The sequence below is a fragment of the Somniosus microcephalus genome, chromosome 20 (assembly GCF_052327205.1).
Source record: "Somniosus microcephalus isolate GS21.2 chromosome 20, FLI_Smic_1.0, whole genome shotgun sequence".
In the NCBI taxonomy this organism is placed as follows: Eukaryota; Metazoa; Chordata; class Chondrichthyes; order Squaliformes; family Somniosidae; genus Somniosus; species Somniosus microcephalus.
Genome location: NC_141006.1, coordinates 45,812,204 through 45,884,292, shown reverse-complemented (window position 1 = coordinate 45,884,292; position 72,089 = coordinate 45,812,204).

Genomic DNA, 72,089 nt, shown 5'->3' with positions numbered 1-72,089 from the left:
CCTTCTCCGCCATCACCTGATGCTGCACTGGACACAGGGCATCAGCCCCTGACAAAATTGCTGGCCGGGAGGCCAGCGATGGCATCACCATGGCCAGACTTTCTTCACTTGACGCTGTAAACCCTGGCTGCCACATGATGCGCAAGGTGGACACCATCCCACACCAGCACCATGAAGCATCCCTTTAATGTCCAAGCCATTCCATGCACACACATCACTATAGCGGGGTGGTGGCAGGGGGGGGGGGGAGGCGGGTGGGGGGTTGGTGGGAGTTATGACAGAACAATCACTGGAACTCAGTAAGACACTTCTCAAAGTGCACTCAGATCTGTCCAATAAGGGGCACTTTTTGAAAAAGAGATTTCACTGTATGAGAACACATTACCAGAAACGTCACATGGACATTGGCTAAAGCTCTCAAGTGCCCACCCTTGTGTGTTGTTAGTTGGTATGCTTGCAATAGAATGAGGGTAAGTGTGAGGGGTGGCTAGTGAGATGGGGAAGTGATAAAGTAGATAGAGAGGGTTGGGTGGAGGTGCAAGGTAAGTTGGTGTCCTGGTGAGGTCTCTTCTGCCCTTGGAAGGGAAGAGAACCAACCTGCGTACTGTGACTCCCTCCATAAGCATATGGAGGGAGTCATTGGAGAGCCTGGGTGCAAGAGTTCACCTTTGTGCAGTGATTGTCAGTGTTTTCAGCACCTCAATGCTGTCAAACACTGAAAAATCAACCGTCAAAATAAAATTGTGCATGGTCCCTTTAAGGAAACCGGCAGATGACGCATCATCAAATGACATCATCAGACCCGCTTCCTGTTATTTGGCCGGTAACAAGGCCAATCAAGGGAAAATCACGTCTGTAGAGTGGAGGCAGCTGGGGGCAGCAGTGGAACCCGGAAACCAGCTGACCCACCCCATCCCGCCTCCTCCATTAAATTTACAGCCCTTGTGTCTGTCTTCATGGAAGAAGACGCAAAAAACCTCCCTGATATAGTGGAGAACCAAAGGTCTAGCGAGAATGAGGAACTGAAAAAATTAGTATTCGTAAAAAAATAGTACTGGAGAAATTAATGGGGCGAAAGCCGATAAATCCCCTGGACCTGATGGCCTACGTACTAGGGTTTTGAAAGAGTTGGCTATAGAGATAGTGGATGCATTGGTTGTCATCTTCCAAAATTCCATAGATTCTAGAACAGTTCCCACAGATTGGAAGGTAGCAAATATAACCTCACTATTTAAGAAAGGAGGGAGAGAGAAAATGGAGAACTACAGACCAGTTAGCCTGACATCAGTAGTAGGGAAAATGCTAGAATCTATTATTAAGGACATAGTACCAGGGCACTCAGAAAATAATAATATGATTGGGCAGAGTCAACATGGATTTATGAAGGGGAAATCGTGTTTGACGAATCTGTTGGAGGTTTTTGAGGTTGTAACTAGCAAATTAGATGAGGGGGAACCAGTGGTTGTGGTATATTTGGATTTTCAGAAGGCATCCGATAAGGTGCCACACAAGTGGTTATTAAACAAAATTAAGGCTCATGGGATTGGGGGCAATATACTAGCATGGATTGAGGATTGGTTAACGGACAGGAAACAGAGAGTTGGACTAAACGGGTCATTTTCGGGTTGGCAGGCTGTAACTAGTGGGGTACCACAAGGATCAGTGCTTGGGCCTCAGCTATTTACAATCTATATCAATGATTTGGATGAGGGGACCAAATGTAATATATCCAAGTTAGCTGATGACACAAAGCTAGATGGGAATGTAAGTTGTGAGGAGGATGCAAAGAGATATAGATAGGCTAAGTGAGTGGGCAAGGACATGGCAAATGGAATATAATGTGGAGAAATGTGAAGTTATCCATTTTGGTAGGAAAAATAGAAAAGCAGAGTATTTTTTAAATGGTAAGAGATTGGAAAATGTTGGTGTTCAGAGGAACCTGGGTGCCCTTGTACACGAATCACTGAAAGTTAATATGCAGGGACAGCAAGCAATTAGGAAAGCAAATGGTATGTTGGCCTTTATTACAATTGGATTTGAGTATAAGAGTAAAGACATCTTACTGCAATTATATAGGGCCCTGATGAGACCACACGTGGGGTATTGTGTACAGTTTTGGTCTCCTCACCTAAGGAAGGATATACTTGCCATAGAGGGAGTGCAACGAAGGTTCACCAGACTGATTCCTGGGATGGGGGGATTGTCCTATGAGGAGAGATTGAGTAGACTAGGCCTATATTCTCTAGAGTTTACAAGAATGAGAGGTGATCTCATTGAAATATATGAAATTCTTGCAGGGCTTGACAGGGTAGATGCAGGGAGAATGTTTCTCCTGGCTGGGGAGTCTAGAACCAGGGGTCACAGTCTCAGAATAAGGGGTCGGCCATTTAGGACTGAGATGAGGAGAAATTTCTTCACTCAGAGGGTGGCGAATCTTTGGAATTCTCTAACCCAGAGGGCTGTGGAAGCTCAGTTGTTGAGTGTATTCAAGACAGAGATCGATAGATTTTTGGATATTAAGGAAATCAAGGGATATGGGGATAGTGCGGGAAAGTGGAGTTGAGGTTGAAGATCAGCCATGATCTTATTGAATGGTGGAGCAGGTTTGAGGGGCCGAATGGCCTACTCCTGCTCCTATTTCTTATGTTCTTATGTTCTGTTTCTTTAATTAACAATAATGCTTTCATTTATATCATGCCGAAACGTCTCAAAGTGCTGGGAAATCTGGCAAATTCCTCTCCAAAATGAGTTCCACAGTGACCATGAGGCACAGCCAATGCACTTTTTACCTTTTGGATGCTGTGATATCAGCTGGAAAATTGTCCAGCTCTGTTTTGAATGCTTGTAGTGAATTCGCACTCACAGCATGAGCTGGCAACTTGATCCAAAGGGCGAGGACCCTCTGAGTGAAGAAGCCCCCTGACATCTAACCTAGTTCTGTGCTTACATATGCCTCCTGGTTCTCTCTAACTTAGATAACTCAAATAGTCTATCCATACGGACACATTCTAGTTCATTGTTTTAAAGACCTCAATCAAATCTCCCCAGTTCTATAAGCCTATTGTGGTAACCAAGGGCCTTTATACTAGGTATCAGTCTAGTGGCTCTTCTCTGAACCTTTTGAACGCCTCGACATCACCCACCATGTGAGGAGACCAAAACTGGGCACAGTAGCCTAAATGAAGCCTAACCAAGTCTCATACAAGGACACTATACTACTTTTTGTTTTGTATTGGATCATTCTAGCAAAACATCCTACTGTATTTGCTTTTGCTATAGCCTCATGGCATTAATCATGAACCTCTAGAGATTCATCTACTATAACATCTAGGTATTTTTTTCGATCAACAGTCTTTAGTTCGTAACCCTGCACAGTGTACACATGTTGGCATTAGCCCTACTCATGTGCATTAATCTATATGAAATGCTATCTGCTAGATTTGGGCCCATGCCCTCATTGTGTCTAGATCTGATTGTAGACTTTTTTTTCATTTAAGGTTCTAACATCCACACGGATCTTTGTATCTTCCCCAAACTTGCGGACAGTTCCCCCATCAGAACCAGGAAATTATAGGCCCATTAGCTTGACTTTAATTCTAGGCATGTTGTTAGAAGGTATCATTAGAGATACTCTGTATGACCACCCGGACAGAGAAAGAGTTATTAAAGATTTTCAACATGGGTTCTAGAAAAGAAGATCATGTCATACCAACCTGTTTGAATTTTTCGAGGAAATTTTACTGGGCTAATGGATGTGGGTCAGAGCAACAACTTGTATTTATACAGCATTTTGAAGCATCCGAAGGCACTTCACGGGAGCGTTATAAAACCATGATTAAAAGTTGTGAGGAGCAGCGACTCAAACACCGTTCCCTGCAGGACTCCACTAGGCAGAACCACTGCCATTAATAACAACCTTCTGGCTTTGAAAATGCAACCAATTCCTTATCCAACCCAAGATTTGCCTGCCAATCCCACAGGACTCCGTCTTATTTAATAGGTTGTTGTGTGGCATCTTGTCAAAAGCTTTTATGACAATCCAAGTATACAATATCATACTGGGTGACCCACATCCATTAGCCCAGTAACATTTCCTCAAAAAATTCAAACAGGTTGGTATGACATGATCTTTTCTAGAACCCATGTTGAAAATCTTTAATAACTCTTTCTCTGTCCGGGTGGTCATACAGAGTATCTCTAATGATACCTTCTAACAACATGCCTAGAATTAAAGTCAAGCTAATGGGCCTATAATTTCCTGGTTCTGATTGTTTGCCCTTTTTAAATGTTAGCATGGGCCTTCCTCCAGACCAAGGGAACAATCCTAAACCCTAGTGAGCTGCTCAATATATGAGCAAGGGGCTTGCTGAGCACAGCTTCCCATTTCTTCGTACGCCCTCAAGTAAATGCAATCAGGGCCAGCAGCCCCATCTGTTTTGAGACCCATTCTTCTCTCCAGGTCTATATCCACATCCACATTGACACTTACAGGTTTAGAGTTAACTGTCCATTGCATTATTGATAACTGAGCATCATCTACTGTAGTGAAGACTGGTGCAAAGGAACCATTTAAAACCTCTGTCATATCGTGGAAGTCCAGCTTAATCTACCCTGAGGAATCCTTTAACAGCCCTATGGTGGCCTTAATGGCACTTTGATTCTGAACATAGTTGACAAAGATTTTGCTATTTCTACCGCAGTTATCCACTATCTTCTTTTCCAATAACCTTCTGGCTGCTAAAAGCACCAATTTAACTTATTACGGGGATTGGATCTAATTAACTTTAGACACGGTGCAAATTGAATTGGTTACATGACGTATTCTACCAAATCAGTTGCCTCGGAAGAGGCTTTAACCTGTGCCAACAATCCATGACTGGTTTTCAAGGTCCTGGCACCATAAGGAATTTTGCGACGTTACTCAGGTAAGAATCTTGTTTTGTGGCAAAAATGGAGAACCTAAAGTGACTTTTCTAACACAAATAATTTTGAACACCAACGCCAGGGTCAAGAAATTCATCTCGGACGGTGGCACAAAGTGGGCGGTATCAGATCGTCTGCCCGTTATACGCAGCGCCCGATATTTAGTTCTATTGCAGCCAGTGTAACTGAATATCAGACACTGCGTATAACGGGCGGCCAATCCGGTACCGCCCGATCTTCGCCACCGCCCGAAATGAATTTCTAGGCCCCAATCTTTATAGAATTATGTTTTCAGAAAGTTCCCACTATGAATCTGCTTTAAATTATGAATTGCACATTGTAAAATTTACAGAAGATTCGTAATAGTAAACACAAACCATCGCATCTTTTAAGGGAAAATTGGATGACATTTTGAAACAGATGAAGATTCAGAGCCATGGGGGGAGACCAGGAAAGCGGGATTAGTTCTGGATTGCTTGAGCAAAGAGCCAGCACAGATATGATGGGCTGATCGGCCTCCTTCTGTGCTGTGAACTTCTATGGTTCTAAAATTAAACAAATGTATGGATTCCTCACAATTCTTTGGACAGAAAAATCCTCTCATTAACGTAGTGACCTTTCCTTTACTTCATCATTTGTTTAAGTTTGAATGTTAAAATCTCCTTCAAGAGTCGACGCAATGTTAGATTTATCTTAAAAAACCTATTTCATTTTTTATATAGTCAGAGACGAGAAGAAAAGTTTGCTGTGCCCGGTAATATATATATATTATATATATATGTAATATATTTACAGTTTACTTATAAAGCTGTCTGATCATGGCTTGAATGTGTACAGAATGATAAAAAAGAACCAAAGCATTTGTGACAGGACTACCAGGAGCTAGTGGTTCAGTTGAGATGAAAATGTTTCATGAGGCAGCACCTGGGAGAAAAGCAGCGACAGTGACAAATTTATTGCCCTGAACAATCGATAATCCAGGCTGGTTATCCTCTATAAACTGCCCTGAACGCCAGGCTGGGCACATTTGCTATAATTACCTTGTCAAAAGACTGCAGCACTGCTGTTGACTGCTGTATCAGTCAGCCTAGGGATGATTGACAGCTGGTTTACATGGGGGCTGCTCTGATTGACAGCTGTTTTAGGTGCTGCCACGGGCTGATTCCAACTCCCACAGCCACCTCATTCAGCCTGAACAACGCTTGTCGCTGCAGGAAAATCTCCCAGCCGTCAACCCGCGCGGAGTGATAGGTTGCCCGCGGACGCTGGGTTCAGCAACGGCTACATTTGGTCAACAAAGTTTTTAATTTTAAGAAAGAGGCAAAGTCAAACTGTTTTGAATCTCGGGCTCCCTTACTGAACAAACTCATGGACAACAAAAAACGTAGCCGATAGGAGCTTTGGGTTTCTCGGACGCTGCCGTTAACTTTTCCTGTATCAGTTACTGCAGGTTAGCTGTAAGCATTCACACGCGTACCATATGAATGTGACCTTTTCACTAAGTTGCCTGCAGGCTTCCTGGAAGAAAAAAAAGGTTCACTCGAAAGTCTCTTTGACATGTCAGTGATGCACCGACATTTTACTTGATTCCAGACAAATACTTAATTTGCTTGCAAACTGAATATAGCTTTGCTGCCACTAGATGTCAAGAGTGTATTATCGTGCTGGAGAGCATTCCTGAAGCAAATTAGAGACATCCAGTGGCAGCACTGGGGTACTTCAGAGTATTGTTCTGCACTCATCTGATTCATGAAACTTTTTTTTCAAGTATTCTTATTTATTCAGCTCTTGATTTTGTCCATTTTACACATTATCTATTTGCGAGGTTATCCACTTTGGTGTCAAAAACAGGAAGGCAGATTATTATCTGAATGGCAATAGATTGGGAGAACGGGAAGTGCAACAAGACCTGGGTGTCCTTGTGCACCAGTCGCTGAAGGTAAGCATGCAGGTGCAGCAGGCGGTTAAGAAGGCAAATGGTATGTTGGCCTTCGTAGCGAGAGGGTTTGAGTACAGGAACAAGGATGTCTTGCTGCAGTTGTACAGGGCCTTGGTGAGACCACATCTTGAGTATTGTGTGCAGTTTTGGTCGCCTTATCTGAGGAAGGATGTTCTTGCCATGGAGGGAGTGCAGCGAAGATTCACCAGGCTGATACCTGGGATGGCAGGAATGACGTATGAGGAGAGATTGGGTCGATTGGGCTTATACTCGCTGGAGTTTAGAAGAATGAGAGGGGATCTCATTGAAACTTATAAAATTCTGACAGGACTGGACAGACTAGATGCAGGAAGGATGTTCCCGATGGTCGGGGAGTCCAGAACCAGGGGTCACAGTCTAAGGATAAGGGGTAGGCCATTTAGGACAGAAATGAGGAGGAATTTCTTCACCCAGAGAGTGGTGAACCTGTGGAATTCTCTACCACAGAAGGCAGTAGAGGCCAATTCATTAAATATATTCAAGAAGGAGTTGGATATATTTCTTAAGGCTAAAGGGATCAAGGGATATGGGGAGAAAGCAGGGACAGGGTACTGAATTTGGATGATCAGCCATGATCGCATTAAATGGCGGAGCAGGCTCGAGGGGCCGAATGGCCAACTCCTGCTCCTATCTTCTATGCTCATTTCAAACCTTGGCAGGACAGCAGTGCCTAAGAACCTTCAAACTCCCAGACGTAGACTGGTGTAACTACATGGGTCAAAGACAGGCGATGGAGCTTCATCGTTCATTGTGGGCCACAGTGCATGTTTAATGCACCTCAGACAGACACAGCAACACAGAACGATTGCCAAAGAGAGAAACTTTGACGTACATTTCCTGTCATTTTTTGTCCCTTGCCTTCTCACTTTAGGCCACATTCTACACCATTCCGCACCTGGAACGACAGGCTGGTGACCTGTTCTCAGGCTTCTGCTGATGCTGCTCTGTAACCGACTGCTGGGAGGTGTGGGAGAGAGTTAGGGCTGGATTTTCATGCAGAAGTCGGGTTGGAGGCGGGACTACAACTTTCGGGGTTGTAGTCCCGCCTCCATCGAGATGCGGCCAATCCACGCGATTTTAACTTGATTGACCTTGTTGAGCCCGCCTAGTGGGCTCAGCAGGCCAATTAAGGGCCACCTGGCAACAGGTGACATCACAGACTGAAATTTCATCTGTCAAGAGGTTTTGACAGATGAAATGTCAGCATTTCACAGCTGTTTGAAGCTGTCAGACACTGACAGTCTTACTTCTAACATGAGTCCTTCTCCACAGACTCAGTTAGAAATCTCTCCTGCACAGAAAGCTGCAGGCTGTCACTTTTGACAGATCGCAGCCATTCTGCTTTCTGTGCCGGTGAGATGAGGGACTTCTCAAACCTAAAGGAAGGAAGGCTGAAAAAGTAAGAAAATGTATGTAAAACTTATTTAATCACTTTAGACACACCAAACACACTTACCTTTGCACTCATACACACATCACTCACCTGAACACCGACATCTCGACCCCTCCAAGCCCTTCAACCCGACGGCCCGACTCCTCCAACTTGACGTGGTTTGGAGCCATCGGGAATCCCACATTTGAACAATAAAAATAGGGATTAGGCTAAAAACTGCCTGTTAACTACCTGTTAACAGGCAGTTAATTAGCACTAATCCCTCCCCACCTCGGGTCGGCGGGTCCCAGTGCGGGGCGGGTACCTGCCTCCTTTGAAACTGGCATGGAGGCGGGTTGGGGGCGGGATGGGGTCGGGACCCCCGATTTCGGGAATTTGACCCCCCGCACGCCTCCAAACCCGACTCCACGGCCCAATGAAAATTGAGCCCTTAGTCTCTGTTTTAACTTCTGCTGATTCTACAAACCACATGGCTCTGTAATAAAATCTTCTTTAATAGAGCACAGTGTCCCTTACTCAGCCTGTCCCCTCATGGGCCTGTCAGAAATGACTGGCTGTTTACATCAGAAATGTAAGTAGGACTCAGTCAGTAACAAATCTGTATTTATTTTTTGTAAACGGTTTATATTTCAATTTAAAAGTACCAGGAGATTTCTCACTTATCTTATCTTCCTAGCTGAGGATAAATTATATTGCTTCTTTTGATGTGGCTATGCAATTGCAGACAGAACTCTATATCGTAAGTACTCCTTCACCCTCGGAGTGTAAAGCAGTCACCTATGCTTACATATTGGGCCAGTAATTCCTGTCCCAACGCGTGAGTACGGACGGGGTACTCACGTGTGGGCCCGGAGGAATTGCCGGTTTTCAGCATGCACAGCGCATGCGGGGAAAACCGGCATTTCCTCTCCTCTGACCCAAGGGGTTAAGAGGTGGAACGCGTGCGAGGTTTCAGGTAGCGCGTGCACGCTGAACTTCCTTTTTCTTTTGAAGAGTTGCCCGTGGGGAAAAGACTCCGGTTTTCACGTGTGAAAAAAGCAGCTGTAAGTACTTACTTTTAACAGGTAAGTGGTCTATTAAGTAAAATTAGAAAACTTTCCACAGGTTCATTATTTTTGAAGACTTTACAGTAAGGTAAGTGTATTTTTAGCCCTGATTTTTTATATAATAATTTTTTTCAAAATTTAAAATTATTGTTTAAAATAATTTTTTACAGTTATTTATAGTTCATTTAAGTAGTGCGATGTTTTTTTAACTTTTCTTTCAAGTTTAAGTAGTGTTTTGGGGCCAGGAGTTTTCATGAGTTTGACAGTTCTTACTATCAAACTCATGAATGAACTTTTGCAACCTCCCATTGGTTGCCCAGTGCTCACGTGATCCCAGCCGGCTCATCGCACTAAGTACACTGCTGGGTCACGCACGAACAGCGCGGCAGGACCTGAAGCGGGCCAGTGAGAGGAAATGTAATGCGGGCCAGGATTGAAATGCCAGCGCGCCGGGTAAGTGCACATCGGGGGCTTGCACGCTCAGCAAGCCCCCGAACCTAATTTGTGGGCCATTGAGATTTCCACCATTCTGTACTTTAAATGTTCCAATTCACAAATTTTAATGCAACTTCCTTTGTGTGGAGATATCTTCCTTGCTAACTCTGCTAACTAGCCTAATGTAAGGCTGGTTCTTAAGACAATGATGACACAGTAGCCTAATCCTTGCTGTTCTGGTATCTAAAACACTGTGCGCGTGTGTTGGGTGACCAGGCTTGGCATGGCCCCTGTAGTCAGATAGTCGGTCAGCACTCACCGTCAAGGGGCACACATTAACCCTAACCCTAATGTCCACTTGGGCGATGTACCATAGGCTGGGAATTTCCTTGGAGCTGCCACCACTCAGCTGCCGTAACTTCACCGGCGGTATGGCGCAAATTCCGGGACAATGTCTTTGATGCCTCTCCTCTCTGCTCATCAAAGGAACCTGTTTGTTAGTTCAGGAGGGGAAAGGAAAAAAATTGCAGAGCGCAATAAAAAAATCCTCTCCCTTTGGACATCCCGTGGCTGTTGGACTGATATGCTGACGATTAAGACATTGTGACCGGGAAATTCGATAAAGCCCGAAAAACGGGCGGGAGCACCGCTGGGCGAGATTTGCTTGCGCCCGTTTAGAAAGCGTAGGCAGCATATTAATTTGGTGCTGCCTGCTAATTTAAATGATTTTAGCACAAAGACTAGCGACTATCGCGCTGCTGACAGGCTGTGCGCTCAGCAGCAGGCCCACGGTTGCATCGCTGGAGCGAGGCTGCATTTTCTTAAAGCAAGGCTGTCAGTTTTGAAGGCAGTCTCGAGCCCTTAAAGCTGAACTGCTTTCTGCAAAAAACAAATTAAAAATCATTTCAAACTAGGCAGTCTGCAGCTCTTAATGCTGAATAGCCTTCTGCACATAAAAAATGGTAAATGTGCTTCAGCGCTAACACAAATGGCTCAACAGGTTAGCGAAAGGACACCCAGGGTCTCAAATGCAGCACTCGAGCTTTGTACAGGGGGGGTCAATACTAAAAGAGAGGTCCTCTACCCACAGAGGACCAGGAGGCCCTCCAGAAAGAAGCATGTGGGACCAGATTGCTGAGGCCGTCACTGCCAGCAGTGTTGCCCCAGGGCCTGGCCCCAGTGCCTAAAGAAGCTTCATGACCTCAGACGAGTGGTTAAGGTCAGTGAATGCATCTTCAAAAGCCGTCTCCTACCAACTGCACCACTAGCCTCACACACTGCTCAATGCATGACACACCCCCATCGCTCACCTACCAACAATTCCTACCAAACACGAAGCACATCTTACCTCACCTAGCTTCACCCCCCACTTGGAGGAGATGGTGCTGGCCATTCTTGGCAGGTGCATGACCTTAGCCCTTGGCCAGTGGTGGGGCTGAAAGAATACAAGATACCGGTATCCTCATACATTATCCTCCTTCTCACATCCCACTTGCCCCTCATCCGACAATCTCTTCTGATATACAAGCTGCACCTCTTGCTTTTCCTCCCACCCCTCACCACAACCCTACCCTTGTGCCTTCCTAATTTCAGACACCCAAGATGTTCAGCCTGCCCAGCCAGTGTTTGACTAAGAAGAGAGAGATGAGAGTGAAGAAGAAGAAGAAGAAGAAGAAACAACGTCACTCAATTTGACACTCTCAGCCACCAGCTTCTCGAGGTCGTACTGCAAGGCCATCTGCAGTCGCCGCCACTGAAAGTCAGCAGCCATGCTGCAGCCACTGGGGTAGCACTGCGTAACATCACTCGGATAGGCAGATGCAAGACAGTCACTAAGGGAATGCATAAGGGTGAGGGTGATTAGTTGATTTTTTGATGTAATATTGAATGCATATATCGATAAACTTGGATTGAAAAGTTTGCTTTGTGGTGACTTTTATTTCAGCATTGTGGCCAAGAGGACGCTGTTATGGTCAGTAACAGAGGGAAGGTAAGGTGTGGGACTAATGTTGAAAGGGGAATTGGGGCTGTGTTCACTGGTACCGCAGGCGGATGATTCGATCCCGGATATCCCGGCCAGAACGAGGCTGTTTAGGTTGCCTCCTTCCTTCTGCTTCTTCCTCTTCTGCTTTTCCCTCCTCCCTCTGCGAGCATCGTCGGCTTTGTTGCCTCTGCTTTATCTCCATGTGATGCTGCAGCCCAAGCGGGACTGCAACTAGAGCCCTCAGGACTGGGAGCAAGTGGTCTTCTCAGTGGCCTTCCTTTAACATCCAAAGCCTTGCAAGTGTCCAGCAGCACTCCCTGCACTCCCTGCAAACTTCAACAACTTTTTAGATGTATTGCACCAAGCCACTACTCCAATAAAATGTAAAAAAAACCTCCAAAAGCTGAAATGGAAACTTACCTGAAAGTTGTGTGTGTCCCTTTAAGAAGCGCTGACAGCGTCTCTGTAGAACTGCTGCACGCACGTTCTTCCGTGCGTGGTTAGGAGAGCGCGGTATGGAGAGCGGCGATGTCCAAAATCGCAGTCGTGCATCAATTCAGGCCTTGCACGCCGATTGATGTCATGATCTGCATATTTACATGTGAGAAGCGAGTGCAGGCAATGTCAGCGCTGCCGACCTGCCCAAAATTCCAGCTGCCGTATTCTGCGCCGCAAGCGAGGCGGCCGCCATTTTCTCAACAATACCGGTCGTAACAGCTGGCGCTACAACACCAACTTTCGTGGCATGTTTTTGTAAATCTTTTTTTAAAAAGTACCAGAAATGGTTTATACTAACTTGTCAAAACTATGAAAAAAATCCAATTTGATTCTTTATTCGAATTTTTCTAAAGCACCACCATGTTTATCCTTGTGATTGCATTTGTACCTCAGTGTCAGTTTTATACATGCGCACTATTTATAAAACATCACTGGACATTGATATATTTGACGATTTGACATTTCAGGATCTCCCTTTTTATCTTGTTTGCAAGTTTTTATCTGAATACGTCAACCTAGGGGATAGGCTGATTTCACAGATTCATTGCACAGGTGTTACCACCAATAACTGGAAGTTACATGTTCAACATGTCCTTATGGTGGTAAAGGCTGTCAAAGTATAGAGAGAATTACTGATCGCGGTAGAGCTGGAACAGTGAGCACTGGGTAGAGCTGGAACAGTGAGCACTGGGTAGAGCTGGAACAGTGAGCACTGGGTGGTGCAATCGGTTAAATGCTGGTTCCTGACCTTGGTCTGCCTTCAAATCCAGCCCAGACTGACGGGGTGACAACTTCCCTCTCTGCCAGCAGAAAAGGTGCCGTTCGAAATTAATGCTGGCGGCCTTATCCTGGTCTTTAGTGGGCACAACTTGACCCAAGTTTGGCACTGAATTGTGTAGGTGCAGGAAATAGAAATGTTACATTAGTGCAGTCTGAGGTTCAGATGAAGACACACTGGGGGGAATTTTGCAAAGACAAATTACTATTGATTTGCCTACTGAAGCTAACCCGATGCAATTTTCGAGCGGGTCTCGGTTTAAGCAGCCAACACTCCCACATGAGCCAGGCAGGACTCTTGTTAATCTATTTAAATCTGGTCCAGTGACATAATTTGGTCTTCCACTGTAGACCCTGCGCACTCTGCCCAGTGGTACTAAACATACAGCGACTCAGCCACCAGTCCTTAAAGGGACCGTTCGAAAAACAGTAATGTAGTGTATGTACCTTGAAGAAGGAACTATATTCTGCAGCCCCTGTATACTGCAGTACCAGCAGTGACCACCCCTGTATATAAGCCTGTGTAGTAACTTTGTATAGTAGTTCCAGTTTTGTCTCCATTCAGTAAACACCTGTTATAACCAACTTCTGCAGTCCGTGTCTCAATTACACACGGACGTTACATTGGCGACGAACAGATCCGAACTTACCTACAGTTCTGCACCACCTCACAGGGATCCATCCCTGAAGCGAAGTTGTTAGAGGTCGAGGCCAGAAGGAAGAAATCCAAAAAGAAAAAAAACAAACAGAAGAAACGGGCGTCGACCGTGGGCAACCGCCCTCTGATTCATCGAATTCGAAGATTTGCAGGAGAGGCTGTCGAGAGCTGGGCTTGGTTATCCAGTCTATGGTGTTCCAGCTAATCGGGCTGGTGGCAGGTAGTACACTGATCCTTCCTGGGCTGCGGCGGGCTAGAGCTCGATCGGGTGGCTTTTCAACGGGGCCGAGCAGCGTTGTCGGGAAGAGGAGAGAGAGAGAGAGGGTGGAGCACACAGGGCGCGGCCGGTGCTACGAAGCCGGGCAGCGTACAGACCCGAGAAGAGGGAGGAAAGTGTCCCACAGGGTCTGCTCTGACGACGGGAACAGTAATTAAAATAAAAGAAATTAGAAGCGCAGAAAGCCGCGAGGAGCTGCAGTTTGCCATGGGGACCGCGGAGAGCGGCGTTGGCAGCAGCGCGGGGGGAAGTGCGCGAAGACCATAGGGCGTCGCCATCAAGGCATAAAAATGCCAGCAACAGCGCTGGCAGCAGCAGAAAAGACAGAAAGCGGGGAGGCGCCATCTTAATCCAGCGGGGAAGAAGACAAAGCACGGGAGGTGCCATTTTGTTCAATCGGGGAAGAAGGCAAAGCGCGGGAGGCGCCATCTTAGATCTCCAAGATGCCGAAGACTGGCAATATCACTGCCTTCGATAATGCAATAGAAGACTGGACCACGTATGTGGAAAGAGTTGAAGTATATTGCAAGGCAAATGAAGTAGCCGATGAGAAAAAGGCATCGGTACTACTAAACTTAATGGGCGCAAGAACGTACAGCCTATTGCGGAACCTGATCACTCCAGTCAAACCGATGGAGAAGAGTTTTAACGAAATTGTTGCTATCCTACAGGAACACCTAAATCCTACACCACTGCTGATAGCAGAAAGATTTAAATTCCACAAGAGAAATCAGCATAAAGATGAGAGCAATGCTGATTACCTTACGGAACAACGCAAGCTATCAAAGCACTGCCAGTTCGGAGCAGGACTGGCAGATACCCTACGGGACAAATTTGTCTGTGGACTCCTGAGTGAAGGAACCCAGAAGAGGTTACTCTCAGAGAAACAGCTGACGCTAGATAAGGCTTTCAGCGTGGCAGTATCGTATGAATCAGCAGCAAGGGGAGCTGTGGAAATACAGCAAAAGCCACAGGAATACGGCACCCATGAAATGACACGGGGATTTGAAAAATGTTATCGCTGCGGCAGAGCAACCCATGACCAGAAGGACTGCTGGTCCAAAGACAAAACATGCAGGCAATGCGGAAAGATGGGACACATTGCACGAGTTTGCAGGTCCGGGAAGAAGACTAACGACAACAAAAAGACTACTAAGGAAAAGTACAGGAAAGTACAAAAGATGACGGACAGTAGTTCCGAAGACCAGAAGAGCGATAGTGAATCCGGGAACAAGAGACTAAGCTGTCTCAAACTACACAACGTAATCACAAAAGAGGATCACCGAACCATTTGGGTCACCCTCACGATAGCAGGGTCCCAAGTCAAAATGGAATTGGATACAGGATCAGCCCTGACCATCATGAATCGACGAGACTACGAGTGGCTATTCTCACACATACCCTTGAAAGACACATCCATTGTCTTGAAGACATATACGGGGCAGAAAGTATACCCCAGAGGGAAAATAAGGGTGCCTGTCGAATACAACGGCAAGGAAATACAGAAATTGTATCTGTACATACTGCAAGATGGTGGACCACTGTTATTGGGACGTGAATGGATCAGAAAGATAAGTTTAGACTGGCACTCCATTCAGGCACTGATGTGGCTGGTAAAAAGGATGACGACGTCACACCTGGACGATTGTCAAAAATCTTGGCTAACGCTAAAGAGGTATTTCAACAAGAACTGGGAACTCTTAAAGGCGTAACCGCCTTGATAAAAATAGAAGAGAATGCAATTCCCAAGTTTTTCAAAGCAAGACTGGTACCGTATGCAATTTGCCCAGCCGTCGAGGCAGAGCTGGAGAATCTGGAGAATGCAGGCGTGTTAACTAAGGTAGACTGGAGCGAGAGTGGGCGACACCCATCATTCCTGTCATGAAGAAAACGTTAAACAATAAGTCTGAGGAGCCAAGGAAGGTTCGCATCTGTGGGGATTTCAAGGTGACTGTGAACCCAGTTCTTCACACAGTACAGTATCCTCTTCCGAGGATAGAAGATATTTTCACCTCACTATCTGGAGGGAAACGTTTTACAAAAATTGACCTAGCGCAAGCATATTTGCAGATGGAGGTTGAAGAATCCTCTAGGAAATATCTCACGATAAACACTCACAAAGGTCTTTACCAGTATAATCGACTGGTTTTCGGAGTTGCATCAGCTCCGGCTATTTGGCAAAGAGCGATGAAACAAGTCCTGCAAGGGATTCCGGGGACTCAGTGTTACTTGGACGACATCCTAGTGACAGGTGAAAATGACAGTGAACACCTTGCCAACCTAGAGCAGGTGTTCACTAGACTAAGAGAACATGGGCTATGAGCCAATCGCCCCAAGTGCGAGTTTTTAAAGAAACAAATATCGTATTGTGGCCACGTGATTGATGAAGAGGGGTTACATAAGCCCCTGACAAAATTGAAGCGGTAGTTAAGGCTCCAGCGCCTGAAAATGTGTCGCAACTGAGGTCATTCCTCGGATTGGTGAATTACTACCATAAGTTTTTGCCGAATTTGTCCACAATTCTGCACCCACTGAACGCCCTGCTACAAACTGGAGTAGCATGGAAATGGAGCGATGAATGTAAACGGGCCTTTCAGAAGTGTAAAGGCCTGATCACTTCAAGAGAAGTATTGGTTCACTACAACCCATCACTACCGATAAGACTGGCGTGTGATGCGTCTCCCTACAGCGTTGGAGCAGTACTGTCACATAAATCCCTTGATGGTTCAGAGAGGCCGATAGCTTTTGCGTCACGCTCGTTAACTGCAGCCGAGCGTAACTACGCCCAGATTGACAGAGAGGCCCTCAGCCTGGTGTGGGGGGCGAAGAAGTTCAATCACTACCTGCACGGACAGAAATTTACCCTACTAACTGATCATCAACCTCTTGTCTCCATTTTCAACCCTAAGAAGGGCGTCCCGATAATGACAGCACAACGGCTACAGAGGTGGTCCCTTTTCCTAGGGGCACACCAATATGCCATCGAGTACAAAGGAACTAAACAGCATGGGAATGCTGATGGATTGTCGCGCCTACCGTTGCCGACGGTGGAAGAAGCACCTGCAGTGGATCCTGTGGAGATATTCCACTCGACCATAGTCGAATGTCTCCCTGTGACGGATGCAAACATAGAAAAGGAAACACGAAATGACCCGACACTCTCCAGGGTCTATGATTTAACGGTGAAGGGATGGCCAGCACATGGCGAACCACTGTTGCCAGCATTCTCGCCGAGAAGAGAACAACTGTCAGTGTGCCGAGGAACCTTGATGTGTGGATCCAGAGTAGTAATTCCACCCAAATTGAAGGATAGAGTGCTCAATGAGCTTCATGAGGGTCATCTGGGAGGGGTAAAAATGAAGAACTTAACCAGAGCGTTTGTGTGGTGGCCGGGAATCGATAGAGAAATCGAAGAGATGACCAAGAGCTGTACAGGATGCCAGAAGGTCCAAAACGCCCCACCACAAGCCCCTCTACATCCATGGGAGTGGCCCTCATCTCCATGGCAAAGGGTATGTGGTAAACCACTGTTTGTATTCCACTGTGTACATGCCTGGACATGCCTCGGCTGACTCCTCCCACAAGTCCTAGTATAAAGGTGACTGCTCCCCAGCCCTTTGTATTCTGGGACCGGTCGACCACTCGAGGCAGACCTTAATTCTTTTGTTCATAAAAGCCTTTAGTTACTCTCTTAACTCTCAGTCTTTTATGAGTAATTGATAGCGCATCAATTTTATTAACAACATTTTTATAATGGAGAAGATCCTCACACCAGCATGCCTGGACTTAGATCATCGGGAGGCGGACTCATCCACCAAGTTTACTCACTGGCTTAAGTGTTTCGAAAAATTCCTGACCGCCTCCGCAGCAATCAAATCGGACGAGGACAAACTGGATGTCCTGACCTCCAAAGTGAACCACCGAGTGTACTCGGTCATCCAAGACGCGACCTCGTACGCGGACGCTATCAAGCTCCTCAAGGACCAGTACACGCGCCCAGTGAACGAAGTGTACGCCAGGCACCTTCTGGGGAGTCGTAAACAACAACCTGGGGAATCGACCGTGGAATACCTTCAGGCACTGTCTGTGCTTGGCCGGGCCTGTGGTTGTAAGGATGTAAAGGCCGCCGTGTACACAGAGGAACTTATCCGGGACACTTTTGTAGCGGGCCACAGATCCAATTACACCCGACAGCGACTGTTGGAGCAGAGTGACCTCGACCTCAATAAGGCCTCTGAACTCGCACTATCATTAGATGCAGCCTACTGGGGCATGGATGCCTACTCCTCTGCACCGTGGACGCCGTGGGGAATGACAGCCTGGGACACGGTAGGACCGCCTCATAGCGCCGCGCCACCCCAGCCACACCCCAGCAACGGCCCAACTACCGCAGCAGTGTCCCAAGGCCAGACAGCAGTGCCCCAAGGCCAGAAATGCTACTTCTGTGGCCAGGCAAAACACCCCAGAGTGCGCTGCCCGGCGAGAAACGCGATCTGCTCGGGCTGCGGGAAGAAGGGACACTACGCTAGCGTCTGCAGGGCCAAAGCCACCCCGAACCCCAGCAGCGCCGCGTGTGGGCCATGCGGGCCGCCATCTTGGGCCTCCCCGGCCATGTGCGAACCACCGGTACAGCAGCCATTTTGGACGCCTCCAGCCACATGGGGATCATGGACGCCGCCATCTTGGACGACAGCCGGAACGCAGCAGGCCCCCAACACCGCCTCATCTGATACCCGCAGCGACACACCGACCCCTACGCTGGCATCCGTTACACTGGACCAAGCGAGACCGCACCAGCTGGCCAGTTCCACAATGGACATTAAGGTAAATGGTCATGATACAATCTGCCTTTTTGACTCTGGGAGCATGGAGAGCTTCATCCACCCCGACACAGTGCGGCGTTGCTCTCTCCCAGTCCTGCCTGCGCACCAGTGGATTTCTATGGCCTCCGAGTCCCAGTCGGCGGACATCGGCGGCTACTGCGTGGTGACACTCGTAGTAGATGGGACTGTGTACGATCATTTTAAACTTCTGGTCCTGCCCGACCTCTGCGCTGCCGTCCTGCTGGGGTTAGATTTTCAGTGCCACCTTAAAAGTGTTACGATGGCGTACGGTGGACCCCTACCCCCACTCACAGTCCGCAGCCAGCAGCTTCCAAATTGCCCGCCGCGCACCAGGTGCAACCTCTCCACACTCAGAGTCACCCCCCCCACACTGTTTGCTAATCTCACCCCCGACTGTAAGCCCATCGCCACAAAGAGCAGGCGATACAGTGCCGGGGACAGGGTTTTCATTAAAACCGAAGTGGAGCGGCTCCTGAAGGAAGGGATTATTGAGGGCAGCACCAGCCCCTGGCGAGCCCAGGTTGTGGTCGTTAAGACCGGCGAGAAGCAGCGCCTGGTCATCGACTACAGCCAGACAATAAATCGCTACACCCTGCTGGACGCCTACCCACTCCCCCGCATAGCTGATATGGTCAACCAGATCACGCAGTACCGCGTCTTCTCGACCATTGACCTGAAATCAGCGTACCACCAGCTCCCTATCCGCCCTGAGGACCGCCAGTATACTGCCTTTGAGGCAAACGGCCGCCTCTATCACTTCCTTAGGGTTCCCTTTGGCGTCACCAATGGGGTCTCCGTCTTCCAAAGGGAGATGGACCGGATGGTAGATCAAAATGCGTTGCAGGCCACTTTCCCATATCTGGACAATGTGACCATCTGCGGCCGTGACTTGCAGGACCATGACGCAAACCTCGAAAAATTCCTCCGCACCGCCCAACTCCTGAACCTGACATATAACAAGGAGAAGTGCATATTCCGCACAAACCGCCTCGCCATCCTTGGCTGTGTTGTGGAACACGGAGTCATCGGCCCCGACCCCGACCGGATGCGTCCCCTTATGGAACTCCCACTGCCCCACTGCCTCAAGGCCCTGAAGAGGTGCCTAGGGTTCTTCTCCTATTACGCCCAGTGGGTCCCCTACTATGCGGACAAGGCCCGTCCGCTGATCAAGTCCACCTCTTTTCCCTTGACGGCAGAGGCCCGCTTAGCCTTCCACCGTATCAAGGAGGACATTGCCAAAGCCACCATGCACGCAGTGGACGAATCCATCCCCTTCCAGGTGGAAAGCGACGCGTCCGACTTTGCCCTGGCCGCTACCCTCAATCAGGCGGGGAGACCCGTGGCCTTCTTTTCACGAACCCTCCAAGGCCCGGAGACCAGACACTCCGCTGTTGAGAAGGAGGCCCAGGCGATTGTGGAGGCTGTGCGTCATTGGAGGCACTACCTGGCCGGAAAACGATTTACCCTGCTCACTGACCAGCGTTCAGTTGCTTTCATGTTTAACAACAAGCAGAGGGGCAAAATCAAAAATGACAAGATCTTGAGGTGGAGAATCGAACTTTCCACCTACAATTACGAGATCTTGTACCGGCCCGGGAAGCTCAATGAACCCCCGGATGCGCTATCGCGTGGCACCTGCACCAGCGCGCAGATCGATAGACTGCGGGCCCTCCACAATGACCTCTGCCACCCGGGGGTCACCAGGTTCTTCCACTTCATCAAGGCCCGCAACCTGCCTTACTCTATTGAGGAGGTCAGGACCATGACCAGGAGCTGCCAAGTCTGCGCTGAGTGCAAACCGCACTTTTATAGACCAGACAGGGCCCACCTGATAAAAGCCACTCGCCCCTTTGAGCGCCTGAGCGTTGATTTTAAAGGGCCTCTCCCCTCCTCCGACCGCAATGTGTACTTCCTCAATATTATTGATGAGTACTCCCGTTTCCCGTTCGCCATCCCCTGCCCGGACATGACCAGTGCCACGGTCATTAAATGTCTGAACGACCTCTTCACCCTGTTCGGTTTCCCCAGCTATATCCATAGCGACCGGGGCTCATCGTTTATGAGCGACGAACTCCGTCAGTACCTGCTAACTAGGGGTATTGCCACAAGCAGGACCACCAGTTACAACCCCCGGGGGAACGGACAGGTGGAAAGAGAAAATGCGACAGTTTGGAAGGCCGCCCTGCTAGCCTTAAAGTCTAGGGGCCTTCCAACCTCCCGCTGGCAGGATGTGCTCCCCGATGCGCTCCACTCTATTCGGTCACTGCTCTGCACTGCCACTAACGCCACCCCTCATGAGAAAATGTTTGTCTTCCCAAGGAAGTCCGCATCGGGGACATCGCTACCGCCATGGCTGACGTCCCCAGGGCTGGTCCTACTGAGAAGACACGTGAGGACCCATAAAACGGACCCCCTGGTCGAGAGGGTCGACCTCCTCCACGCCAACCCCCAGTATGCTTACATTGCATACCCGGACGGGCGGGAGGACACAGTCTCCATAAGAGACCTTGCACCCTCGGGGGCCGCAGTAACCCACTACTCACTACCACCCCCCCCTACGACCCGATATCCAGCCTCAGCAGATGGCAGGCCTGGGCCCCGCGACCCGCTCGACATCTACGAGGACGACACGCCTGTGCCACAGCCTACGCAGGACTCGACGCCGGAAGCTCCACTACCCCTGCCGCCGCCACGCCGATCACAGCGGCAGACAAGACCTCCGGAGAGACTCCAATACACTAACTTTTAATACACTTCACCCCGTCGGACTCAATTTTAAACAAGGGGTGAATGTGGTAAACCACTGTTTGTATTCCACTGTGTACATGCCTGGACATGCCTCGGCTGACTCCTCCCACAAGTCCTAGTATAAAGGTGACTGCTCCCCAGCCCTTTGTATTCTGGGACCGGTCGACCACTCGAGGCAGACCTTCATTCTTTTGTTAATAAAAGCCTTTAGTTACTCTCTTAACTCTCAGTCTTTTATGAGTAATTGATAGCACATCAGGGTACACATTGATTTTGCTGGTCCATTTATGGACTTGATATTTTTAATTGCGGTGGATGCACATTCAAAGTGGCCAGAGGTAATAAAAATGTCTCAACCACCACAGAAAAAACTATCACAGTCTTACGAACCATATTTGTCAGAAATGGGCTGCCTGAACAGATTTGCTCCGACAATGGACCACAGTATGTGTCTGAAGAGTTCCGGAGGTTCTTAAAGAACAATGGTGTTAAGCATTACACATCCGCCCCATATCATCCAGCCACCAATGGATTGGCTGAGAGGTTCGTTCAAACATTCAAGAAGGCTATCAAGGCAATGTGTAATGAAGACATACCCCTACAACACAAGGTGGATAACTTCTTGTTTGCCTACCGGAATGCGACACATGCGGTTACCAACCAAACTCCAGCCATGATGTTCTTCAATCGAAGACTAAGATGCCGCTTGGATTTGGTTAAGCCAAACATCAGAAGAGATGTGGAGAACAGGCAGTTTCAGAATATGAATGAAAGGCCAACCAGGAGTTTCAAGATAGGTCAACCAGTTTTGGCCCGGGACTACCGCACAGAGAAATGGCAGCCAGGAACGATCACGGCAAGGACCTCTAATGTATACCGTGGACGTTGGAGAGAGCATTGTAAGACGCCATGCTGACCAGATTCTAGAGTCACTGGAAAACTTCAAATCTACACCACGATCCTATACACCTGGTGATGAAACCGAAGTACCAATTGCATCTACCGCAGAATCGGTGATATTGGAAGCAGACGAACCAAACAACGACGTTGATCCCGCATCAAATTTGCAAGAAGAACCTGATACCCCAAAGAGGCGTTATCCGGACAGAATCAGGAAGCCTCCTCAAAGACTGAATTTATAATTGATTAACTTCAGCTAATGTATATAGCAACTGTAATTGTAAATATGTTATTTAATTATTAATCGAATGTTATGTACTGTTTAGCTAAAAGGGGAGGAATTGTAGTGTATGTACCTTGAAGAAGGAACTATATTCTGCAGCCCCTGTACACTGCAGTACCAGTAGTGACCACCTCTGTATATAAGCCTGTGTCGTAACTTTGTACAGTAGTTCCAGTTTTGTCTCCATTCAGTAAACACCTGTTATAACCAACTTCTGCAGTCCGTGTCTCAATTACACACGGACGTTACAAGTAAGTCTTTTAAACGATTTTTGTGGGGGCCAATAAATGCTGCCAGTCCCTCCGCTATCCCTCTCCCTGCTCTGGCCTGCCCCTTCCAAGGTGACCCGGCCAGCTCGGCTCTGTGGAGGAGCCACCGAATTTCTGCCCCTCCCCCACCAGCCCCCCGCCCCGCCCCCCGACTTGTGAGTTGCCTGGCAGCGTTCCTTTAGCATTGGCAGCTTGCCAACTGGGACAATCACGCCTCCCGCTGGTGCCATCAGGCGGGCAGTGTGAGTGTGATTGTCCCAACCACCGCCCGCCCGGATTGAAAATCATGGATGGAATTTCCCTCCCACATCTAACCCAAGCTGTGCCTGATCGGTAATGCCACAGTAAGAAAATCGCATTTAGTTCACCCTGCTTTTGGCCGCTGGAAATGTTTGAAGCTGGCATTGCCTGTCATTAAGCTCTCTCATTTTGACGTGCGTGCAGTTCACTCAAAATAACTAAAACAGCACTGGTGACTTGACAGCACATTAACCCGTCTATAAAGCAAAATTCCTCCAATATATGGATGTGACATGCACTTTAAAAGTATGCATGCACTCAGACAGAAATATCCAGATGGGCTGAGGTCCCCTCAGCTTGATCAAATGGGTGTTAAAAAATCCTATCACGCTGTTCAAAGAAGAATGAGGAGCAAGAAGGCCAGGGAGTTCTCTCTGTCCTGTCCAACATTTCCCCCTCAACCAACGTCACCAAAAACAGGCGAACTGGAGGTTTATCTTGTAGCTGTTTATGGGATCTTGCTATGTGCACAATGGCTGCTGTGTCTGCCTACGTAACAAAATTTGCAGTAGTTCAAAGTAGTTCACTGTACGTGAAGCACTGACATTTCTGAGAATTCCTGAAAAAGTTAGCGCCTCCATGCCCGAAATTCACCGGTAGCGCCCCAAGTGGGAGGCGGGGCGCTAATGGAAGTGCCCCGCCTCCCTCTTGGGGCGCTGTGAGTGAATATCGTGGTGCTACATGCCGCAGCGCCACGCCCTGCAGCACGTCGTGCCGCGGTACTGCAGGCCTTCCTCCCCTTATTAAAAGGGAGGGGCCTTGCGCAGCGTGACCCGGGACCCACCACCGGCAAGAGAGGTGCCAGGCTCACTCCGCGAGGGTGCTGCACAGAAGGCTGGGGATGTTAAAGCGGGCAGGTGCTGGCAGGCGGCCAGCAACAAAAATGGCCACCCGACACCTTCCCTTTAATTTGCGCTGCCCTGGCCACAGCTAGGCCCCCCCTGACCCTATTGGACATAGCGTCCGGCGGTAAGTCAGGGGGCGCTACCGAAGATCGCCGCCGGGCGCTAATGGGGCACCGCTAACGCCTCCCGCGAAATTCAGCAGGAGGTTAGCGGCGGTGGTAGCTGTTAGTGCTCTGCGGCGCTGCACCGCCGGCGATGACGTCATCGCTGTGCGCAGCACCCCGCTCACACCCCGGCTGCGATCTTCAGTAGCGCCCCCTGACTGACCTCTTAGGGCGCTAATGGGAGGGGCAAATCAACCAAATTTTCCCCCCAATATAAATGCAAGTTATTTTGTTATTTTTAAAAGAAAGCGACCCCGTTAAGGTCTCACAGAATAACCCAATCATCAAAAGATCTGACAGGTGCAATGATTAAATAATTTGATTTCCTTATAACTATATCAGAGCATGTTGGATTTTGGAGCAAGAACTGACTCTCAACCAAAATTGGTCTCAAGGGTATTTAACCTTTCCTCTGTCACTATTTAATTCAGAAATTGGTCCATTGGGTAAATTGCTGTGATGAGGAAATGATAGTGAAACAACTAGCTCCTGAGTGGAGTAATCTATAACTGCTAATCATGATGCTTCAGAATAACACTGATCTGAATTGTCGGATTAGTGTTATTCCGGGACATTGAACTCAAGGTCAAACATTTCTGTTAGATTCATCGTAACCACTTTACCCTTAACCCTTTGGGCGCTAAAAGAGTTTATCAACTTTCCAAAAATTACACATTTTTTCCCCTTCAAGTAAAAGGTATGGAGATGATTTGCATCATATTTTCTTAATGAAAGACTGCACGAAGAATCAGAAAAGCACAGAAACAAAGAATATTTACAGTGTTTAGTATTTCAATAAACCAGAAACAGATTGCTATTTTGTTTTTTGTTTTTGGTGCCAAACGTTACTGGGGTCACCAAAGGGTTCGCTATCAATTCTTGCCAAATTAGTTGGTTTAAGGTTATAACAATAGAGGAGCAAACACATGAGAAGTACTGGTACAGCATTAAGAACAGCTGATCCTAGCTAGACATGACTGCACTATCTTTCTCTGCAACCCTTCATTCCCTATTGATTCCTGACTTGACCTGCATCTCTTGCTGCTTCCTTGTAACCATCAGCTGCTGCGGCACACAGCCCTATCCTTTCAGCTCGCAGTCTACCCAAGTCTGACGATTAATATCACAATTTGCCAAAGATCGCCATCTCTTCCCTGATATATACACAACATAGTGCAGCCAAGTGTCACTTCTGTGCGTCTCAGTCGGCAGTTTGCAGTAGACCTTGGTTGCTTCACTTCTTTATCATTTGAATTCTATTCTTTCATAGCACTTAGGCAAGCGTTGGCAGATTGGAAATAGAGAATGCACGATGGAGGTCAGTGGGAGCTGAGTATATTGCGAATGAGATGGACCCCACTGCTCACACGTTGCTGTCATAGGATATATATATATATATATATGTTGCAGACCCCTGTTCTCGGTAACAAACTGATTGACACCCTGCTCATTGCAAAGGCTCAGGTGCAGAATGATCTGCGAGTACTCCAAAGGTTAATCACAGCCGAGACTGACAGCTGCAGTCTCTCACTTGGGGCTCTGTCTGAGTAAAATTATTCTTAATAATGGTTATGAATGAGTCCATACAGCCCTCCAGGCCCAGGGAAAGGCTCCGGCAGTACAGACTGGCAGCTACTTACAGTTTCTCAACTTTGACGGGCACTGGCTGACTCTGAAGTCCAGACTGGCAGGATTCCCGTTGCCAGCCATTGAAGTGACAGCAGACTGTCCATTCCAATATTTGCATTGCCCTTCAGTCCATTGAACTGGCCATTTAAAATGTCACTGTTGCTGTGTGAAGAGTTTCTGTTGTGATTATTTTGTGTTTGCGTTGTATAGTAAAACTCAGAAGGTACAGTGGTTTGTGTATTGATGAATAGATTTATGTAGAAACGGGTTAGTCTGCTATACATGGATGCTAACAGCCTTTTGTTTTGCACATTTATGTCATGGGAGGTGCTATATTTGCTACAGTGTGACATTTTCCAAAGTATTTAATACATTTTCCTCAGATTTTTCAGAACTAAGCTAAAAATTGTATTTTTTTTAGTATTAAATGTGTTTAACAGCATATTAACATTACTGATTATGTCATCAAACTCACTTCAAAGAATAAAGGTCGAAGAATTGCCCCTTTAACTAACTTGTTTTATATCAATCCCGACTGCTTAAAATACACTTATTATTAGTTTTGACTGAAAAGGTTGGAATATGTGCACCATATTCTGAATAATCTGAGCCGCTTTAGTGTAAAGATATTGATCTGTTGTAGTTCCTGGAACTTTTCCCATCAAGTCTATATCTCCAGTCCGTCGAAATGTGAGAATGTTTTCACATTTTGTTATCTGATTCACACAATGATTGACTTCAACTTATGTAGGTTAACGACAGCAGACTGGACCTAAAGCCAAGTGAGAACAAATTTCTATTCAGCACCTCATGTAACTGAAGTTACAGCAGCATCCATGAAGTAATAGGAGGTGGATTAATTTTCCAGGCACATACGTCTTTCAGCAGGACAGTCTGAAGGAGCTCTTGGCAATTGCTTACACCTACGGAATCAACAGGGGCCTGGATGCAGGCTGCTTGTCTAACCTCCTGTCTGAGAATGAATGCTGCATGATGGCATGTGGCTCTAAAGAGAACAGGAGCAAATGACGATTAGGTCAAACATAATTACTTACAGCATCTTTAAATTTACAAAAAAAAAGAGTTACATTTACAGATAAAGTTAACCTTTCACCCTTTTACCATTGCACTGCAGTCCTAATGTCGAATTCCATATCGGTAAGGACCAGATGGACACAGTGTGCTTTTTTCCAAATTTAGTGTTCATTTTTACAACGGTCACTTCATTTTCAGATGCCAGCAGCTTGTTGAAAGAATAACCTTCTCTCTACTTCACCTCACAAAATTTTGGGATTCAGATGCTCTCCAAGAATATAAGCTGGTGGTTAGTGGATGTGCTGTTGCTTGGTCTCAGGAATCAGAACACTAGAATCATAGAACGTTACAGCACAGCAACACATCATGTGGCCCAATGCAACCATTGCTTCTTCTCCCCCTAGTCTAATCGCATTCTCCATAATCTTTAATATGTCTCTCCTTCAAGCAGAAATCTGATTCCCTTTCAAATGTACTCATGGACTCTCCTTCAAAACAGAGAATTTCACACTGGATATTTCTAATCACCTGTTTAATTCTTTTTGTGATTAACTTAAATTCGTGCCCTCTTGTTACTGTCTTGCCAAACAGTGAAAACAATCTATCACTTTACTCTATCATAACCCTTCATATTCTTGTAGATCTCAATTAGATCACCCTTCAACCTTCTCAGCTCCAGTGAAAAAACCCTAACTTCTCAAGCCTATTTTATAGCTTTCACTCCTCATCCCTGGTAACATTCCAGTGAGTCTGCACAGTACCTTTAGCATTGTTTGAATTCTTCTTCCTCAAATACACAATATTCCAACTGCAGCCTAACTAAGGTCTTATTCAAGTGCAACATTATCTCCCTGCTTTTGTATTCTTGACTCTTGATGTAAAACCAAGAATTACATTTGCCTTTTTTATGGCCTTATCTACTTGCACTACCATCTTTAACTGTTCTCACTTCACATTTCTCTACATTGAAAGGTATCTGCCACCCATCAGTGACACCCCGGTGTCCTGGCCAATATTTATCCCTCAATCAACATCACAAAAACAGATTATCTGGTCATTATCACATTGCTGTTTGTGGGAGCTTGCTGAGCGCAAATTGGCTGCCGCGTTTCCCACATTACAACAGTGACTACACTCCAAAAGTACTTCATTGGCTGTAAAGCGCTTTGAGACGTCTGGTGGTCATGAAAGGCGCTATATAAATGCAAGTCTTTCTTTTTCTTTCTTTTCATCTGCCTATCCTGCTAGCCTATCAATGTCCTCCTGCAGTCTTTCACCTCATCAGGATTTCCATTCCTCCTAATTTGGTGTCAGCAGTAAATTTCAGTTTTGTTCTCTAAATTCCTAACTCCAGATGATTTATGTGTCTAGTAAACAACAGTGGCCCCAACATAGACTCCTGTGGAACACTACTCACCTAACCATTGTAGTCTGAGAAGCTTCAATTTATCCCTACCCTTTGTTTTCTGCTCTTCAACCATCTCTCTATCCATGTGGCCACACTACCCTTAATGTCATGTGTTATTATCTTCACCATAGTCGGCACCTTATCAAATGCTTTTTGAAAATCCATATAAACCACATTCACTGCATTTCCTTTATCCTGCTTATTACTTCTTCAAATAACTCCATACGATTGATCGTCCGTGACCTGCCCTTTAGAAATCCAGGCGAACTTACCCTGACCAAGTCATGTTGCTCCAATTGCTTAGTAATTTTTCCTGCATTACGGACTGTAGTAGTTTTCTAACAACTGAAGTCCGACTAACTGCTCTAGAATTACCTAGCTTATCCATGTCTCCTTTTTTAAAGAGGGGTATCACATTTGTTTCCCTGTGACACAATTTTTGTTTCCACAGAATTTTTGAAAATTATAGTCAGTCTCACTATTTCTTCCCTGACTTTCCTCAGGATCTTCAGATGTAAACCGTCAGGTGTTGATGGTTTGTCTACTTTAAGTTTGAGTAACTTCTTTAGTAGCATTTGTCTTTGAATAGTAACCTTTACAATTCCAATCTCCACCTAATTTTGTGAAAACAAGGTTAAGTTCTCATTTAGGATTGCTCTCATTCCCTCACTCACCACTACAAGCTTACCTCCTTCATTGCTTAACAGTCCCTTCCTTCTACTACTAATATTAGGAGTTACTGTCGTATATCAGCGGGCATGGTCGTGTAATGTTTATGGTACTGGACTAGCAACCCAGTGGTTGTGCATATAAATCCACCATGGCAAGTTGTGAAATTAAGTTCTACACATCTGATCATTTATGAGCTGGCGCCAGAAACAAAGTCCCACGGAAGCTGCTGGATTGTTGTAAAAGCTCAACTGGTTCACTAATGTCCTTCAGGGAAGGACACTTGCTGCTACTCCTACATGTGACTCCAGTCCCACCACTTTCTCAGGGCCCACACCTCAGGAAGCATATACTGGCCTTGGAGGGACTGCAGTGTAGGTTTACCAGAATGATACCCAGACTCAAAGGGTTAAATTACGAGGAGAGATGACACAAATTAGGGTTGTATTCCCTAGAATTTAGAAGGCTAAGGGGTGATTTGATAGAAGTTTTCAAGACATTAAGAGGAACAGATAAGGCAGATAGAGAGAAACTATTTCCTTTGGTTGGGAAGTCTAGGACTCGGAGGCATAGTCTAAAAATTAGAGCCAGGCCTTTCAGGAGTGAAATTAGGAAACACTTCTACACACAAAGGGTGGTAGAAGTTTGGAACTCTCTTCTGCAAACGGCAATTGATGTTAGATCAATTGTTAATTTTAAATTTGAGATTGATAGCTTTTTATTAACCATAGGTATTAAAGGATATGGGCCAAAGGCGGGTATCTGGAGTTAGGTCACAGATCAGCCATGATCTCATTGAATGGCAGAACAGGCTCGAGGGGCTGAATGGCCTCCTCCTATGTTTCTATTTCCAACAAAGGATGGACAATAAATGTGGCCTTGCCTGCATCGCGTGCACCCTGAAACAAATAGAACAAATAATGTGGCTTTTTTTGCCATATATTATTTTTAATTTTCCCTCATTCTTCTTTACGGAAATTGGGCATTGTTTATATTCAAAATGTCCTGATAGGTGAATAAATCCCTTATTACTGAGTGATGATGTCATGTACAATCATGCGACAAAAGGCATACATTACGATTAAATAAGTATCAACACGGAACATGATTACAACTCTAGACTGTGATTCGTTTGTATTCACAACCAGTACCAAAATGCAGTATAGTTATAGGTTTGTGTCCTAATGAATAGGTTTATAAAGTGATGGGTTGAATATTCACTATATGTAGGCCTGAATGTTTTGTCTGATCTTCAAACTTTTTGCAGGTTCGTCGATTACTTCAGAAATGATTGAACTCTCTCTGTTAGATTTCGAGCATAGTGCCACAGTTACTGTGACAGGGAGCGGGTTGGCTAGAGAGTGCTTCAGTCTCTGAGCTTCACTGATTTATTTTCTGTCAGATTGACTTTTATGTAAATGAAGTTTATTCAAGTAACCAAATATCTCTTGGGCAAATGTTTAAATCAGCGTCAGTGTCCATTCAACTCATTACTTGAATTACTTTGCCTTGCATTGAACAGTTGCAGATGAAAGGTTCCTGTCCCTCGATCTGTGCCAAAATCTCTGCTTTCTCTCCCCATTAATTATTTCTCAGCCAGAAGCCTTACTTGCTGTCGAACTGTGGCTGTGTATCATGTTTTCCAACCCCTCCTGACCCTGCCTTACTTTCCCAGCGCTGGAAGAGAAGGTTGAGGTTGTTTTGGTGAAGTCGTTTCAATTACCTTCTGCATTGGGAGCAGTTTGCCTTTTGCAGACAATTGGTTATTGTTTGTCAGACAGAAATTCTCATTTCGTGCGAGTGCACAGGCACAGTGACACTGCATCTGAAACCCAATCCTGCTAATGTCTCTGTGGTATTAGGTGGTTGGGAGGTGGTAATGTTGTCTGACGGGGGTGTTTCTGAGGTGATTAACCTTACTCTCCGAGTCCCAGGTAAATGCCTTTGGGCATCGCTCTTCCACCTGAGATTCTGGCACACTGCCTGTGCAGCTATGAAACATCAGTGTCACCTGCCCTCACATCAGCAGCAAAGCATCCTCAGATTCTTTGCTAATCAACTCCATTCTGACAGAAGAACAAGGAATCCTTAAAATAGATATATCTATTTTAAAAGGATTCAAATCCTGGCACATCATTTCCCACTCCTCCTTTTGCCTTTGTTGTGATAACGTAAACCACTGAATGAGGTAAAAGTATTTTGTTTTGTCCTATTGACTCTGCATTTAAGGAGGCTTGACCCAGTGAGTGTCTCAGATAGTATATCAATATTATATTACATAGAGCAAGATGATAACGTGTTTTCAAAAACTAAAAATAAAACAAAGTGTGTACGCCTCCACCAGATTTTATATGAAATATTTTATAATTTCAACAGAAAATAAAAATTGATGCTAAGTATTCAATTTCTATAAAATAAAATAGTATTCTGAAGCAGACATTCTGATTTATCTAAGTTTACTGTTAAGCACTTTATTATAGGTACATATTATGCAAAAAAAGATTTGGTCTCATTGAGGTTTGTAAAATTGATGTTACAGTGGAGCCAAGTAACTAATGGGTAAATCCTCCCCAGCACTCACTCCTGGTGCACTCTGGGATTGTGCAGTCCCAGCGCAAGTTTCCATCCATTTAACTTTAGTGGAGAGAAACGCACAACTAGAAGTGTTCAACTTCCCAACATGTGCTCCTAGTGTGCGCTGGGAGTCAGTGCCGAAGACTCTTTACCCTAATTCCCATCACTGACTCTAGTCCATGTCCAGACTTGAACAGGAATTACGCAGAGAGCACAAACTGGTGACGTCTCATCCTGATATCATCCTACATTTGAAAATAGACCACTGACTGATGAGTGAGTCCTAAATTCAGCTGAAATCCTGAAGTGGTTCAAGCTGTGGTCATTTTGGCAAGAAGCCCTGAGTTTTGACTATTTGGGGTTTGAGTGTGCCTGTCCTCTTAGTGAATGCCTTTGTTCACATGAGAAGGTGCAAATGGGTCCCTGAAAACAGGCAATTGGATTTTATGTGTCCTGTATCCTAGAAAACAGCAAACATAATTTTGTATACTTCACTATATATGTTTCCCACCAGTGGACTAGATGTTATCTGGCTGGTCTGCGCTCGTGCTTGGGAGCTGCACTGATTAAGGGAATGTAAAATCCTTGGTCTAATGTTGGGAGTAGTTATCTCTTTAAATATATTTTTACCCCGGGGGTGGCGGTGATTATACAAACATACTGGCCTAGAAATTCAGTTGTTTGCGCCAGCCGCTAGCGCCTTAGGAGGAGGAGATGTGGGGCGCTAGGTGGCTAGCGGCCGGGCGCAGCGCGATCTGCGCCTCTCCCCAACTTCAGTAAAGATTTAGCGGCGGCGCAAAGCCTTTGCGCGCGCTCAGCTGCGCGCGCAGATCCTGACGTCATTTCATCGTGCAACGCCCTTTGTGCGCCCCAAACCGGAAATTCAGTGGCGCCGGCCTATTGTGCGCCTGGCGCCCCTAGCGACTGGTAGAGGGGAACGGTTCCCAGTCGCTGCGGGGCGCGGGGGGTGCAAATTAAAGGGCACTCCTCCTGCAGTAGAAATGGCAGCCATTTTGCAACACTCCTTCTTTGTGAGAGACGGATCTTTGCAGAGAGACAAAGGTAGAGAGCTTTCTGGTTTGGCTCAACACTCGCACAGGTACTTGTGGCTTCAGGCCACAGCTTTGTACTTGTCTTTAACTTCAGAGCCATAGCATTGATTGGAAACATATAATGGGGGCTGCAATGGGTGCAAACGTTGGCCTTCTCCATAGTCCTGGGTGTTGTACAGATCAAGCAGCAGTGGTCAGGCCTTGCTTCAGGGCTGCAGTGTGCAGGGCATGGCAGGCAAACAAATCCACCCTCCCCCTTTAAGAGCTCACCGGCGCCAGAGTGCCGTCAATCAGCAACTCGCCGCACCTGCGCTGCGCCCGCCCTCGGGGGTATCGCCCCGGGCCGCCGGCTTAGCGCCTAATGATAGTCGTGCATCACTTGTTTTAGCGCAGCAGCAACCTCTTGGGGCGATGCGACTGAATATCGGCGAAGGTGGCGCGAAGTTGCGCCGGGCGCAAACTTTAGCGGCCGCCCGGCTGTAGCACCCCAAACGCGGCTATACTGAATTTCTAGGCTACAGAGTGGTCCAGTAGCGAGTGTGTAATATGGTGGTCTTGTTTGGGTGCATGTGAAAGGGTGATGCCAGTGTGTGTGTACCCAGTTCCTGGGAGTTTAATGGTGATACCAGTGTGTGTTTACCTAGTTCCTGGCAGTTTAATGATGATGCCAGTATGGATGTACCCAGTTCCTGGCAGCTTAATGGTGATACCAGTGTGTGTGTACCTAGTTCCTGGCAGTTTAATGATGATGCCAGTATGGATGTACCCAGTTCCTGGCAGTTTAATGGTGAGTATCAAGTCCAAATTAGCTTACAGGGGACAGCCTTCCATATTGTTGTTTTAGTGAAGCTCATACACAGTTTGTGTTACTAGCTTCAGTGTTACTGGTTCCCAAGCTTAACCTGAAAATGGTATCCCCTCAATAGTCAGTACACTGAATATTTATCAATCATTGTCTAATTTTATTTAGGAACAGAAGCACATATTGGAAATCTAGTGGTCACACATTCTACTGTGTCATCTTTTTTTCTTAGTTCGCTGCATAATGTTAAAATGTTTCTGTTCATAGTTTAAACTTAGATTCAGTTACCAGACAAGTAACTGAGTAAAACAATAGCTGCTCTTCGTAGGATCAGGCTGCTGTCTCCTCTCAAAGCCCGCAACACTGTCCAAATGTGATCAGTGGAGAACAGGAACATTCAATTTTCAGAGATCAGGGGTACAACTTTTAATATTAACATCTTTTCAAGTGTTGGTGATAAGTTTACAAGAATAGACTAAGCTTGAAAAATCTTGTAAAGTGATGCCTTCCACCCTCCAGCTGTTGGGTCAAATAAAAATGTTTTGGAAAATGAACTCCTCTCTTCAATAAACTTTAATCTTCCTCACTTGTCCATGTGCCAGGGGCACTGTACTATATGTTAGAAGATAATAAGTGAGCTGAAGGATAAAGAGAGTAATACTAGTTGATAGAAATATGCTTAACAGGGATGGCCTTTTATGGAAATTCATCTCTGGCTTTAATTGATTACAAATCTATTTAAATGAGTGTGTTTTGTTTATTGTGATGCTTTATTTTCCACCAGTGTGCCCCAATTTAACATTTAAAAAGAAACTTAAACTGGCCATTCCTTAATTACAGCACAAGCAGCCCACGCAAGTCCAAAGTGATTCAAGGGTATGCCGTTTCTCGGTGAACCAGTTCTGTGCCTGTCAAAACTGAATTTTTCAATCTGCGTTTGAAATCAGACCCCAGTGATGTCTCTGTGGGACATGGGCAGCTCAGATTTCCTAACAAGGTGTTTTCAAAGGGAGCAGCCTTGGAGATATGGTTCAAGGTAAATGCCCTTCGGGGCATTGCTCTCTCACCTGTGCTAGTCTCACACCAATTGCACAGTACTGCCATGTCAGCATCACCTGTGATCCGATCCCCAGAGGAATGAGCTCACTCTAGGGGACCATATTTTCCTCTGTGCAATAGTTCAAATGAAAAGCTATATGTGCATGATGGATAAGGGTGGAATGCCAGTAAAAAGTGCAGATTGATTATTCATTCATGTTTCGTGCTCCTACCCAACAATCGATTCCGGAAAATTATCCAATTTCTTTTTACTGTTGAGGCCTTGAGGACAATCATGAAGAACTCACGCAGAATTGGGGGTGGGCGGAATATAAATAAAAAGCGAGTACTGAACTCCGGATCAGCCTTGGCTTTAGTGGGATTAACTGAGGGGAAGATTTTGAAGTATAACCACTCCTGTAGAGATACTCGAAGGATAAGTGAGAGACTACACAGCAAAAGGAAAACAGAAGAACAATCTTGCCCAACAGCTCCCCACAAGGACCTGACACTTGAAATGGCTTCAGACTATTCTAAGGGCACCCTGTGAAGAGTGGGAGGATTGACTGGGACCCGTGCTCCTTCTACTTCATTCCATTATTATTTTTGGAAATCTGCTTTGTTTTTTTTTCCACTCATCATTTCATAATTCAATATTTGCCAGCCCCATGTCAGAGCGCCTGATGCTCTGTCATGTTTCCATTTTACACCCATTCCCGTGATTTTCTCTTTGAATGCCTCGGTCACACAATTACTTTATCTTTTTGCAGTCCTTCAGTTTGATTGTTTTACTTCATTTTACAATAAAATCATTTATGAACTTCTGCACCAGTCTTCTAAAATCAACATAGATTTGCATATGTTTAAAAATGATTACAAAAGACTATAAAAAATTATATGGTTATTTTTTATTATATGCCATTATTATACTGTCTGCATTACATGGTGCAGTTATAATATACTGTGTGAATCATTTACACTACATTCACTCTCATTATGTTATCTTTTATTGTTCTATTATTCAGTCTCTGTCCCTAAATTCTATATCCCTGTAAATCCACTCACAGTCTCTAATAACTTTATTACACTATCTCTATATTTGTGGTACATTGTATTACTATATTATATTATTATTGTATCTGGTATTTTATACAGCTGAATATCTCACCTGCCGCTGTATTACATCCAGGCTGCATTATTTTATATACCGTTGTAGGGATTGCTAGATCCCTAACCAAAGGTCTGAGATTGAGTCAGTCTGTCAACCAAACGAAGTTTAATACTGTTTTGCAGAAGTAACAATCAAAACGCAGGAGAACTAACTAACAGGTCTATGCTCAATGCTGGCTCCACGAGGACTGAGAGAGAAGGCTCCTCAGTCTGACATCATGACGTCATCACGTTTCCCGCCGTTGGGAATGTCACGTGACCCACGTGGTGACGTCATCGCGTTTGGTCTTAATCCTACAGAGACCGCGCTATTTACATGCAGTAAAACGAATACAGGTACAGATTCATCCTCTTACAGATAATTATGTACATCGATATAAGAGTCCCTTGGTGGCTCTGCCACATGCGCCCCCCCAGAATTGTCTTTAACAGTGAAAGTCAATCGAAGAGGAGGTCGGACAAGCCTGTTCGAACAACTCCTATATTCCCGGAGAGGAATTTGCTGAGCAGTAGATGGGCTGACAGGTGGAACGATCCGGTCGGACGTAGTAGCAGCGGGTGGTCGACCACGACGTGGTGGCTGTGCAGTTTTGACCGGCCGGTCGAGGTCCAGGTGCGTGGGCTTGAGGCGGTCAACTGAAATGTAGTCGGGTTTGCCACCGATGTCAACCAAAAAACTCTTGTCGCCTGCCTCCCGTACTCAGAAGGGGCCCGTATAAGGAGGCTTGAGAGGACCACGATGGGCATCATGGCGAACGAAGACAAACTCGGCCTGCATTAACTCTGTTGGTATGTGAGAGGAAGGAAGGCCGTGGAGCGATGTTGGAATTGGCTTAAAGGAGCCGGCTGTTTCCCGGTGGGTGCTGAGTTGGTCGGCTGCGGACCACGGCTTAGTCAGCGATGGCAGGAAATCGCCTGGCACCCGGAGTGGCTGGCCGTACACCAATTCCGCAGAAGATGACTGCAGGTCTTCTTTAGGCGCCGTGCGCAAACCAAGCATAACCCACGGGAGCCGATCCACCCACGTGGTGCCCTGAAGGCTGGCCCTTAGCGATGCCTTTAACGACCGATGGAAACGTTCGCACAACCCATTTGCCTGCGGGTGGTAGGCCATGGTGCGATGGAGCTTGGTGCCCAAACCTAAGGCTACAGCATCCCAAAGTTCGGACGAAAACTGTGGACCGCGGTCGGACAAAATATCTGCCGGGACACCGAAACGTGCGACCCACGAGGAGATAAAAGCCCTGGCGACATCAGCGGAGGTAGTAGACGCCAAAGGAACCGCCTTTGGCCATCTTGTAGTGTGGTCGACCATGGTCAGGAGGTGTGTGAACCCTTGTGATGGCGGAAGCGGCCCAATGAGGTCTACGTGGACATGGTCGAAACGGCGTTCTGGCACTTCAAAAGTGGCCAAGGGGGCTTTTACATGCCATTGTACTTTAGATTTTTGACAAACGATGCAGGTGTTAGCCCAGTCGCGGACATCTTTACGCATCCCTCGCCAGACGAATTTAGATGCCAGTAATCTTTGAGACGCCTTCACGCCAGGATGCGAAAGTCCGTGTATGGCATCAAAGACTTGCGACGCCAGGAAGTCGGAACGATCGGGTGGGGATCTCCTAAGGAGAGGTCGCAGAGCATGGAGGTGCCTGCTGAGTGGAATTGCACATCTGCTGGCTGGAGGCAGGAGGAGTCGGAGCGGAATGCTTGTGTTTCCGGATCGGTTGCTTGGTCAGCAGCCATGTGGGAATAGTCTATTCCCAGCTGAACGGCTTGGACGGTCGCACGCGAAAGACAATCAGCCACCACGTTGTCCTTGCCGGCCACATGCTGAATGTCGGTCGTAAACTCCGAAATAAAGGTAAGTTGTCGCTGCTGTCGAGCCGACCACGGTTCGGCGGTCTTGGCCATAGCAAACGTCAGTGGTTTGTGATCCACGAACGCGGTGAAGTGGCGTCCCTCTAATAAAAATCAAAAATGGCGGATAGCCAGAAACAGTGCCAACAACTCCCTGTCGAACGTGCTGTATTTGCGCTCATTACGTCGTAGTTGGCGACTCAAAAACGCCAGTGGCTGCCACGTGCCGCTGACCCACTGTTCTTGCACGGCACCTATGGCGTAGTCAGAAGCGTCGGTCGTAAGAGCGATGGTGGCACCAGGCAGTGGGTGTGCCAACATAGTCGCATTTGCTAGAGCGGTCTTTGTGTCGCTGGAGGTGCAGTCCATCTCGGGCGTCCAAACCACGGACCCTTTTCCCGGCTTTCCTCTGAGAGCCTCGTAGAGTGGTTGCATAAGTTGAGCAGCCCTAGGTATGAAACGGTGGTAAGAATTTACCATACCCAGGAACTCCTGGGGGGCCTTGATGGACTGCGGCCGTGAGAAAGCTGTAATCGCCTCTACCTTCGACTGAAGCGGCATCGCACCCTCCGAAGTGATGCGGTGGCCCAAGAAGTCGATATGTGGTAGGCTGAACTGACATTTGGCTGGGTTGATTATCAAGCCATGTTGATGGAGGCGGCGAAAGATGGTGCGCAACTGGCAGATGTGTTCCTCTTTGGTAGAGCTGGCGATCAGGATATCGTCAAGGTAGACAAATAAAAAGGTAAGGTCCCACAGCACTGAATCCATCAGGCGCTGAAATGCCTGCGCCGCATTCTTGAGCCCAAATGGCATCCGGAGGAACTCGAAAAGGCCAAAGGGAGTAATGACCGCTGTCTTTTGGATGTCTTGGGGGAGTACAGGCACTTGATGGTATCCACGTACGAGGTCGACCTTGGAGAATATTGACTTTCCCGCCAAATGCGCGGAGAAATCCTGGATATGCGGTATTGGGTACCGATCGGGAGTTGTAACATCATTAAGGCGTCGGTAGTCACCGCATGGCCGCCATCCACCACCGGGTTTCGGGACGATATGGAGAGGCGAGGACCAGGGACTATTCAACCGGCGAATAATCCCCAGCCGCTCCATTGCGGCGAACTCCGCCTTTGCGGCCGCGAGTTTGCTGGGTTCTAGGCGCTGAGCCCGTGCGTAGACTGGAGAGCCGGTCGTTGCGATGTGATGCTCCACGCCGTGTTTGGTGGTCGGTGAGGAGAAAGTGGGCTTGGTTAGTTCCAGGAATTCCCCGAGCAGGCGAGAGAATTCATTAGGCGCAGGCAAAGCGCAGGAGACCGTGTGCGACACAACTGCACTGCGGAAGCAAGGGATGGAGTTGAAGGTGGCCGCGTTAATCAGTCGACGATTTCTCACATCCACCAAAAGGCTGTTGGCGCATAAAAAATCTGCGCCAATGGCTTGCGAGATTTTGGCAGCGATAAAGTCCCGTTGAAAATGCTGTCCGCCGAAACACACCTGGGCCCGCCGTTTACCAAAGGTACGGATGGCACCACCGTTGGCGGCCTGGAGGGGAAAACCACGCCTCCCAGTCCGGATGTCCAGGACGGAGGCGGGAAGGAAGCTACACTGTGTCGCATAAAAACCGTCGGACCGAGATGGAATCGGTAAAGGAGCTTCCCGGAATCGTCAATCGCCATCGCGGCCGTGGGACATCCCTCAGGCTCAGTCTTCCTTTCCCATATTTGGTGCTGGTGTTTCTTCTTCGTTTGAGGCGTGAAACTGCAGGGAGGCCGGCAGCATCTGGCTCTCGCGCCGAAACGGGCGTGGTAAAAACACAAGCCGGGCGATGGAGGCATCGGGGCGGAGTCCGCGAGGGAGGGGCGCCTCGTGGCATCGCAGCATTGCTGCGTGACCGCATAAATAGTGTCTGCTTCGGCGGCAAGTGCTACGCAATCCGTAGCATCCAATCTTGCGAGGGCTGCCTGTACCTGCTCGGGCAATTGACTCAAGAACAACTCTCGAAAGAGGAAGCATTGCGGTTCGGAGCCAAGGAGTGTGAGCATCTGGCACATTAACTCCGATGGCTTGGAGTCGCCTAACCCAAGCAGCGTAAGTAGGCGGCGTGCGTGTTCCACCTTCGTGAGGCCGAAAACCTGAATTAAACGCGCTTTTAGCATGTCGTACTTGCCGTCGACCGGGGGGTTTTCAAGCAGGTTGATGATCCTTGAAGCCGTGGAGCCGTCAAGTGCGGAGACCACGTAGAGGTAACGGGTCTGATCCGCCACGATGTTTCGATGTTCAAACTGAGCTTCCGCTTGCACGAACCAGGAGGCCGCCTGTTGTTCCCAAAACTGAGGGAGCTTCAAAGCCATCGCGTTCGCTTCCATCGTTTCATTGCATTTCGCTTCCTCTGCGAAGATCGTTCGCGAAAGTTCGGGGTCACCACTGTATGGATTGCTAGATCCCTAACCAAAGGACTGAGATCGAGTCAGTCTGTCAACCAAACAAAGTTTAATACTGTTTTGCAGAAGTAACAATCAAAACGCAGGAGAACTAACTAACAGGTCTATGCTCAATGCTGGCTCCACGAGGACTGAGAGAGAAGGCTCCTCAGTCTGATGTCATGACATCATCACGTTTCCCGCCGTTGGGAACGTCATGTGACCCACGTGGTGACGTCATCGCGTTTGGTCTTAATCCTACAGAGACCGCGCTATTTACATGCAGTAAAACGAATACAGGTACAGATTCATCCTGTTACAGATAATTACGTACATCGATATAAGAGTCCCTTGGTGGTTCTGCCACACCGTCATTTTCTCTTTTTGTTGTGTTAGATTCAATCTCTGTCTCCTCTGTCTCTGTATATCTGTGTTCTAATTGTTTCTGTTGTTCTCTTAGGTCTTCATCTTTCTTTTCTTTCCTTTTTTTTCTTTCTGTCGCTCTATCTGTTTGATACTTTGTGTGCCTGACACTTTCCCTTTCTCTTGGGTAGAAGTCCCCTAATCTCTGCTCCCCTGTTGGGAATGATGCTCAGCGGGACATTCACCCAACATACCGTGTGCAGCTGTTCCTCTCAGAGCTTCTGATTTGGCCCCTAACTAGTTACACATGGTGAGCTCACACCCATCCAGTAGGCTGTCACTGGGAGCTCTCTGCCCTGTGTAATGATATCAGCAAATAGTGATGGTATTTGCCTGTTTGATTATGATGCCTTACCAGCATGTTTGCATGTATTGATTACTTATGCCTGACCAGCAGAGGGCATGTGACAGAGACAAGCAGTTGAGTTTGGTTTCAGTTTCATTCTAGATGCATCACTAGCATGATGTCTCCTGTAAAGCTGTTAAAAAGAGTTGAACAGACTTTAGATTAAAACTCATTCTCTTTCATGAATGTGTCGTCATTGAACCCACATACAAGTCAATACATGGTGTCAGAAGTGATTGAAAGAGATGAAGAGGAAAAATCTGAAGTTAGCAACTCGACGAGGTAGTGGCAAGTAAGCAAAATCAGCTCTCCACATATTAGCAAGCCAAAAGAGAACATCGTTACTTACCATTGGTGAATAGCTAACGAAGTGAAAAATGGAAGGTTTACTCCCACCGGCAAAGCTTCAGTTGACAGGTAATGTGGCTGAAAATTGGAGAAGGTTCAAACAACGTGTGGGGTTGTATTTATCAGCAATCGGAGCTGACGAGAAAAGTAATAAAAGGAAATCATCACTGTTCTTACATGTCGTGGGTGATGAAGCGCTGGAGGTGTATAATAACTTCACATTCACTGCTGATGGAGACAAAATGAAGCTAGATAAAATAATGGAACAGTTTGAGGCCTACTGCATACCTAAAAGTAACGTGACATTTGAGAGGCACAGATTTTTCACATGTGTACAGAAAACGGGTGAGACTATTGATCAGTATGTGACTGAACTGAGAAACAGAAGCAAATCATGTGAATTTGGGGGACTGACAGACTCGCTGATAAAAGACAGACTGGTGTGTGGTATTCCAGATAATGGTCTAAGGGAAAGACTGCTAAGAGAGCAAGATCTAGACCTGGGAAAAGCCATAGCACTGTGTAGGGCTACAGAAACTGTGAAGTCGCAGGCAAAGGAGCTGTTCAGTGACAGTAGCTGCAACGTGGATGCAGTGAGAAAGAACGGATACAAACCGTTTAACAAAAAGAGCGCCAATGTGAAAAAGGAGGCGTGGCCAGCGAACGAAAATGAAAGGGACAATCGAAAGAGATGTAGTCAATGCGGTACACAGCATACACCAAGAAAGTGTCCAGCATATGGTAAAACATGCAATAGTTGCAACAAGAACAACCATTATGCCCGTTGCTGCAAGAACCAAGCGCAACAAAGCAAGGTCCATGCAGTAGATGAAAGCGAGATAGAGGAGTTCTATGTAGATGTTGTGTCTGAAAACAAAAAAGAAGAAAGAGACTGGATGTTGACACTAAAAGTGAATGACATACACATTCCATTTAAATTGGATACTGGAGCACAAGTTAATGTGATATCAGAGACTGATTTTAAGAAAATTAGACCCAGACCAAAGATACATGGAATAAAAGTGAAAGTGACAGGATACTCAGGTACTGATATACCAGTGAAAGGAAGATGCATTGTCAAAGTAACACACAAGGACAGAGAGCACACGCTAGCATTAATCGTGGTGCCAAAGGATGTGCAAGCTATACTAGGTTTAATAGCCTGTGAGAGACTGAACCTGGTAAAGAGAGTCCTCGTTGTGGAAAGCGAAGGAGAGACAGTCTATGATGAACTCATGAAAGGGCACAACAACCTATTTAAGGGTCTAGGCTGCCTGCCAGGAGAACACACGATCAGAGTAGATAAAAATATGCCAACGGTCATACATCCATGCAGAAAAGTTCCGTTTGCTCTTCAAAAGCAACTGAAGGCAGAGTTGGACAGGATGGAAAGCCTGAACATGATTCAGAAGATAGATGAGCCAACTGAGTGGGTGAGTTCCCTCATCATTGTGGACAAAAAGAATGGAAAGCTCAGAATTTGCCTGGATCCAAGAGATCTAAACAGAGCAATAAAGAGAGAGCACTTCAAGCTTCCTACACGTGAGGAAATCATGGCACAGTTTGCAAATGCAAAGTATTTCAGCAAGTTAGATGCATCATCAGGATTTTGGCAGATGAAATTGGACGAAGCAAGTTCAAGGCTGTGCACGTTCAACAGTCCATTTGGCAGATACAGATTCCTAAGGTTACCATTTGGCATTGCCTCAGCTCCTGAAGTGTATCACAAAACTATCCATATGATCTATGAGCACCTGGAGGGAGTTGATACATCAATGGATGACATCATAGTATGGGGAACCACGAGAACTGAGCATGACGAGAGACTGAAAAAAGTGCTGGAAGCAACAAGGAAAACAAACCTGAAGCTGAATAGAGAGAAATGCCAGCTCGGGGTGACAGAACTGACATTTGTGGGAGATATCCTTAGCAGTGAGGGCATCAGACCAGATCCCAGAAAGGTGTCCGCCATTGAGAATATGCCAAAGCCACAATGCAAAAAGGACGTGCAGAGGTTTAATGGAATGATCAACTACATGGGTAAATTCATATCCAACCTCTCAGAAAAGATGGCGCCACTGAGAAGACTAACTGAAAAGAACATAGAATGGGAATGGAATCATGAGCATGAGAAGTCATGGAGCGATCTAAAGAAACTGCTCACAGAGGAACCAGTTCTGAGGTTTTATGACCCAGCGAGACCCATCAAGATATCATCAGATGCATCACAGAGTGGGCTCGGTGCCGTTCTTCTGCAAAAATATGACTACTGGCAACCTATTGCATATGCATCGCGCTCAATGACAGACGCGGAGACGCGATATGCTCAAATAGAAAAGGAGCTGCTCAGTATCACATACGCCTGTGAAAGATTTCACCAGTTTGTGGCAGGACAAGCAATCAGTGTAGAGACTGACCATAAGCCCTTGATTGCATTGTTCCAAAAGCCACTAAATAGCTGTCCGCTTAGAATACAAAGAATGATGATCAGGCTGCAACGCTATACACTGAATGTTGCGTATACACCGGGTAAGCTGATGTATACAGCAGACACGTTGTCCAGAGCTGTTGACCCAAGTGAGCCCGCAAACACCACAATGGATGAAAAAGTGAACGCCTACGTGGACATGATCACAAGTGCACTGCCCATAGCAGATGTAAAAATGGAGCTCATAAAGACGGAGACAAACAAAGATGAAACAATGAGACGACTGAGGAAAAGCATCTTGGATGGATGGCCCAACATGAAGCAAGACTGCTCACCTGACATGGCAGAGTACTGGAACTGCAGGGCAGAACTATCAGTGGTCGAAGACATCATCTACAAAGGAAGTAAAATAGTTATCCCAAAGAGTCTGAGAAAAGAGATGCTAAAAAGGATCCATGGAGGACATCTGGGAATCGAAAAGTGTAAGAAAAGAGCACGAGAGGTGATGTACTGGCCACGAATCAACCAAGATGTGACAAATGAGGTGTCAAACTGCACAATATGCCTGAAATATCGAGCAAGCAATCCGGTAGAACCACTAAAGCCACACCCAGCACCAGACAGACCTTACCAGAAGGTAGGCACTGACCTATTCGTATGTCAAGGGAAGGACTATCTTGTAGTCACAGACTATTACTCCCTGTATCCAGAGGTTTGTAGACTGCACACCACCACTGCAGATGCTGTGATAACATGTATGAAAGCCATATTCTCCAGACATGGCGTGGCAAGCGAGGTCTTCACAGACAACGGACCCCACTTTTACAATGCAAGTTTCCGACACTTTGCCAAAGAGTGGGACTTTGTCCACACAACGTCAAGTCCTCACTATCCACAGTCCAATGGACTAGTGGAAAAATCGGTCCAGACAGTGAAAAGACTGATGTACAAGGCAAAAGACAGTGGAACTGACTTCTACCAGAGCATGCTTGTATACCGCACAACGCCGCTCGAGTGTGGTAAGTCACCAGCCCAACTCCTTATGGGACGTCGGCTAAGGTCAAACCTACCCATCCCGGAGAACCTCCTGAAAACAAAAGAGGGGGAGAAAGTGAGGAAGTTCAAAGAACAACAGAAAGAAAAGCAAAAGTACTACTATGACAGAGGAACACAAAACCTACCTGAACTCCACACTGGTGACCAAGTAAGGTTCAAAGACAAAACAAACACATGGACTCAGAAGGGAACTGTCCTGAGTGAAGTTCAACCAAGATCATACACCATTCAGACAGATGAGGGTGCTGTTCTGAGAAGAAATCGTCGAGATCTTCTCATGGGACCAGCCACAGCAAGTCAAAAGACTGATACTGTTGAACAACCTGATCACACAGCTGAGAATCAATCATCTGAGGCAACAACTCAAATTCAAGGACAATCAATCAGAAAATCCTCAAGACACATGAAGCCTCCTGAGAGACTCATTGAGCAAATTTAAGGACTATTGTTATAGAAGGAAGTAATGTTATCTTATTCTTTCTTCAAGTTCTAGTGTATTTACATATTTCATGTGAACACACAAAGCAAGGTTAAAAAACCTTGATCATGATAATGATAATGTAAGTTCATTAAGTGTTACAGTTAAAATGCAGATTAATACAAAGAAAACATGTTGTTAGTTAAAAGTAAAATACTTTTGTTTTAAGAAAAGGAGATGTAATGATATCAGCAAATAGTGATGGTATTTGCCTGTTTGATTATGATGCCTTACCAGCATGTTTGCATGTATTGATTACTTATGCCTGACCAGCAGAGGGCATGTGACAGAGACAAGCAGTTGAGTTTGGTTTCAGTTTCATTCTAGATGCATCACTAGCATGATGTCTCCTGTAAAGCTGTTAAAAAGAGTTGAACAGACTTTAGATTAAAACTCATTCTCTTTCATGAATGTGTCGTCATTGAACCCACATACAAGTCAATACACCCTGCATGTGGGCAGGATTTCTGGAAGAGCAGCGGGGTGGCCAGTACTCCCCCTGCACCCCCTCAATACTGCAGCCACTGATAACACTTTGGATTTGTGAAGACTTTTAAAAATATACAAAATGATGTTGATCTTGTAAAAATGGAATTGCAGCTGGCAACAACAACAACTTGCATTTATATAGCGCCTTTAACATAGTAAAACTTCGCAGGAGCATTATCGGACAAAATTTGACACCGAGCCACACAAAGAGATATTAAGACAGGTGATCAAAAGCTTGATCAAAGAGCTAGGTTTTAAGAAGCGACTTACAGGAGGAAAGGTTTAGGGAGGGAATTCCAGAGCTTAGAGTTTTAGCATCTGAAGGCACAACCGCCAATGGTGGGGCAAAGGAAATCGAGGATGCTCAAGAGGTCAGAATTGGAGGAACACAGAGATCTTCGGCAGATCGTACAGTTTGGCAAAGAGCGCACAAACAAGGAACAGGAGTGCGCAGTTTTAATTATTATAGAGAGTGACTATCACAAGGTTAAGGTCAGAGTGGGCTACGGTATTTTACATTGTGCTGCTGCTGCTGGGTGTTCAGCATCCTTCAATCATTTTCTTTCACTAGTTTTGCATTTTGTATTGAAGAACAAAATCTATTTAAATCTGAAATTTTGAAGATGGTGTGATTTTATTCTAAAGCAACCTCAGCCAGTTGCAAGGGCAGAGGTGAACAGAAGTCTTTTTAAGGGTTTCCCTCACAAAATACAAATAAAAGAAAATGCTTAAAGAAATGAACATACCATTCTAAAATTCAAGTCAGTAAATTTTCTGAATTAAACGCCCTTTTCATATACATGTGATCATATTTGCAGATGATGCCCTAGAGGTGTTGATGCTTATCGTGAGGCAAAAGAGATTTGCCTTGGTTGACACTCAAGGGCACCTTCTCCAGTGAATAGTGACCAAAATGCCTGGCAGGGGATAACTGACAAGGTGATTTCTCTCTGCAACACCCAGAGGACCTGGCTACAAATGTGGAAGCAAATGGCAGATCTGAGGAAAGATGCTAAGATAATGCTAACCTGCAGGTTCTTACTGCTTGTGTCTCTTCTGAGTATGCAGCTACAGAGTGTATTCAAAGAAGTTGTTACTCCTGTGCTGCCTGCTCCTCCAAAGCTGTCATGCAACCTTACAGCCTTGTGTATGTTTAGCAGGCATGGCCAGACAGCAGGATGGCATGCATACAGGATGCAATTTACATTTGGAACTTTTGTTGCACGGAAATCTTAATGGTCTGCAGCCGTAGCAAGGGTTCAGAGGTGAGCCCTGGATTGCTCCAGGTTGCAGAGCAGATGGTGGGTCAATACCTGGGCGGCAGAACAGGGACAAGCCCAGGTGTGGGGAAGTGGAGGTGTATCTGAGAGAGCAAGAAAAAGCAAAGAAAGACTTGCATTTATATAGTGCCTTTCACGACCCCACGACGTCCCAAAGTGCTTTACAGCCAATGAAGTACTTAGAACATAAGAACATATAAGAAGTAGGAGCAGGAGTAGGCCATACGGCCCCTCGGGCTTGCTCCACCATTCAATAGGATCATGGCTGATCCGAACCTAGACTCACGTCCACTTCCCTGCCCGCTCCCCGTAACCCCTAATTCCCTTATCAGCTAGGAAACTGTCTATCTCTGTTTTAAATTTATTTAATGTTGCAGCTTCCACAGCTCTCTGAGGTAGCAAATTCCACAGATTTACTACCCTCTGAGTGAAGAAGTTGCTCCTCATCTCAGTTTTGAAAGGGCAGCCCCTTATTCTAAGATTATGCCCCCTAGTTCTAGTCTTACCTGTAGTGATCAATAACATGTCATTCTGTGGTGGACACTAGGTGGAGCAGTAGAGCTGTATATAGCTGTGTGTATAAGACTACACTACCCAGCTATATATTATATTAAGACTACATTACCCATGAGGCAAGGCTACCCACAAGGCAGCAGTCAAGATGGAAGCCTCTACAAGATGCTGTACAAGTCCACATGTGCTCAATAAAATAACTAGCAAAAGCTAGCTGTGTTCATAATAAGAATGTCTATTTATTAATGAACATAACATCACCCATCAGTGGAAACATCCTCCCCGCATCCACCCGATCAAGCCCCCTCACAATCTTATATGTTTCGATAAGATCGCCTCTCATTCTTCTGAATTCCAATGAGTAGAGGCCCAACCTACTCAACCTTTCCTCATAAGTCAACCCCCTCATCTCTGGAATCAACCGAGTGAACCTTCTCTGAACTGCCTCGAGAGCAAGTATATCTTTTCTTAAATATGGAAACCAAAACTGTACGCAGTATTCCAGGTGTGGCCTCACCAGTACCCTGTATAACTGAAGCAAGACTTCCCTGCTTTTATACTCCATCCCCCTTGCAATAAAAGCCAAGATTCCATTGACCTTCCTGATCACCTGCTGTACCTGCATACTAACCTTCTGTGTTTCATGCACCAGGACCCGCAGATCCCTTTGTACTGTAGCACTTTGCAGTTTCTTTCCATTTAGATAATAACTTGCTCTTTGATTTTTTTCTGCCAAAGTGCATAACCTCACACTTTCCAACATTATATTCCATCTGCCAAATTTCTGCCCACTCACTTAGCCTGTCTATGTCCTTTTGCAGGTTTTTTATGTCCTCCTCACTCACTGCTTTCCCTCCCATCTTTGTATCGTCAGCAAACTTGGATACGTTGCACTTGGTCCCCTCCTCCAAATTGTTAATATAGATTGTAAAGAGTTGGGGTCCCAGCACTGACCCCTGCGGAACACCACTAGTCACTGATTGCCAACCCGAGAATGAACCATTTATCCCAACTCTCTGTTTTCTGTTAGATAGCCAACCTTCCACCCATGCCAGTATATTACCCCCAATCCTGTGATTTTTTATCTTGTGCAGTAATCTTTTGTGTGGCACCTTGTCAAATGCCTTTTGGAAGTCCAAATACACCACATCCACTGGTTCCCCTTTATCCACCCTGTTTGTTACGTCCTCAAAGAATTTGAGCAAATTTGTCAAACATGACTTCCCCTTCATAAAACCATGCTGACTCTGTCCGATTAAATTATGCTTATCCAAATGTCCTGTTACTGCTTCCTTTAGTAATAGACTCCAACATTTTACCAACTTTTTTCTATTGTAGTCACCGTTGCAATGTAGGAGATGCGGTAGTCAATTTGTGCACAACAAGCTCCCAGAAACAACAATGTGATAATGACCAGATCATCTGTTTTAGTGGTGTTAGTTGAGGGCTAAATATTGGCCAAGTCACCAGGGAGAATTCGCCTGCTCCAGGGTCCACAAAAATAATCTGGGCCACAGCCACCCCAGGACCCTTACATTCTGCTATTGGATTTCCATTAGACAAATGCTAAGTTGCTTTTCCTAGCTAACTGCTTCAGTGATCTGCTTGATACATCTGTGCAGTGCTGCTTGATGGATATTGTTAATGTCCTCTGCGATAGCTTAGAATAAGCCCGAGACATAAAAGTTCACGGCTGTGGTCACATTTGCAGCCACTGGCAGAACTGTCCCTATCGTCGATACACATCTGGAGGTCAGGCTGGAGGATATGGAATCATTCTGTGATTGCTTCCTTGGTGAAGCTGAGCTGGCGAAGGAAGATATCCTCAGACAGACCCAGCGAGGTGCGTCTGGGTCTGTAGCCATGGCTGCTAGTGAGAGGACAGTCTGCCTCTTGTGCAAATGGATCTGACTCTCATTCCTTCCCTGGTCCCCATCTTCCTTCTCCAAAACAACAGAGCAGAGAGAAAAACCCAGACTAATTCTCATGGTCTGAATTTTGGGAGCAGCGATTGAAATTGCAGCTCCCAGAAATTCGGATCTGGAAAATGCAACAATAAAAAAACACAAAAAAATGCAACACTAAGGCAAAAACAAATGTAACGAAAAGATGCAGGAGAACTAATGCAGATAAAGTACAAATTTAAGAAGCAAAACTGCAGCAGGAAATACACTTAACAGCCCTTATAAAATCAGAGGCTCTCAAAGGCCAGAACGTGTTTTCCCAGGAATACCAATATTATATGCTCAGTCATCACACAAAACATTGAGAAAGCTGGGAAATCATAACTTAATATAATTGAATGCATTATTATAACTTTGAGGCTCTTAATGAAGCCCCCACATATTTCAGGCACGAGCACTGCTGCACTGAGATATGTCTGATTGGAAAATTGCACCATGCAGATTGGACAAGGAATAGATAAAAGGCCTTCTTGCCCAAGTTCCAGGCCCCTGCTTGCCTGTTTCATGCCAACAGAGAACATTATTCATTTTTGCACTGTGAGGAAAGTGGAGATGTGAAGTTATTTGACTCTTCGGGATCCAGTAAATTACTTTTAATCTTTTCCTTCACTGTATATAAATACCAAGCACATGGCAAGTTCCAAGCGTCAATCACTGGGCCTTTTTGAGTTATTGCATCTCAAGCAGGGCAGAAGTGGGAGCAATGCATTTGGCCTCATTGTCCTTGGCTAAACCCTGGTCTTAATCAGTCTGTGGGTGAGAGCAGAGTTGGGCTTAAGTGTAAGATCATCCCTCGCTAAATAGCATGCTAATGCTCACTGCCTAGGCCTCAACATCAAGAGTGCCCACTTGTTAAAGGTAGCAGTCAGCTGCTGTCATCTGGACCCGCATCCCTGTCACTATCTGCAGGACAGGAGGAGAGCAAATGGGGGAAAAATAACAAGCACAAAGCCTGCAGTGATATTCATATCACTTTATATAGTTGATTGTAACATAAAATATTCATTGTCCTCTTGTACCTGCATTCCTGAAAGTATTTAAAGCAAGCCTTATGCAGTGGAGTTTAAACATCCTCCTCACATGATGCACAGTACAAAGTCATAATTCATAATTCCAACTCTCATATCTTCACGTGATTTATTTGCATCCAACCAACAGATGAATCCTGGGATAAAAAACTCATGACTGGAGATCAGGGTAAAGACTACCACATCATTGCTATTTTAGGATCTTCGATGGTCCACCTCACAAAACACTTTTGCTATGATCATCACACCGACCACCCAAAATAAATTAGCTGCAGGAGGCTGCTCTGTGCTGACAAATATTACCCGACTTCTGTCCAAATGTCATTTTGAATTCATACGTGCCTTTATTGCCTCAGCATCCAATTTGGAACTCAGATCTAAGCCGTAAAACAAAAAGGTCTCTGGTCTGCTGAAAACTGGTTCCAAGATCAGTCCTATATCCATGTTGCCAGGGCATCAAAGTTTGATAAGATCACGTCATTGCATTGGCCTGGTCAAACTCCTGGCTTGTTTTTAGGTCACCACCAACAACTTGCATTTATATAGCGCCTTTAGCATAGAGAAACATCCCAAAGCACATCACAGAGGCATAAGGTAAACTGATGCTGAGCCAAAGGAGGAGACATTAGGAAGGGGTGACCAAAAGTTTGGTCAAAGAGGAGGATTTTAAGGAGACTTTTAAAGGAGGAGAGGAGAGATGGAAAGTTGGAGGGGCTTAGGTAAGGAATTCCAGAGCAGGGGACCTAGTGCGGCTGAAGGCACAGCTACCATTGGTGAGGTGACGGGGGTGGTGGTGGGAATGGAATGCAGAAGAGGTTGGAGCCAGAGGGATGGGGCGTTTGGGGAGAGGAAGCTGTAGGGCTGGAGGAGGATACAGAGGTGGGGAGGAGGAGACCTTGGCGAAATTTAAACGCAAAGATGGGAATTTTAAATCTGAGGTGTTGGGAGATTGGGAGACATAAGAGGTCAGCAAGGGTGCTGGGGTGTTGGGCAAGTGGGATGTGGTGCAAGATAGGATATGATAAGCAGAGTTTTGGATAAGCTGAACTTTGTGGGGTGAAGGATGGGAAGTCGGCTGGGAGAGCATTCGAATAATTAAGAGGGGGAAAATAGAGTATGAGAGTAAGCTTTCAGGGAACATAAAAACTGACTGTAAAAGCTTCTATAGATATGTGAAGAGAAAAAGATTGGTGAAGTCAAGCGTAGGTCCCTTGCAGTCAGAATCAGGGGAATTTATAATGGAGAACAAAGAAATGGCTGACCAATTAAATACATACTTTGGTTCTGTCTTCACAAAGGAGGACACAAATAACCTCCCAGAGATATCGGGGAACATAGGGTCTGATGAAAGGGAGGAACTGAAAGAAATCAGTATTTGTAGGGAAATGGTGTTAGGGAAATTGATGGGATTGAAGGCCGATAAATCCCCAGGGCCTGATAATCTACATCCTAGGGCACTTAAGGAAGTGGCCCTAGAGATAGTAGATGCATTGCTGGTCATCTTCCAAAATTCTAGACTCTGGAAAAGTCCCATGGATTGGAGGATAGCTAATGTAACCCCACTATTTAAAAAAGGTGGTAGAGAGAAAACGGGGAATTATAGACCAGTAAGCCTGACATCGGTAGTGGGGAAAATGCTAGAGTCCATTATAAAAGATGTAATAACAGAGCACTTGGAAAACTGACAGGATCGGACAAAGTCAACAAGGATTTACAAAAGTTAAATTATGCTTGACTAACCTACTGGAATTTTTTGAGGATGTAACTGGTAGGATAGATAAGGGAGAACCAGTGGATGTGGTGTATTTGGACTTTCAGAAGGCTTTCGATAAGATCCCGCATAAGAGATTAGCGTGCAAAGTGAAAGCACATGGGATTGGGGATAAGGTACTGTATTGGATAGAGAACTGGTTGGCAGACAGGAAGCAAAGAGTTGGAATAAACGGGTCTTTTTCCAAGTGGCAGGCAGTGACTAGTGGGGTACCGCAGGGATCGGTGCTAGGACCCCAGCTGTTTACAATATATAAATGATCTAGACGAGGGAACTAGATGTATTATCTCCAAGTTTGCAGACGACACAAAGCTGGGTGGGCGTGTGTGCTGTGAGGAGGATGCCGAGAAACTCCAGTATGATTTGGACAGGCTGGGTGATTGGGCAGATGCATGGCAAATGCAGTATAATGTGGATAAATGCGAGGTTATCCACTTCGGTGGGAAAAACAGGAAGACAGATTATTATCTGAACGGCAATAGATTGGGAAAAGGGGAAGTGCAACGAGACCTGGGTGTCCTTGTGCACCAGTCGCTGAAGGTAAGCATGCAGGCGCAGCAGGCGGTTAAGAAGGCAAATGGTATGTTGGCTTTCATAGCGAGAGGATTCGAGTACAGGAGCAAGGATGTCTTGCTGCAGGTGTACAGGGCCTTGGTGAGACCACACCTTGAGTATTATGTGCAGTTTTGGTCGCCTTATCTGAGGAAGGATGTTCTTGCCATGGAGAGAGTGCAGCGAAGATTCACCAGACTGATACCTGGGATGGCAGGAATGATGTATGAGGAGAGATTTGGTCGATTAGGCTTATATTCACTAAAGTTTAGAAGAATGAGAGGGGATCTCATTGAAACTTATAAAATTCTAACAGGACTAGACAGACTAGATGCAGGAAGGATGTTCCCGATGGCGGGGGAGTCCAGAACCAGGGGTCACAGTCTAAGGATAAGGGGTAAGCCATTTAGGACTGAGATGAGGAGGAATTTCTTCACCCAGAGAGTGGTGAACCTGTGGAATTCTCTACCACAGAAGGCAGTAGAGGCCAATTCATTAAATATATTCAAGAAGGAGTTAGATACATTTCTTAAGGTTAAGGCTAAAGGGATCAAGGGATATGGGGAGAAGGCAGGGACAGGGTACTGAATTTGGATGGTCAGCCATGATCTCATTAAATGGCGGAGCAGGCTCGAGGGGCCGAATGGCCTACTCCTGCTCCTATCTTCTATGTTTCTATGTTTCTAATAGTCATGTATGGGGGTGAATAAAGCATGGGTAAGGTGTTTCAGCAATTAAAAGCTCAATGAGGTAATTTGTTAGTGGCCCAGTGAGCTGGGTACCATAAGAGCATAAGAAATAGGAGCTGGAGTAGGCCATTTGGCTCCTCGAGCCTGCTCCACTATTCAAAAATCTATCGATCTCAGTCTTGAATATACTCAACGACTGAGCCTCCACAGCACTCTGGGGTAGAGAATTCCAAAGATTCACTGCCCTCTGAGTGAAGAAATTTCTCCTCTCAATCCCAAATGGCCGACCTTTATTCTGAGACTGTGACCCTTGGTTCTAGACTCCCCAGCCAGGGGAAACATCCTCCCTGCATCTACCCTGTCAAGCCCTGTAAGAATTTTGTATGTTTCAATGAGATCACCTCTCATCCTTCTAAATACTAGAGAATATAGGCCTAGTCTACTCAATCTCTTCTCATAGGACAATCCCCCCATCCCTGGAACCAGTCTAGTGAACCTTCGTTGCACTCTATCTATGGCAAGTATATCCTTCCTTAGGCAAGGAGACCAAAACTGTACGCAATACTCCAGGTGTGGACTCACCAGGGCCCTATATAATTGCAGTAAGACATCTTGGCCTAGAAATTCTGTTGGTAGCGCCGGCGCTGAGCGCCTAAAGAGACCTAGAATTGGGGCGATACCCTATGTTGGGGCGGTCGCTATGAAGATAGCGACAACTCAGATATTGACTATACATTTAACGCCTGCGCTAAGTGTTTGCGCGCGCCCGCGAGCGCAAGCAGATCATGACGTCATTTCAGTGTGCAACGCCTTTTAGGAGCGCCTGAGCGCATATTGGGTGGCGCCCGGAGCCTTAACGCCTAGCGCTATTAGTGACAGTTCGAGGGAGGGCTAGCAGGCCCTTCTCGGTGTAGGGGGGCGCTAGTTAAAGGGGACAGCTCTAGTGCAGAAGCTTCAGCCACTTGGCCTGCTCATTGCGATCGTTGCTGGATAGAGTTGGCGAGCTACTGTGGAGCAGAGTTTTGGGAATTTAGCTTTAGAGTACTTGGGACCTTCAAACCTGTCCGAAGCACTTGCAGCACTACACCTAAAAGTCTTTTGACCAACTGGCATCGGAATGGGAGCTGCTTTGGAGGGCAACGGCCTCATGGCCCAACACTGTGAAGGGGCAGAGAGATGGCGGGAGAGAGGGCCGGGATTGGCCAGAAGGAGGAGGGGCAATGGAGGTCGGCCAATCCGACGGGATGCTGTGAGGGTCTTTAGGCAGCAGGTGTCAAGCCTTGACATGTCGGAGGAGCAGTGTTTGCGAAGGCTCCGATTCGGGAGGGACATTGTTACTGATCTGTGCCACCTGCTTGCTGAGGATCTGCAGCCGCGTGAACGGTGCAGGACCTCTCTGTCCGTGTTCGCCAAACTGACTGATGGCCTCAATTTTTATGCCAACGGATCCTTTCAGTCAGCCATTGGGGACATTGCGACTATCGCTCAGGTTGCAGCCCACTGTTGCATCCGGCAAGTTACAGATGCCCTTTATAGGTGAAGGCGTCAATTCATGACCTTCCCTCTGACCCTGCACAAGCAGGCGGAGCGCGCGCAGGGTATCGCTTCTATTGCGGACTTCCCCATGGTGCAGGGGGCGACTGACAGCACTCACGTGGCTTTGAGGGCGCCATGCCAGCATCCTTAGGACTTCCGCAACCGCAAGGGGTTCCACTCCCTCAACGTGCAGCTGGTCTGTGACCACCGCCAAATCATCATGGCAGTCACCGCGCATTTCCCAGGGTGCAGCCACGATGCCTTTATCCTGCGGTTGACCTCAGTTTGTAACCTTTTTGAGGGGCTGGCTCGAACACGAGGCTGGCTTACTGGGGACAAGGGCTATCCTCTCTGCCCATGGCTGATGACAACACTCCGTGTGGCCGACACCCCAGCAGAAGAGCTGATCAACAGCGGCCATCAGGCGACCAGGCACAGTAAACAGCACACTATTGGTGTTCTCAAAAAGCGCTTCCGATGTCTGGAACATTCGGGGGGGATCCCTGCAGTACTCGGCGCAGCAAGTGGGACACATCGTCATCGTCTGCTGCATGCTCCACAACTTGGCGAATCGACGCACCCAGCCAATTCCACCTGTCCCTCAACGACCAGCAGAGCACGCGGAGGAGGAGGAGGATGAGGAGGAGGAGGAAGAGCAGGTGGAGGAGGAGGAGGAGGAGGAGGAGGAAGAGCAGGCGGAGGAGGAGGAGGAGGAAGAGCAGGCGGAGGAGGAGGAGGAGGAGGACGATGGAAGGGCTCCTGAAAGTGGAAGGGCCATACGTCAGAGGCTCATCAGGACTACTTTCGAGACCCCTGTGGCGGAATGATGAGAGTCTTAACTCCTGCGCACTTTGGATGTTTGATGGCCTCTGAATGCCAGCATTACTGAAAGTAGTCACGTGCACCATGCCACATTGAAACTTCTGTTTATTGTCACAAAAGTCTTTCATTACAGCAAAACAACGTAATGTGAACAGAAACCATAAGTAACAAAATAACTGTGAACTCTTCGGCAAAGCCGCAAAACTCAACAAACCTTCTGCAAATATAACAACAGGTGAGGGTGTCCTTGAATTTGGACAAAGAAACGTCTCAGCACCTCCCTCTACAACTGGCCCCTTGAGGGAGAACGACTTCTCTTTCGCGCCCAGCCCCTTCCCTCCCTGCTGCTCCTACGTAATTGGACCCCAGTGGCGGGCTCATGGCTGGGGGACGCCTGCTGACTGTGTGGAAGCGCAGAAGCCCCTGAGGGACGGCCTGGCCGACCTCTGGGCTTGGAGGGTGCGGACGCAGGATGCTTGATGTGACCATGGTTGGAAGCAGTGTGCCCTGCAGGTGGTGGCAGCTGCACTGCAGACGTACCAGCGCTGGCATGTGCAATGGTCTCCTGCCGAGAGAGGACACCTGCACCATGGTCGGACGACACACTGGCTATCTGAGGGGAGCGGCTCGGCTCATCCACCACAATCGCATGCTCCACTGATTCCTGGCCTTGTATGGGACTGGAAGGGCCCGGGGTGATCCTAACTGATGCAGAGAGGGTGGCTGCAGTGAGAGATCGCGTTGCCTCAATCTGGGTGTGGGGGAGCCCAGCAAGTGACTGCGTGGCAACAGTGAGGACCTGTGTGCCAGGTGCCAGTGCTTCGGAGAAGCCCTGGACAGTTCTTCCCATTGCTTCGGACAAGGCAGGTGCCGACCGCTCCACTGCCTCAGACAAGCCCTGGACAGACCTTTCCAGGGATTGTCCGAAGCCCTGAACAGTCCTTTCCATAGCGGCCTCAAAGCCCTGGACAGTCCTCTCCATTGTTGGGCCGAAGCCCTGGATAGTCCTGTCCATTGTTGCCCCGAAGCCCTGGATAGACCTGTCCATTGTTGCCCCGAAGCCCTGGAGAGTCCTGTCCATTGTTGCCCCAAAGCCCTGGAGAGTCCTCTCCATTGTTGCCCCGAAGTCCAACATACTCTTAGCCAATGAATCTATTGACTCAGGCACCTTCTCCACTGCAGCCATCAGCTCCGTGTGTCTGAGCTGGGCCTATTTGCTCATTTCAGCCAGGCATCGCACCTCCTCTGCACTCTGTGCAGCAGTCATCACTACCTGCCTTGCCCTCCGGGGAGACGGTGGCCGAACTTGCCTATCCCCCTTGCGTTGCTGCATGCCGCTTGTTCCGGCAACTGGTTCATCCTCAGAGCCCCACCCCCTCCCCTCCAGGGGACTACTATCCCCAGTCTGTAGATGTGTCCGCTCCCCGGATTCTGCAACGGCTGGTCCGGATTCCTCCTGCTCCTCGCCTCCGGTGGCACTGGCACTGGCAGCTTCAGTGCGTTGAGCCCGAGTTGGTGCTGATTCATCTGAAAGCAGGGAGGTGGAAGAGTGGCTTTAGCACAAGGACAGGTTTGCGGAAAGGCATGCCAGATTGCGGCAAGGCTCTGACATGGCTGCACACTGAGGAAGCATGCTGGCGGGGGGACCAAGTGGAAGGCAACAGGTGAAAAAGGTGAGAGTCTTACCCTCGCTGTTGGAAATGGGGTCGGCAGATGCAGTGGTCACAGGACCAGACAGACGTCCTCCAAGAATCTGGTGCACTCTCTCCTCCAGATCCGTGAGAGTGACCACTTGTGGAGGTCCGCCAACGGTTCGACGCTGCTCCTTTCGGATCGTTGCCAGCTTGGACTGCAGGGGAAAGAGGGGGAAGTTCTGTAACATGATGCCTTGAGAGATCATCGCATGCCCCCCATGGTGCAAGAGCCCTTACATGATGCCTTGAGAGATCATCGCATGCCCCCCATGGTGAAAGAGCCCTTACATGAGGCCTTGAGACATCTGTCCATGTGTGTGCACAGAAAGGGCCATGGGTGCTTGCTGAAAGATGGCCATTGGGGCATCATGGCAACAGGGTGCCCGAAGTCAGCTGCAGATGGAGGGAATCAGAAGTTTGCTAAACCATCACTCACCCTAACGATCTGTGTGAGGTCGTTGAATTTCTTCCTGCACTGAACAGGGGTCCTGGTCGCCATGCTGCTGGAGTTGACCCTCACAGCAACTTCCCTCCAAGATTGTCGGTAAGCCTTCTGATTCGGCCTCTTGCCATTGTCCGGATACAGGACATCTCGACGGCGCTCAACTGCAGCCACCAACTGGTCCAGAGCCTCAGTGTTGAAGCACTCTGCTCTCTATCTAACCTTCTCCATGCTCAACAAGTTTCTAACGCCAGAGAAGGGCGAGCGCTGAATCTGAGGCCTACAGGGCATTGGGTGTGGAAGCTCAGGCTGACTGACCCACCCTTTTAAGAGCCGGCTGGCGCCTGGAAGTCTCGTGGTTTCCCGTAATTGAGATTACCTGCGCTGCGCCCGCCCGCGTCGATATTGAGTAGCGCCTGAACTTTTGCGCCTTAGGAGCACCGTGCAACGGCTGAATTAGCGCCTCAATCCCCTTTGGGGGCGATGCAACCCAATATCTCGCCAGGCAGCGATAAGTTTCGTCTGGCTATAAACTTTACGCACCGCCAGTTCTAGCGCCTCAAGCGGGGCTATACCCAATTTCTAGGCCCTTTACTCTTATACTCAAATCCTCTTGTAATAAAGGCCAACATACCATTTGCTTTCCTAATTGCTTGCTGTCCCTGCATGTTAACTTTCAGTGATTCGTGTACAAGGACACCCAGGTCCCTCTGAACACCAACATTTCCCAATCTCTCACCATTTAAAAAATACTCTGCTTTTCTATTTTTCCTACTAAAGTGGATAACTTCACATTTCTCCACATTATATTCCATTTGCCATGTTCTTGCCCACTCACTTAGCCTGTCTATATCCCCTTGAAGCCTCTTTGCATCCTCCTCACAACTTACATTCCCACCCAGCTTTGTATCATCAGCAAACTTGGATATATTACATTTGGTCCCCTCATCCAAATCATTGATGTAGATTGTGAATAGCTGAGGCCCAAGCACTGATCTTTGTGTTACCCCACTAGTTACAGCCTACCAACCTGAAAATGACCCATTTAGTCCTACTCTCTGTTTTCTGTCCATTAACCACTCCTCAATCCATGCGAGTATTTTACCCCCAATCCCATGAGCCCTAATTTTGTTTAATAACAAAATTGTGTGGCACCTTACTGATGCCTTCTGAAAATCCAAATACACCACATCCACTGGTTCCCCCTTATCTATTCTGCTAGTTACAACTTCAAAAACTCTAACAGATTTGTCAAACACGATTTCCCTTTCATAAATCCCTTTTGACTCTGCCCATTCCTATTATTATTTTCTAAGTGTCCTGTTACGATGTCCTTAACAATAGCATTTTCCCTACTACTGATATCGGGCTAACTGGTCTGTAGTTCCCTGTTTTCTCTCTCCCTCCTTTCTTAAATAGTGGGGTTACATTTGCTACCTTCCAATCCGTGGGAACCGTTCCAGAATCTATGGAATTTTGGAAAATGACAACCAATGCATCCACTATCTCTATAGCCAACTCTTTCAAAACCCTAGGATGTAGGCCATCAGGTCATGGGGAATTATTGGCTTTCAGTCCCATTAATTTCCCCAGTACTATTTTTTTACTAATACTAATTTCTTTCAGTTCCTCATTCTCGCTAGAGCCTTAGTTTTCCACTATTTCCAGGAAGTTTTTTGGTGTCTTCTTCCATGAAGACAGACACAAAAGGCTGGATTTTGTCAATGGGGGCGCATTGGGGGCGGGACTGTTGGTTGTCAGGTTTCAGTCCGGCCAGCCCACGCTATTTTCCCTTGATTGACCTTTTTAAGCCTGCCCTGCGGGCTTAGCTGGCCAATTAAGGGAAAGCCGGTGACAGAGGACATCAGCGTATGACATTTCATCTGTCAAAAATTTTTGACAGATGAATTGTCAGCATGACAATCTCTATTCTAACATGAGCCCTTGTACTGAAGGCTCACCAAACCTCTTTCCTCAGCAGAAATCAGATGGCTGCTGCATCTGAGAATGCAGCAGCCATTCTGTCATCTCTGCCGTTGAAGTGAGACACCTCCAGATCCCCAAAGATTGAAGCCTGCAGGATGAAGCAAAGGTAAGTAAACTTTGTCTAACACTTTACACTCACCTCTCATAATTACCTCTCCACACTTGCACCCATCACTCACCTCCACAGCGGACGTTTGAACCCTCTCACCCCCGCAGACCCACTGCTCGCCTCGCAGAACCTGGCGAGGTTCGCAGCCATTGGGAAGTCCGCACTTGCAGGGGTAAAATGGGGATAAGCCTCTTAACTGCCTGTTAACTACCTGTTAAACATAGAAGATAGGAGATAGGAGCAGGAGTAGGCCATTCGGCCCCTCGAGCCTGCTCCGCTTTTTAAAAATAATAAAATTTGCTTCCACAAACAGCAATCTGATATTGTTTTACTAATGCTGGTTGAGGGATAAATATAAAACCGATATAAAAAACACTAGTGCGGCCCCAGCTGGAGCATTGGGTTCAATTCTGGGCTCTATCACTCCGGTTACACCAGACGGGGGCTCTTAAAATCAGCCCGATCAGTTCGGGATGGGAATTGTAAAGAGCCAGTGTCTGGAGCAAGGTGCAAATAAAACAAACACCACGTTTAGCTCATGCTTCTGGGATGTAATTAAGCCCCGAATCGCTTTGTTTTTAATAAATGCCGCTTCTATTGTGCAGTTTAATAACAGCGCTTGGCAGCAGAGGTGTTGCACTAATTCTGTTAACAAGCAGTAATTCCCTTCTCGCCTCGAGGAGATGCTTCCCTGCATGAGTTGGGGTCCCGCCTCTCGGGAAGATGACACGGAGGCGGGTCGGGAGCGGGTTTGGTACCGGTTCCCAGTTTCTGCCATTTTCCCGGCAGTTCCACCTCCATACCTGCCTCCCCAGGGCTGGCAAAATTCCCCCAAAGTATTTGTTTAATTTCTCTGCCATTTCCTTATTCCCTATAATAATTTCTCCTGTCTCAGCCTGTAAGGGACCCACATTTATTTTCGCTAATCTTTTCCTTTTTACATACCTATAGAAGCTTTTACAGTCTGTTTTTATGTCTCTCGCTAATTTACTCTCATATTCTATTTTCCCTTTCTTTATCAATTTCTTGGTCCTCCTTTGCTGAATTCGAAAATCCTCCCAATCCTCAGGCTTACTACTCTTTCTTGCAACATTATAAGCCTCTTCCTTTGATATAATAATATCTTTAACTTCTCTTGTTAGCCATAGTTGGACCACTTTTCCTGTGGGGTTTTTGAGCCTTAAAGGAATGTATATTTGTTGTAGAATACAGTATGTATCAATTCCTTAAATGCTAGCCATTGCTTGTCTACCGTCATACCTTTTAATGTAGTTTCGCAATCTACCGTAGCCAACTCGCCCCTCATACCTACGTAGTTTGCTTTGTTTAGATTTAAGACCCTAGTTTCGAATTTAACTAAATCGCTTTCAAACTCAATATAAAATTCTATCATATTATGGTCACTCTTCCCAAAGGCCCCTTTACTACAAGGTTATTAATTAACCCTTTCTCATTGCACAATACTTGATCTAAAATAGCCTGTTCCCTAGTTGGTTCCTCAACATACTGATCTAGAATACTATCTTGCATACATTCCATGAATTCGTCCTCCACACTATTACTGCAAATTTGGTTTGCCCAGTCTATATGCAGATTAAAGTCCCCCATTATCACTGTATTATCCTTGTTACATGCACCTCTAATTTCTTGATTTATACTCTACAATACAACTACTGTTTGGGGGCCTATAAACAACTCCACCAATATTTTCTGCCCCTTGCTGTTTCTTAGCTCCACCCAAACTGATTCTACTTCTTGATTTTCAGAGCTAAGATTCTTTCTCCCTACTGTCTTTATCCCATCCTTTATTATCAGGGCTGCCCCTCCTCCTTTTCCATTTTGCCTATCTCTTCTAAAAGTTAAGTATTCTGGAATATTTAGTTCCTAACTTTGGCTACTTTGCAACCACATCTCCGTTAAGGCTATTAGATCAAACCTGTTAATTTCTATCTGCGCTACTAATTTATCTATTTTGTTGCGAATGCTTCACGCATTCAGATATAGTGCCTTTAGCTTTGACTTATTTCTATTTTCCCCTGATGTCACCTCAGTCACTGATGCCTTATTACGCTTGTTACTCTCCCTGTCCCTTCCTGACCCACTCTGCTTATTTTTACCCAAAGCTCTACACTGCCCTAGAGCCTTGATATTTCTCTCGCTACTTTTAAATTTACTCTTTCCTGAATCCTCCCCCCCTCCCCTTCATTAGCTTAAAGCCCTGTCTACTGCCCTAGTCATTTGGTTCATGAGGACACTGGTCCCAGCCCAAGTGGAGCCGGTCCCAACGGAACAGCTCCCTCTTTCCCCAGTACTGGTGCCAGTGCCCCATGAACTGAAAGCCTTTCCTCCCACACTACTCTTTGAGACACGCATTTAAACCTCTAATCTGTTTGTCCCTATGCCAATTTACGCGTGGCTCAGGTAACAATCCAGAGATTATTACCTTTGAGGTTCTGCTTTTAATTTGGATCCTAGTTCCTCAAACTTCCTCAGCAGAACCTCATTCCTAGTTCTACCTATGTTATTGGTTCCTACGTGGACCACGACAACTCGATCCTCCTCCTCCCACTCCAAGTTCTTCTCCAGCCGCGAGATGTCTTTAACCCTGGCACCAGGTAGGCAACACAATCTTTGGAACTCTCGGTCGCGGCTGTAGAGAACAGTATCTATCCCCCTGACTATACTGTCCCCTACCACAAGTACATTCCCTTTCACTCTCCCCACTAGAATGGCCTCCTGCACCATGGTGCCATGGTCAGCTTGCTCACCCATCCTACAGGCTTTTCCCTCATCCACACAGGCAGCAAGAACCTCATACCTGTTGGACAAGGGCAAAGGCTGAGGCTCCTCCAGCACTGCACCTGGCGTCCTCTTACCTGCCTGAGTTGCAGTCACACCCTCCTGTCCCTGACCACTAACCAGACCTGTACCACTACCTAACCTAAGGGGTGTGACTGCCTCCTGGATCAAAGTGTCCAGGTAACTCTCCCCATCCCTGATGCCCCGCAATGTCTGCACCTCAGACTCCAGCTCAAAAACTCTGAGCTGAAGTTCCTCAAGATGCAGGCACTTACTGCAAACGTGGTTGTCCGGGATCACAATGCTCTCCACAAACTCCCACATGCTGCAGTTGCTGCACACCACCTGCACTGCCGTCCCTATATGACCTTGTTTTATTTAATTAAATTTAATTAAATTTGTATTTAGGTAACTTAGTTTACAGTGTAGTTTCTTGACTGCTTACTTGATCTAGATTAAGTTAAGCGTACTGAAATTAAATATCTACCTGTCACACAAAGCACTACAAGTAGTGTAGGCAAAAAGTAACAACTCCTTCCCCCTCTTCTCCAAATTCCCACTCTTTTCAAATTCCCAAATAAAACACACTGTTCAAGTCCACTCCGTTTAATCCCGCTCTGTGCAGACCGCTGAAATTAGTTACACATTCATTCAACAATGTTCCAAAGAGTTCAGGAACATTGTTGAATGCAACAAATCATTAAAAACACAGCAAATAGTGACAAGACGGGAGCCAATTTTCTATTTTTTTAAATTTGCGATAGTACCTTGATTATTATGCTTCTCTCTGGCTTTTCTGTGGCTCTGATGTAATCCAATAAAGCAAGTATAGAAATGATAAATTACTGTCAAGTTTGGTGTTTATAGTTATTTTCCTGCAATCCCTCCCTAAACCCCTCTGCCTGTTCACCTCTCTCTCCTCCAGGTGCTATATAAATGCAGGTTGTTGTTGCACATTTAATGTTCTCCACATACTCACTGGTGCAGTTTATGACCCGAACTTTATCAATAATATCAAAGCCAACAACCAGAGCAAATCATAGAACCATTTGGAGCGCGCTCATATTTTCCAGTCAAATGTAAGTATTTGGAAACATCAGGAGTTCTATTGAAGTGTGAGGCTATCTGCTTTCATGTAGATATCACAAATTCCATGCTTCCGGCACCACATATGTTGCGAATCTGTGCAGTGGATCATTACTAAAATGGTTTTGTCCGCTGGCTGTTGGAACATGTGAAAGGTGAAAGATAGGAACGAGATTTGCCCAAATAGTAGGTGTCGGGGAGACAATAGTTTGATGTATTTTCATATTGCGGGAGATGAAGAAGTGCAATATGATGGTTGTGTGTTGAATTTTACTGAGGAGAAAGTCCAGTGGAACATTCCTAGTTTGATTGAGGAGAGGACGAGAGATGGGGAGGGAGAAGATCTGTGGTGTCCACTGGGCCTCACTGATTCTGCTGGTCTGGCTGCAGTCCAGTTTGTTTCATGTATTGGACTAAGACGAGTTACAAGAAAAATTTCTTCCATATGAGGGAACAACAATCGATCACTTTCATGGAATCTACCGTGTAACGCAATTGCATGTTCATGTGCTAATAAAGATATAAAAGATGTAATAGCAGAGCACTTGGAAAACAGTGACAGGATCGGACAAAGTTAACATGGATTTACAAAAGGTAAATCGTGCTTGACTAATCTACTGGAATTTTTTGAGGATGTAACTGGTAAAATAGATAAGGGAGAACCAGTGGATGTGGTGTATTTGGACTTTCAGAAGGCTTTCGATAAGGTCCCGCATAAGAGATTAGCATGTAAAGTTAAGGCACATGGGATTGGGGGCAAGGTATTGACTTGGATAGAGAACTGGTTGGCAGACAGAAAGCAAAGAGTTGGAATAAATGGGTCTTTTTCCGAGTGGCAGGCAGTGACTAGTGGGGTACCGCAGGGATCGGTCCTTGGACCCCAGCTATTCACAATATATATTAATGATCTAGACAAGGGAACTAGATGTAATATCGCCAAGTTTGCAGACGACATAAAGCTGGGTGGGCGTGTGTGCTGTGAGGAGGATGCTGAGAAACTCCAGGATGATTTGGACAGGTTGGGTGATTGGGCAAAAGCATGGCAGATGCAATATAACGTGGATAAATGTGAGGTTATCCACTTTGGTGGCAAAAACAGGAAGGCAGATTATTATCTGAATGGCAATAGATTGGGAGAAGGGGAAGTGCAACGAGACCTGGGTGTCCTTGTGCACCAGTCGCTGAAGGTAAGCATGCAGGTGCAGCAGGCGGTTAAGAAGGCAAATGGTATGTTGGCCTTCGTAGCGAGAGGGTTTGAGTACAGGAACAAGGATGTCTTGCTGCAGTTATACAGGGCCTTGGTGAGACCACATCTTGAGTATTGTGTGCAGTTTTGGTCGCCTTATCTGAGGAAGGATGTTCTTGCCATGGAAGGAGTTCAGCGAAGATTCCCCAGGCTGATACCGGGGATGGCAGGAATGACGTATGAGGAGAGATTGGGTCAATTGGGCTTATACTCGCTGGAGTTTAGAAGAATGAGAGGGGATCGCATTGAAACTTATAAAATTCTGACAGGACTGGACAGACTAGATGCAGGAAGGATGTTCCTGATGGTCGGGGAGTCCAGAACCAGGGGTCACAGTCTAAGGATAAGGGGTAGGCCATTTAGGACAGAAATGAGGAGGAATTTCTTCACCCAGAGAGTGGTGAACCTGTGGAATTCTCTACCACAGAAGGCAGTAGAGGCCAATACATTAAATATATTCAAGAAGGAGTTGGATATATTTCTTAAGGCTAAAGGGATCAAGGGGTATGGGGAGAAAGCAGGGATCGGGTACTGAATTTGGATGATCAGCCATGATCGCATTGAATGGCGGAGCAGGCTCGAGGGGCCGAAAGGCCTACTCCTGCTCCTATCTTCTATGTTTCTATGTTTCTATGAGTCCATCCCTGCAGTGGGATGTTATATCATGTGAATTATAGCACATTTTGAGACAAAAAGAAAATTATGATCTTGTATTAATTGCTGAGTGTGGTGCACCGAAGGTGTGCTTAGGTAGAGAGAGCAAGAGCTCAAGTATAGTCCTCAACGAGGTTAAATATGGCTCATAGGCACTGGTGTGTAAAATGCACTTTAAAAGAAACCGATGTGGAAGAGAATGTGAAAATCAGACTTTTCATCCGTGAAATGTTCTCCCTGTGCAAGTTTACAATAGAGGTACTGTCCCCTCTTTGCTGATGTAAGCACTGACATATTACAACTCTTTAGCTGTTTTTAAAGGGGTGTTCACGTGAGAATGCTTAGAGGAGTATGGGGCATAGTTCTTGTCAGCTGAGCCTGTGGCTGGCATTCCCTGGAAAATTTAGATTTTCATGGTTAGTCCGTTATCTATTCATAGTCTCACTGGATGCCTCTTGGCACCTGGATAATGACTTGCAAACACAAGGCTGGCTTTCAGTTTGTCATTGTGACAGCAGAATGCTACTTGCCTTTTTCCAAAATTTAGAGAATAGCAGCTGTGCTTGAAGTACTTTTCACCATTCAGGATTTAAGTGATTTTGTTTTTGCAGCTGCAATTCATTCCGGCCATTCAATGGTATGAATGCTGGACCTGTAACACCCCTAACTAGTCATTGTACTGGTACTAGGCCACTACCTGCCCCACACAACACTGACAATAACAGCACCAGACTGCTTCACTCTATTTGTCCTGGACTAGTATCGCCCTCCCCTATGGAGCAGGAATTTGGAACGCTGTTGCTCCGACACAGCGGAACAGGGCACACAGAGCAAGTACGCAGCCACATAGAGCTGAGTCTCAGTTAGAGAAGTGCAACAGTGCACTAATGGCTCACTTCCGCCTACCAGGAGCAGCTTGTGTCATGGAATAAAGAAAAATGCACAGAAAACAAGCAAACTCACTAAATCGGCCAAGAGAAACAGGCCAGTTAGTCACAAACTGATTTCCGTTCAGCGAGCAACTTGCTTAACACGTAACACCGGCAGAACAGAGTTGCCTCCAGTTTGAGAATATACAGGGGTCGAATTTCTGGGGGGGTGGGGAGGGAGTTCCCACAAAACCCTGCCGGACTTTCAGCGGGAGGTCAGCAGAAACCCCGGAGGAATGGCACAAACGGCCGTTTACCTCATTCCTCCCGGGCTCCTGCCGCTATTCCTGCCGGAGTTACGGTGGGAGATCGGGAGAACCCCCAAGGGATATTGCTGCCGTCTACTCCCAGCTTTGTCCCGTGTGACAGAACGCTCAGCTGATGCCGCAAGATTTCAATAAGGGCAGGCAGCCTCGAAGAATGTTAAAATGGAGAATCCCGATCAACTTTAGAGTCATCATTTGTGCCAGGGTTCTCGGAGAAACAGCGCGTGAAGCCCATGTTCATTTTAGAATGTTTGTTCACCACTCCATTCAGAAATGAAAACTTGTTCTCAAAGGGTTAAGATGCAGATGTCGACCATCTCCGGGGTTTTATATTTTTTTAATTAAAAAATGTTTGCTAAAAGGAACAATCAGACAGGGTCCCCTCTCTTGATTGCTCTCTGGTTACCCCTGCTGTGGAACATGTGTGAGTTTAGATACCGGGGGAGGCGAATTGCCCAGGTCACTATGCGTGGCAATGTTGTAAATACATTCAGAAACTTGGCCCCGATATTTACAGGAGCGGGTTTTTCCCATCGAAGAGGGCAGAGATTCAAACAGGAAACCCAGAAATCTGGATTTCCCCGCATGCTGTGGAGTTTTAATTTCACAGTGTGCGTCGTTTGTTTTTTTGACGGGATCCCCAGTCAGATGATTGACAGGCTTAGCTTCCAGTCGGGCAGGGAGCACTCCGGAGTGGGCCGCAGCTGCAGGTAGGGAGCCTGCAACTGCTAGTGGGAACATGGAGGGGTGGGTCCGATCTCTGACCCCGGGGGGGGAACCGATCCCCAATCAGAGGGCATCTTTGGATGGGGATTCTGATGTGGGGGGGCATGGGGGTCCGATCTCAGGGAAGCAGGTAAACCTGGGGGGCCGGGGGGGGAAGCACTTCTGCTCCTGCTGGCCCACAAGCAGTGCTTTAAGAACACTTACTTTTTCCCCAAAGCAGTCCTCGCCTCCCTTGAGCTGCCGGGTTTCCCGAAGCCTGGGAAACCTGGCCAGCCAGTGTTAAACCTGTAAGGGAAGTTAAATGTGAGGCTCCCAACCTCATTCTAATATTTAAATGGCTAACCCGCAGCCTGGGAGCAGATTGGCTGCTCACCCCCCTGACCCGCCTCCATTAAACCCAGAAGTGGGCGGGTTGGGGTCGGGTTTGCGATTAAAACATTTTTACATCTCACCCGACCCCAACCCACTCGTTTTTGGGAGTTAAATTTCACCTTTGCTACACACTGATACCAAAGCAGTTTCCTTTCTCCATCCCGGATGAGGATAAAATCAAGGTAATCTGTGATGTCTTCCACAGTTGAATAGCCTGCTCGCACTTCAAGAATGGCGAGACCACAGGGCTGGTGGCAACAATTGAAGTGTATTCAGCATGAGTTACAGCTTCCAATAGAGCAGAAGAGGAAAGTGGGAAGGAAGTTTATAGGGTGTCCACTAATAAGTCTCAGCCTAAATTACTGAAGTAAAGTGTTTTTTAAATGATCATAGGTTAATAAATAATCATTTTTATAAATGATATAGTGAGACCTCTATTTCTGTTTATTCTGTGAGTCAAACTGTGCTCCTCACACTGGGTAATTGTCTCATACAATTCCACATCTGGATAATGTAGAGAGAAGATACGGCACCTTTTAGTAGCACCGTGTGTGGTGTAAGGTCCTTTCAATGATGGGTTTTATTAAGGATTGTGTTCAGCATGCAGTTAGTTTAAGATTTTCTTCAGGATATATTAAACTATATATGTTACAAAAATATATTCAGGGGATTGGTGTAGGGTACAGAAGAGGAAAATGTATTTCCAAACCCAGAAACATTGTTACTGTACAGAAAGGAAAGACTGCACTGCACTGCACTGCAGCATCTCGCCAAGGCATCTTCGGCAGCACCTCCCAAACCTGTGATCTCTTCCACCTAGAAGGACAAGGGCAGCAGGCGCATGGGAACACCACCACCTCCAAGTTCCCCTCCAAGTCACACACTGACGTAATAAAACTCACTACGCACTTGGTTTGAGTCTAAAGCAAGGCTTTAATCAACTTGCTTCAAAACATGGAGGTCTAGTTATCTTTCACTAATTCCTGTTTACAAAATGTCCTGGGCAAGCTGGGCCCACGCCCGAGTATTTATACTCCTTGGACGGCGCCACCAGCTGGCCGTCCAGTGTTATTTCATGAGTCTTTCTTCATGGATCATAAGATTCATAACACACACCATTCTGACTTAGAAGTATATCGCCGATCCTTCATTGTCACTGGGTCAAAATCCTGGAACTCCCTAACTAACAGCACTGTGGGAGTACCTTCACCACACGGACTGCAGCAGTTCAAGAAGGTGGCTCATCACCACCTTCTCAAGGGCAACTAGGGATGGGCAATAAATGCCGGCCTTGCTAGCGACGCCCAGATCCCATAAACGAATTTTAAAAAACTTACTGCCCAGAGAAGGAGTGTCTACAAAGAAACCTTACAGTATGCATATTCCTTGCATTCTGTTCAAATTCACAGGTCAAGGGGTCACAAGGGTTATTAATACATCCTCTGTCCCTGCTGATACACTTTGTGGCTGCCGTAACTCTGCCTGTTTCAGGCCTGAGGTGGTCTCCCTCTGTATATGTCAGCTCTGACTGATGGTACTCTGGAAGATCGGTGGAATTATGTCTTGATCATCATCCCCTTCAGCTTCGGGAAGCAGTAGCTGGAGGTCTCAGCCCATCAAAGATCTGCCTCCTCACACCAAACTCACTGTGGTCTAAGTAAAATCCTTGCTTCTCACAGCTGGCCAATCACATCCTGATTCTGAGCCACAACATCAGCACATTACCTGTTCCCAGTGCAATTCAAGCAGTCCTTATACCAAATATTCCAGTGATTTATTATAACTATTTACAAAAACATCATTTGGCTCTGTCACCGTGCACACCCCTTGTGACCACACTAACTTTTAGCTGTCCTATTCTACGTGCCACCTGAGGACCTGGGATCTGAGATGGAGATGGTTGCTGCAAAATATTATGAACCTCTTGGGATGGAGGTGCTCCTTCTCTTTGGGTCCCTCAGACCTGGGATGGACATGGGGCAGGCTAACTCTTTGTCATGGACTCCTTGGCATCCTCCTCATGCAAAGGCGAAGGCTTCTGTAGGGAGCTGATGGAGTGCTCCTCGGTGCAGCTGCCGCGAGGGGAAGCAGGCTCTAAGGCACTCACACCGGCTTCTCTACTGGTCCTGGAAACAGGAATCTGGTTACCAATGATCAGCGGGAGAACAGATCTATGGAATCGGAAACACCCTTAAACTCCTGAACTTGAACTGAACATCTTTTACTCGCTCCGAAATGCTGCCCTGTAAACTTGGCAATCTGGTTGACATTGACCTTTCCATTGGTCATTTGGCACACATATTAAGAGAACTCCATATGTGTCTATTGCTCTGCTGGCATCCTTCTCTTCACGGTAGGTCTCCTGATAGCATCATCCATTTGCTCTGTGGTTGATATATCTTATGCCTCCGCTCAACTAGGCTCTACTTTCAAATCTGGATCCACTGGCTTCCTTGTACTCTGTGGGCTGGATTTTGATACTGGGGCGGGCTTGGGTCGTGTAATCTGCATTTCGTGTTAGCCACCCAATTCTACATCGATGTGGGAAAATGATGCAATTTTAACTTAATTGGCCAATTGAGTTCCAACATGTGGGAACTCATGGCCAATGAGTTTTTCCAGTCTGAAAGTCGCCTCCGATGATGTCATCATTGCTGCTGCATTTAAGGTCTGCAACAAGCCTTGCTTCTTCTGCAGACTGCCAGCCTTTTGGCCTTTCATGCTACAGGGACTTGGAGGAAGAATGACCAGCGAGAGAGCTAGGGCTGCTCCGAGGTTTGATGACGTTGCCTTGCAGGCTTTAGTTGAGGGAGCAAGAGCTCATAAAGAGGTGCCCTTCCCTTCCTCAGGGAGGAAGAAGCCTCCCCAGCAAACCAAGGCTGTGTGGATCCAGGTGGCAGAGGAGGTCAACTCTTTGTCAGTAACCCGCAGAGCCTGGCTTCAGTGCAGGAAGAGATTTCATGACCTTCTGCGCACTGGAAAAGCGAGTATGAATTTCCCATCACCCTCAATCTGACCCCCATTGCCTCTCCTCACCAGCACTCAGCTTTAGCAATCTCTTCCTCCACATCCCACTCGACACTGACATCCATGCACCCTTACCCATTCCCTCTTTCTCTATGGTCACATTCACCTAACTATTCGACTATGCAGCCCTCACACTCCCTATCACTGTGATGCTATGAAAACAACTTACAAAACACAGGGAGGGCCCTTGGTCTTGCCACCTCACTCCATCTTTGTCTCCTGCTAAGCATCTATGCTATGGATTCTCTACACTCACTCCTTCATTCTCACTCAACCTCCACTTGTCTCCCTCATTGCAGGAAAAGAGAGCTCGCAATAAGCGAGAAAGAGCGAGGACAGGAGGAGGGCCACCCTCAGTAGCACACCTCACCCCCTGGGAGGATGCAGTCCTGGAGATCATGGGAGTGGAGGATGATGCGCAAGTGGGGGACGGACAGATGGGTGCATCACAGCAAGCTGGTGACAGAATAGTTTTCCATCTCTCTCATTGACATTGCATGAGTCACTGATCATGATTCTGAAGCTCTAACAGATGGACTTAATGATCATCTGCAATATGCAATGTGCATGTAACCTTGGCATCACATCTCTGACTCTTTCCTTTACTCACCCACAGGACCATCGCAAGCACCCGTCCCCACTGTGCAGGAGGAAGAGCCTGAGCTTCCAGACTCCTCAGAGGAAGCTGCAACCTCTGAGGGCACAGCGTCAGCAGAATTAAGCGCACCCTGTACTAGCGCAGACACTCACACCTCGGTGGGACCTTCAGGACATAGAGTTGTCACCTGGTGTATCACAGCTCACAAGTGAGCATCAGCAGATGATGGAGACAGGGACAGCAGTGGAGAGTCCTAGTTGGAGGGCATAGGACTCTCCCAGCTCGGCTCAGCTGCATGTCGGCCCTCTGCCTCTGGGTCCATCCACAAGATCAGCGGTGCTGGAACTTCAGGAACAGATGCAGGAGTCTCTGGCAGGTTTTGTCTCCAGGGTCGCTGTGAGTGTGGAGCGGATGGAGGAGTCCATTGCGAACATGAGCAGAGCCTTTGTGGAGTCA